The sequence below is a fragment of the Eulemur rufifrons genome, chromosome 20, assembly GCF_041146395.1.
Source record: "Eulemur rufifrons isolate Redbay chromosome 20, OSU_ERuf_1, whole genome shotgun sequence".
In the NCBI taxonomy this organism is placed as follows: Eukaryota; Metazoa; Chordata; class Mammalia; order Primates; family Lemuridae; genus Eulemur; species Eulemur rufifrons.
In genome coordinates, this window is record NC_091002.1 from 27,138,707 (window position 1) to 27,208,739 (window position 70,033).

The window sequence follows — 70,033 nt, forward strand, 5'->3', positions numbered from 1 at the left end:
AGATGAGAGCTGTCACAGAGTCGTCCTTCCCATCCCCCTCTCCCACTGCCCTCACTCATGGGACATTGTTTAGGGCCTACTATGCACACAGCCGGGCGCTGGGCCCCTGGGAGACCTGAGGGCTGTGACACAGTGGAGTGGAAGGAGGAGTTCAGTCAGCCCTGGGAGCTCAGAGATAGCGAGAGCACAGATAATAAGCACTGGGTTCAGGAAACCATTTCCAGAGCTATACAAGATGGATTGCCCAGAAAGGTAGTGAGCTCTCCACCACTGGAGGCAATCTAGTGCAACCAAGGCTTTTGTGCATCAGATGGGAGAATGGGTACCAGGGAAATTGAAGGCCTTTACAATCCCTTCAAGCCCTTATATCCTCTCTTTCTATCAACTTCCCTGGGCTTCAACACAGTAGTCTCCACAATTTTTTGTATCACATTACCTCTTAGTAAAAACATTTTAAACATGCACCCCCCATGTATGTATATTTTTTATTTACAAATGCATTATGTACATCTTTGCCTTATATGTTATATACTTCATAGAACATACACAAAAATAAAATAACTTGAAATAATGAGAGAAAAATATATAGATTACTACCTTCAAGGACAGGTAGAATGGAAAGGAAAGTGACGGAACATTTATTGAGTACCTCCCGTGTGCCAGACTTTTGATGTGTATTATTTGACTCTTCAAAATAGCCCTGTAAAGAGACGATCCGCTTTACAGATGAGAAATTAAATGGCAGCCGGGCAGAGTCCTTTACCCACAGTCACACACCTGGGCTGGCAGGCTGAGACTCGAGTGGAGTCGGGCAGAGAGCCCTCTGGTCCCGCAGGCAGCAGTTGCAAGGCTGGGAACCCGAGGGACAGCATAATTTGTCAAGAGCCCTGAGTGACAGCCTTGAAGCCGAGCAGCAGGTTCAACGCTCAAGCCACAGGCACAGGTGGGCTAGGCACGGCCGTTTCTGTCCCTTAAATCTCGCCGCTCAAAGTGGAGCCCAGCAACTTCGGCCTCACCTGGAAGTGTATGAGACGTGCAGAATCTCGGCCCCACGGCAGACCTACTAAGTCAGGGTCTGCATTTGACAAGATTACAGTTTGAGAAGCCTCAAATTACTTCAGTTCACCTGGACTGCGACCATATCCCATGGAGAAGCTGGGAAGCAAGCCCAGCCGTGGTCGTGCTCGGGGCTCCCACCTCTCCAGAGCCTGCCCAGTTCCAGGGCCTTAGAGTCCCTGAGCATGTGAGGTGGCTTCCAGGAATCTGTCCACACCGCTCCCTGCAGCTCCTCGGCCTGACCCTGCAGTGGCTCCCACCCGGCTCTGAGTAAAAGCTGAAGGCCTCCCCCTGGCCTGTGAGGCCCTGCCGACCCGGCGCTGCTCCCCCGCCACCTGTCTCCCCCTCACTCTCTCTGTTCCAGTTTCCTGGCTGCCCCTGAACTTGCGCCCCAGGGTCTTTGCGCTGGCTGTTCCTCTCACACTTCCTCCAGCAAACTCCACTCCCTGAGCCAGATGCTGGCCGGATAGAACAGCACCCCCGGACTCATGTGTTCCTCTTCCCATCCCCGCACCGGAATGTGAACGCCCCGGGTGCAGGAACCGTGACTGTCTCGTTTCTAGCACCCAGCACAGCACCTGGTGCTCAAAAAACAGCTGTTGGCTGCGGGAGGCCATGCCACTGCCCCACCCCGGGGGCCCCTCTGTGCCAGCAGCATGTGGGGCCTGTGGTGAGGGCAGAGGCTTGAGACCCAGGTCAGGCTTCCTGGGGCCACCGTGAGGCCTGCCCCAGAGGCCTTGCCCCTCCGGGTCCTGCTGGGTTGGGGGCTGCACCCCTGCTGGCCTGATCCCCTCCAGCCTCTGCAGCTGTGCTCTCCCTCTCCCCAGCCCCTCGCAGTCCTCCCTGGGATTCTCCCCGGGTTTCGACTTCACTAACAATGAGGGGGAGCTGACCTCGGGGCCTGCTTCCACCTAAATCCCTGCGGCACCTGTTTGTCATACTAAGGCCAACTATCTGCTCCACACTGGGGGAAAGAAACATCAAGAGGATAAACATATCCTAGTATTTTCTAACTTGGCTTGTCATGCCTATAGGTAGTGAGACCTCAGGGTACCCATTTCCCTCTCTGCGCCTCGGTCTTCTCATCTATTCCATGGGGACAGTTACTGCCTTTTTTGCTGAAGAGAGAATGAATGAGACTTGGTGAGAAAGGAAACTGTAAGGATGGAATTTCAGGTTTGAACCAGCGTGGTGCTGTAGGCATTGGGGCAGGGATTGTCAGGGGAGTACTGGGAGTAAGGAGGGGGACTAAGGGATTTGGTATCAAGAGATCCAGGTTCATGGCCCTGCGTTGCCTCTCACCCGGTTTGTTGCCCAGGCAGAGCCTCAGTTTGCTCATCTGTACAATGGGTACTTCGTGCTGTGAGGCTCCAGTGAGGTAACCGGCCAAAGGGCTCCAGAAAGAAGCCCTAGGGGGACTTCCCGGCCCACCTCCCTCCTTGCTGCAGTGGCAGCGGCCACACGAAGGCCGTGCTGCCCAGAGGCCACGGCCCAGCTCACCAGAGGCTGCGGCAGAGAAAGTGGTGTGCGTCGCTTGGGCTTTCCCTGAGAGCCAAGCCAGTTCCTGCCCTGGGACGGACACTTCCTCTCGGGAACAGGAATGGAGCCAACTAGAGTCTTGGCCTCCCTGCCTGGGAAGGCAGCTGGAAGTTCAACAAGGACACCTGTTCCTTGAGGAAAGCCAGGCCAGACCAAGCGCTCGGGGTGCAGGAGCCTGAACCCCTCAGAGCTGCCAGGGCCCGTATGGACAGAGCCGCTTCCTGCTTCCTGCTGGGTTCCTTCTTTCGCTCTGTCAGCGGCCATTTCCTGAGGCCCCACTCCAGGTGCCGGGGAGCAGAGGCAAAGACCCCACGTGGAGCTCAAACTGGAGTGGAGAGAGTCACGGCAACCTGTCAAGAACTAGAAATGCTATCAAGAAAAATAGGCCGGGCGCGGTGGCTCACGCCTGTAATCCTAGCACTCTGGGAGGCCGAGGCGGGTGGATCGCTCGAGGTCAGGAGTTCGAGACCAGCCTGAGCAAGAGCGAGACCTCGTCTCTACCAAAAATAGAAAGAAATTATATGGACAACTAAAATATATATATATATATACAAAAAATTAGCCGGGCATGGTGGCGCATGCCTGTAGTCCCAGCTACTCGGGAGGCTGAGGCAGTAGGATCGCTTAAGCCCAGGAGTTTGAGGTTGCTGTGAGCTAGACTGACGCCACGGCACTCACTCTAGCCCGGGCAACAGAGCGAGACTCTGTCTCCAAAAAAAAAAAAGAAAAAGAAAGTGGGGCAAGGGGATAGGAAGCAATGGGGCAATTTTAGCCAGAGTGCTCAGGACAAGCTTCCCTGAGGAGGTGACGCTGGAGCAGAGACCCAAAGGAAGAGTCGGGGCGAGCTAGGCAGCTGGCTGGGGAAGAGGGTTCCAGGCACAGGGAGCAGCAGGTGCAAAGGCCCTGAGGTGAGCGCCTGCTGGGCTTGCTCAAGGAATATTGAGAAGGTGGGTGTGGCTGGAGAGGAGTGAGTGAGGGGGAGGATGGGGGAGGATGGAGGAGGCCGGGTCAGAGAGGGTCGGGGTGGGGAGATCATGTGGGGCCTTGTGGGCTACATTGAAAACTTACGTTGAAAACTTCCGGTTTTATTCTAAAAGATAAGAGGGAAGGCTAGTGGGAGATGTTGATTGAAGGAGGGACGAGGTGCAGAATCTAGGGAGGAACCAGGGAGGAGGTGACTGCCCTAATCCAGGTGAGAAATGAAGCTGCTGGGACCAGAGTATACTGCAGGTGGAAGGAGTGGTCAGACTCTGGGTTTGTTCTGAACGTAGGGCCACGAGGATTGGCTGACACATCTGTGAGCGAGGAAGAAGAGAAAGAGATGAGCCAAGAGGCGCCACGGCATTTTGCCTGAGAAACTGCACGAGCAGAACGGAGATGGAGAACGTGGGACAGGAACAGGCAGCAAACATCATTCTCAGCTGCCATTTGCTGATACATATTCTCTCTCTTCCCCCCCCCTCCTTGTTACCCATTACTCCTGTCCTCAACCTGTTTTCAGATGGGAAACTGAGGCTGAGACCCACCCAAGATCACCCAGCTAGTAAGCGGCAGAGCCTGGAATTGAACGCACATCTCTCAGCCACTGAGCTATACTGTCCCATCACAACCAGAGAGAGTTAGGGTCATCGTTCACCCATTGCTTCACTCAGCAGATCTTTGTGTCCCTATAGCCTGCCAGCAGGGCCAGTGCTGGGCCCCACAGAAGGACCTGGAAACCATCAAGCCAGCACCTCCGTGGTGATGGAGACCCAGAGAGGGCACCGTGGGGCTTCCCAAGCTCACAGCAAAGCAGAGGCCAGAATGTGCAGAGGTTGGAAGCAGGGGCTGGGGAACGAGAGCCCATGAATTCAAAGCCTGGATCTGGAGCTCTCAAGCTGTATGCTCTTAGACAAGCCGTTTAAGCGCTTTGTGTCTCAGTTTTCTCATCTGTGCAATGGGGATAAGAATGGTGTCCCCGTGAGAGTCACAGTGAGGAGAAAATCCGCAGAAGCCCTTCAGGCTTAGGCTTAGCAAATGCTCCTGCATTTTAGCTGTGATTGGTACTATTAGGCAGAGTCAGCACTCGAACCCAGGTCTCTCAATGCAGGCTGAGACAGTCGGCTGTCTGCCTTTGCATCACCATCCAGTCGGGAATCCGCTCCCAGAGGTGTTGGGGGAGGCTCAGCTCAGCACAGCTGGGCTCGGCTCTGGGCGGGGTCAGATCCTCAGAGCCCGAGAGAACAGCGTTTAGGGCCTGACAGTGTGGTCCCGCCCCTGAGGAGCTCAGGCGAGCTGCCTGCCTGCCTGCCAAGTTGCTTAGTCTCTGACTTTCCCGGGAAAACACTAATTACAGCAAAGCTCCCCCAGGCCCTGGCCCGGGGATCTGTCACAGCCCCTCAGCTTCGGAGTGCTGGCTGCAGTCTCTGAGCAGGTGCTGTCCTGCCCTCTGCCTTCTCCTTAGGGGGACCGGCACCAGAGGAATGCACAGACCCGCCAATAGGGAAGCCGGGGCTGGGCTTAGGAATGAGTCCCACCTTGGCTTGAACCGCCATCTATTCAGTGGTTCTCAAAGCGTGGTCCCTGGACCAGCAGCCGGGGCCTCATTAGAAATGCAAATTTTCAGAGCTTCCCCAAGACCTACTGAATCAGACACTCTGGGGGTGGGGCCCTGGGATCCGTGTTTTAACAATCCCTCCAGGTGATGTTCAAACCCGCTCAAGTGGGAGAAGCGCAGCTCCGATTCCTGCACAGCTGTGGCTGAAGGGAGGGGACCGCAGGGAGGCCATTATAAAACGGGGTGGGCTGAGGCACAGGCTCGGGGGACTAGTCTTCAAATCCAGGCTGTGCTGATTCCTTACCCTGTGATCTTGAGCAAATCACTTTTTTACTTAATACATATTATCGGCAACCTGCTGTTCACTGTTGAAGGCCCTGGGGCTGCAGCTCTGAGACAAAACAGTGGTGGTTGCCAACATCTTCACATATATTAATTCATTTAATCCTTATAAGAAACCTTTTAGGTACGGTCCTATCATCACCCCAATCTGGGCAAGGGAGGCACTCAGATCGTCAGAGTCACCTGCCCCATGGCGAGGCGGAGAGAGCGTGGGATTCGACCCGGACAAAAGGCAGTACAGACACAATACTGGCAGTCCCCATGCATGCTACGAAGACAAAGTGCGGAAGAGGACAGGGGGCATACTGGGGCAGGGGTGGCCTGGCGTGTGAACACAGGCCTCTCAAAGTCTCAGCTTTCTCACCTGTAAACCCAGGGGATTATTAGCACCCCCTCCCAGGTGTGGTATGAATATGTCACAGGAAGAGTTTGTAAAGCATAGTAGATGCTGAACAAATGGGAACTGTTATTTTTTTGGAAAACTGAGTTCAAATCCTGACTGCTTCAGCCACCCACTCGCTGTGTGTCCTGGACGAGTCTCTCCATCCCTCAGTGCGCCTCAGTTTCCACAGCTATAAAATGGGAGTGATGGCAGCCACCATGGGAGAAGGGCTGTTGTGAGCCTTGGAGGGAGCCCACATAAGGATCAGAGGACATGGCAGGGCTCAGCAAGGCCACTCCCGCCTCCCACCCCCAACGCCGCTGTCTCTCCGGCCGGTCAGCAGCTTCTCTCCAGGGCAGTTGGTTCCCGGTCCGGGCTGCCCAGGAGGCCATGCTGTTTTTATTTTTATTGTTCTGGCTTCACAGCTGAGGCTTCTAACTCCAAATGGCTCTTCTTGCCCAGAAAAATAGGTCGTTGGCAGCTCCAGCCTCCTGACAGTCCCCACACAAAGGCAGCCTGGCGGGCCTGCCTGCTGACGCCAGCCCAGGGTTACGGGAAGCGGGGAGCAGAGCGTGGGCAGGGCCGGAGCTGGGGCCGTGCAGGTGCCAGTGTGCCCGAGCAGAGTGGCCCTGCTCATGTCGCTTTCTGTCTCTGGGCTTGTCTCCTCACCTCTAGGAAGCCAGTGGACTTGCTGAGGCTCCAGTGAGATGAAGACTATCGAGGGGCCCGGCACACACAAGGGCGCCATCGCCCGCCTGCAGAGCCCAAGCTCCAGATGGGCCCCAGCCATGGCTGCTTTCACATCTGTGCCACCACTGACCCCTTGTATCAGGGTTGTCCCTGTTATTTCTATTTCACAGATGAAAAGACTGAGGCTCAAAAAAATTTTTTTGCCCAAGTTTTGTAAGTCAAATCACAAAGTCTTAGCTTAGCCCCGATCCCCCTCTCCTGGTGCTCATTTAAGTCTTTCCAGCAGATCCTGGACGACAGGCAAGGGATGTGATCTGAGGATCCCTTGGGCCGTTAAGTGAGGAACAGGAAGAACAAGGTGGCAACAGGCCACCCAGGTGAGAGAGGTGGAGCTTTGCTGATAGATGTGCTGGCAGATCGCCCTCTAGGAGCAACAGGGAAGTGTCCAGGCTCCCCTCTCCCCTCCTCACTGAGACCTTCCCTGATCCCATTTCAAACTTGCACCCCAGCCCTCTCATCAGCACCAGGGCCCTTCCCTGCATTATCCTCCTGTAGCACCATCTCATCTGACAGACTATACACGTTACAGAAGGGTTTGTTTCCCCCACTAGAATGTCAGCTCCTTGAGGGCAGGGATTTTTGTCTGGGTTTTTTTTTTTTTTTTTTTTTTTGCAACTGCTGCATCCCCAGTCCCTGGTACATAGGAGATGCTTAATAAATACTGTGGAGCGCATGAGTGAATGTGTATGAAGGCAGTTCGATTTCAATCTAGTGTGGCCCAGACCGCCTGCTATGGGGGTGGTTGATTCACACCGGTTATGTTCCATCATCTCTCTACATGACCTCAGGCAAGTTGTCCTTCTGCCTCAGTTTGCCCATCTGCCCACTGGTCTCAGTGACCTCTCAGCCTTGAGACTGGCCAGGTGTGATTTTTATGTGGACAGAGGACAAGGCTCAGGGCCCCCTCCGGAGGCAGAAGTGAGTGTGTTGGGAAGCCCTGCTGAGCGCCTTTGCCAAAGGTGCTACGTATAAATAGCAGGTGGTTCAATTATTATCCTTCCCTAATCCCCAGTTTCCTAATCCCAGGCAGGTTTGTGTGTGTGTGTCTTGGGGAACAGTGAACAGCAGAGCCTTCTGGAAGCCCAGGGCAGGCGGCCGCCTCTTCTCTGACCTCATCAGCAGCCCCTACCCCACTCCCACCCCAGATGGACTCTGGTACCAGATTTTCCCAGGAGCCTCATTGGTCACCTTCATGGTTCCAGCCAGATGGGACCTGAGGAGTTGGAGACTTGCCCTGCCCCCCACCTCAGATACTAGGATGACCCCAGAACAATCTCCTTCCTCATTGGTGCCTGATTCCACGCTCCCCTCTCCCCAGCCCACTCTCCACTCACAGTGTGGCCTTTAAAACACATAAATCAGCCCACAGCCCTCCCCTGCTGAAAACCCTCCAATGGTTTCCCATCTGCAGAATAAATGCAGATAAACCTAGGCCTTCAAGGCCACCCAGCTGCCAGCTGGACCACCCTCCCCCCTCCTGCGCTCTTTCCCCTCCAGCCAAGTTGGCCTCGGAATCTGTCCTGGTCTCTCTTCCTGGAACACCTTTCTCCCCAGATCGTCACCTTTCTCTTCCTCCTGTGTGGGTCACTGTGATGCTCTCCCACATCCTACGAAATGAAAATTCCCCTGCACTGCAAATGCTGCCCAGACCCCTGTGGGTTCCCAAGAACTGTCATCAGACACTATACTTACTTCCCAAATGCTTATGTTGCACTTGGTACATGCATGGCTCTTTTTGAAGTGTGGTATAAATATCAATTCATCTAATTCTCACAATAGCCTTTTTAGGTTGATATTCATGTTGGCCTCACTTCAGATGAGGAAGCTGAGGCCAAGAAACGATAGGGTATTTGACAAGTACACACGGCTCACAACAGGTGGCCGAAGGGTTTGAACCCAGGGAGTCTGGCCCATGCTCTCAAGAGCTGCACCCTGTCTGCTCCCATCTGTCTCAGCACAACAGCAGGGCCAGGCATTTGACCAGGAGGCTGGGGTGGGGGGTGGGGGTGGTCACTTTGCACAGGTCTTTAGCCTGGGAATCAAGAATTCAAATCTTATTCCAACCCCAGGCCTTGCTGTGTGGCCTTGGGCAAGTGCACTCCCTCTCTGGGCCTCAGCTCCCTCTCCATTTACAGGCCTGGGCCTTCTCCCACCTTGCTACATTTATATCCTCTTAACTGCCACTGTGTGTGTGAAGCAAAACTGGTCCTCTCCAAGCTAATTTCCAACTCAAAAACCCTCCAATTAGCAGAGGGTCTTGAACTCCTTTCTCTCCCCACAGTGCAGAGCCTTCTTTTGCCAGATGCCCACAGGGCTCTCAGCCCCCATCACTGACCTGGCTGTCACTGGGGACACAGTGTTCCCTCAAGAGAGGGAACACGGGTTGCTTTTTCCACGGAGAGGTTCTGTCCTCTCCAACTCCAGGCCTCTTGCCCGTCCAACTCCTGTCCCCTCATCTTCCTCATGGCCTGTCATTTTCCTGGAGCCCCGGCCTTCAAGGCTCCGGCTCTCCCCCCTACACCCCTGCCTGGGCCTTCCCTACCAGCTGCATCTGCCCTCTGAGACAGAGAGGAACCAGGCCAGAGAGCTCCCACCTCCCGGGGAGGCCCCTGGCCCTTCCCAGCCACAGCCCCCTTCCCGCTACCTCTCCTCCCTGCGCCTCTTTTCCAGGCGGTACTGAAGTCCTTCCTACACACACGCTATTTTTGTACCATCACTCTCTTCTTCCTCTCCCCCTTCCCCCTACATTCACTTACTTCCTGCTTTTCCTTCACCTCCGCCCAGCCCTGGAAGAATCGGGCCCCTCTGGCCGGCACCCACCCCGAGAGGGCCTTCAGCTTTGGGGCTCAGGGGCAGGGCACCTCGGGGAGGGGCAAAAGGCAGACACGCGCCCACCCCCACCCCTCCACGCCCCCTCTCCTCCGCCGCCTCCAGCCTCTCGCCCCAGGGAAGCGGGACTAGCCGCGGCCGGAGTCCGGAGGCGAGGGGGGGTCGGCCGCAATTTCCCCGGTCCACCTTAAGAGGACGGTGTAGCCAGCTCGCGGCGCTGACCTTAGAAAAACAAGTTTGCGCAAAGTGGAGCGGGGGGCCCGGCCTCTGGGCAGCCCCCGGCGGCGCTTCCAGTGCCTTCCAGCCCTCGCGGGAGGCGCAGGTCCGAGCCTGGCGGGGCGCGGGAGGGCAGAGGGGGCCGGGTCGGGGCTGGGGGCGAGCCGCGCGGGCTTCTGAACTGGCAGACAGTCGGCGCCCGGGGCGCGTCCAGTCCCGAGCCCGAGCGGGCTGCGGCGGCTCGCGGGGCCGCCTCCCGGGGCTGCAGCTGGGGGCCCGCGCGGGGGTGCTGGGCTCGGCGCGGGCGCGGGGGGCGACACTGCCCTCCCCGGCCCGGCGCGCGGCGCGCAGCCCTCGCTCCCTCCCCCGGGGCGCGCTGCTGGAGGGCGCGCAGGCGGGCGCTCGCTCGCGGAGAAGGTGCCGCCGGGGCCGGAGCCCCGCAGCCCCCGGGCGGGCGGGAAGGCGCGAGGAGGGGGAAGGGAAGGAGGGAGGGGGCCGGGCTGCCGGGAGGGCGGGGGCAGCGGCCGGGACTGCGGGCCGGGAGCGAGCCGAGCCGCCGGCGCCTGGAGGAGCCCGGGCGGGGCAGGTGGGCAGCGGCGGGGGCGGCTCCGCGCGGCCGGGCTCGGCCGTGCTGCCCCTCGCCCCTGCCCGCGCGGTCCTCTCTCCCGCGCTGTCTGTCTCGATCTGCGCGCCGCCTCGCTCACTCCTCGCTCTCGCTCTCTCCTCCTCTCTCTTTCTCCCCCTCTCGCCTCTCGGTGTCTCTGGCTCTCTGCCTGGCTCCCTTGGGTCTGTTTCTCTCTCCTGCCGCCTCTCTCTGGCCGCCCCTGGCTTTATTTCTCGCGCGCTTGGGGTCTCTTCCCCTCTCCGTCTCCCGATCTCTCCGGGGGGGGGGGGTTCTCCGAAAATCGCGGCGGTGACGGCGGCTCCTAAGCCGCTCCAGGCGCCCGTTCGGGAGAGGGGGGGAAGCCCGGCCGGGAGGGGGAAGGGGGGGAGCCTTAGTCACTTCCCCGCTCCAGCCTGCGCCCGCCCGAGCGCTCACTCACGGCCGCTCTCCCTCCTCGCTCCGCAGCCGCGGCCCATGGAGCCCGCCGGCCCGGCCCCCGGCCGCCTCGGGCCGCTGCTCTGCCTGCTGCTCGCCGCGTCCTGCGCCTGGTCAGGTAAGCTGAGCACCCCCTACTCCCCACCGCTGCCATCCCCAAACTGCGGTCTCAGGCCTCTCAGACTGACACCGGGATCCGCTCCGCTAATGTTGAGCAGTAATAGGGGGAAGGGATGCCTGTAACCGGGATAATGGGTACAGAAACTGAGGCCCAGAGAGGGCCAGCGACATGCGCAAGGTCACACAGCCAAGGATAGAACCTAGGTCTCTTGCTATGAGGGTCTGTCTCTGTGGATTCTGACGGCGTGCACTGTGCTGGGCACTGGGACAGAGGAGATGAGTTGGTAGCCCCTGCCCAGTCCCATGGGGGAGGCAGGCTGACAGTGGCTTTCAGAGCAGGGCGCCCTGCCTTCCCTAGAAGCTCTCTCCCTAGACTTATGCTTTCCACATGTTTGGCTTCAGGGGCTGAGGGGGAGGGGTGAGGGCAGAGGTCCTCCCGGTGCTGCCTGGAAAGGAACAGAGACAGGCTGTTGCAATTAGGAAGGAGTGAGCTCTCCCTCTGGTGCACGGAGTAAATCGCTGTTTGTATATGGAGGGGAGAGAGAAAGAGAGGGAGGCCGCGGTAACCCCAGAGTGAGCCGATGCGATCAACAGATCCTATGTGAAAACACGGTGGATTGTCCCTGTGGTTGCCAAAGCCTCTCCCTGGATGTCTTGCTCCTTGATGTTCTCCTGGCTCCCCGCTTCCTCCTGCCTTCCCCAGGCTTCCAGCTCCCTGCAGTTCAGGTGCTCTGTGGGGATGTTACCTGTGGCTCTGAGCATGTCTTTCTGTTGGCCTACATCAAACACCTGGCTGTCGCCAGCAGGCGGGCTCTGAAGGCTACAGTGTGTGTTCGCCAATGGGTGAGGTCACCATTCCGGAGTCCTGCTTCTTAAAGGGGTTTTGCAAAAACGGTGGGTCTCCTGGGAGGGTGTGGGGAGCAGAGAAATGGCTTTAAAGGGGTTGGGAGGGAGAGAAGAATGGGGATCTTGTTTTCTGGCCTCTTGAAGCTGCGTTGTGGGCATAGGGGTCTCTGCACCTCCCAGCCTTGAGGAGGGAGGAAAAGATGAGGTCAGTATCCAGCCCCCCCGCTTTTGCATTTGCCTGGAGACCGGTAACCACCTGATAGCAGGGAGAAAGGGAGAACTAGCAAAGAGTGGGTGGAAGGAGAAGTGGGGGGCAGACAGCAGCTCCCCCTTGCCCTGCAGTTTCCCCTGAACCCCAGGGATCCACATAGACATCCCCCCCACCCCACCCCAATTCTTTTCAGTTACAGTTGGGTCCTTGCTGGGCGGAAGGAAGCACTGATAAATTTCATGTCTCTCCAGTGAGTGGCATCTCCGATCTGCTCCTTCCTGCCTGAGCCGGCCATTTCTACCCTGCAAAAGCCTGAGTTCCTGCCCTGCCATCCTTCCTGGCCTGGAAATGCACAAGCGTCACTTGCAAGTGCTTAATTTTCCCGAAGTAGGGAACTGGGCCCAAGTTAATTTCTAAATGTCTATTTCAGACCCTTCTCCGACCAGGAGCCTGTGGCTCAGTCCCTGGCAAATGAACAGTGACGCTGATTAACAAGTGTTCAGATGGGCAGCCTGCCTTTCCCAGGGCACTGGCTGGGAACACCAACACCTTTCTTGTGAGCAAATCTCCCCCTTTTGCCTATAAAAACAATCTATAAAATGGTAAAGATTGGGCCATAAAACTTCCGTTCCAATCCATTCAGCATCAATAGCCTGAAAAAGTGGGAGCAGCAGAGGGGCCAAGACTAGCTTTGAAATAAATAAATCTTAGGAGGTAAGAGTGAATTTCTTGGGGGAGGGATGGGATGGGACCCTCACAGTTCAAGCCTCCCAGCATCCTTCACTCTGTTCTTCAGGGTCCTGGTCACACCCTGGACCCAGCAAGGAATTCACCTGGTTTGGCTGAAGAGTGGGGCTTTGGGACAGCCCCTCTGTTGGTTCAGATATGGTATTTACGACAAAGCGGAAGAGAGACAGGATACAAGGGCAGGAAGGTGGAAGGAGGCAGTTGTCCAATTTTCTAAGAAAATGGATTTGTTCGAGTGAGAAACTCAAATGTCAGGCTTAGGAAAGCAGCCTTGGATTGAATGACTACGAGTGTCTCGGGCAGAACTGTCAGCCTGGGAGGTGTCACATGATTGCTGTGGCTTCACATGATCACTGTTTGTGGGGGGGAATGGGGCTGGTCATATGGATTATCTTGGTTGGGGGAGGCAAGGGAAGAAGTTTCTAAAGATTGCTTTCAGCGCAAGTGCTGCCAAAGGGAGATTCTAAAAAGATACCAGTGAAGTCACCAACCTGTGTTTTTTGGAGCCAGTGTGAGGCCTGTTTCCTAAAACAGCTGCAATGGGAGAGATTCTCAGACTGGGAGAAGGGCAAGGGGCTGGGCTTGGGGACTGCGGCAGCAGGGCCAGACACTGAACCTGCGGGATGCTTGCTTGTCCCCACCTAGGCCTTGGGACCTCTGGGTCGCCCCCTGGACAGACCTCGGATGAACTGCTATTCGATCCTTTGCTCTGGCTGGGAGGAAGCCAAGCCAAGTTGGAGTTCAGGCTTTGGGGGACAGCTGAACCCTCCAGTGAACCTCTGACCCTTTGGCAGAGGGTGGCATGCTGGTGGCTCCTCTGTACTTTCCTAAATGGTAAAGTTAATCTCACTTCCTCTTTCGTAAGAAAGCGGGGAGGATTTGGCTTGACACGTTCAGGCTCTTGGAAGGTCCGTAACGCCATGGTATTCTCTGGGTACTTTCTGGCCATTAATTATTCTTTACCAACCCCATGGAGACTCATGGTGTGATTCATACCTTTACTTGCAGTCATGCAGCACGTATGAAGTGCTGACGTGAACCACGTGTTGAAAGAAGGGAGGAGAACCAATGTTCACTAACTAGTTAACTGCGTTCCGGGCTCTATGCTGTGTCTGCATAATCTCATCAGCAAAGATGAATTGGCTCTTCTCCCCATTTTTCAGATGAGGAAAGTCGAGTCCAAAACTGGGGATGTAACTTGTCCAAGTGGTAGATGAGCTGGCATTTTGGATACTGGCTTTTCCTGCTGGGTGGCCTTTGAGGGAAGAAGTTAAATGACTTCAGCTGGAGAGGGTGAGAGAAGCCCCCTCGGGGCGTAGGTGGAGGATTGTGGAAGAGTTTCTTTTCTGGGCAGAAGTTTTTTGACTGAGTCAAAAGCATTTCTCTGAAAGACCAGGGTGGATGGAAGAGACACTGACAGCCCCTTGGTCCTCCCAAACGACAACACATAGGGAGTGATGTGGCTCCCTTGAGAGCCCCCCCATCCAGGCTGCTGAGCTCTGGAGCCCCTAGAGCTGGAATATTCCTCCCTGCATCTTCCTGGTGCCCTTTGCGACAGATGGAGAGGGGGTGTGCGAGAGGAAGGGAGTCTAAAAGTGTTGTACGGATCCCACACGCGCTCGCTCGCTGCTTCCAATGGCTCCGTGCGACAGGTTATTTTCTTATTTGTAGTCTTGGACTGACGGAAGGTTTCCCCCCTCCCTCTCTCTTTTTAAATGTGCTCAGCTTTCTGGCCTGTCAACACAACTCAGATCATGTCACTCCCCAGCTCAAAACTGTTGAGTAGGTCCAAGTTTTCTTTAAAAAACAAAAAGCTGCAGCAAGGCCTGGGCCTCCTCGCTGACAGGCCTCATTTCCAGCCACGTGTGTTCCTACTGGCTGACCTCTTGAGATGTTGTGAGATAACTGGACTTCCTCCCTGCAGGCCAGAGCTTTGCTGCTGGCTACCCAAGCACATGAGCACCTAAAAGACCCTGAGAAGTGCCGCATGGTAGAATCCCAAGTTGGAGCACGTTTATTCCAGTGTTCCCTGAACATATGAACAAGAGGCGTTTGATTTGTAGACCGCCCATTAACATGCAGCCTAACCCAGTTTGGTAAACACTTTTGTACAAATCCATGCCCTCAGCTCAACTCTCAGCTCTGAACCTGCACCCTTGCTGTTCCTGACTCCCGAAACGCCCTTCCCTGTACCTCCTTGTCTTTCTGTGTCCGCGTCCTGTGCATCCTTCAAGGTTCAACTTATATTCCTCCTGCTCCAAGGGGCTTCTTCCTCTTCCAAGCCTTCCCCCCAGGACTTTATCCGCCCCTTGTCTGAGGCTACTTTTTACTTCCCCCTTGTTTTGTCACTATATACATGCACCTTCACTCTTACACCCGGGTCTGCTACCTTAGTGACTGTTTAGCTTGGCCATGTGGAGACACAACCTAGCCTCGTGCTAGGACAGCCCTAAGACCCCTGGGTGCCAGTCGCAGCCCTGCTACTTGCTTGGCTGATCTTCTCTGTGTCTCATTTGGGTCATCTGTAAAAGGGGGATAGCACTAACATCTCTATTTCATGGATTAAGTCCATCAGTGCTTGTATAATGCCTGAGGCCATGCCTACTGCGTAGCAGGCTCTCTCTGCATATTATCCAGTGTTGTAATCATCATTGTTTTGTTCTGCTTTGATTTCCTCACCTGTAAAATTGGAACTGACTTTTGTAAAGCATCTAACACAGCTCCTTGCACACAGTAGGTACTCAAAGAACAACAAAAGCTGTCAAGTGAGCGAATGTCCTTCAGCCCGATGCTTTCCCCTGTAGCCATCATGCTGTTGGGGGATGAACAAATTGAGCAGAAACCCAGGCGAGTCTGGTGTGATTTCATTGCCTGTTGCCGGCGCTGAGCGCTGTGGGCACAGCCTGCCTCTAGGTGTCTCTGTCTGAATCCACAGGTCTGGAATGGTGGATTCCCAGACCTGGAAAGCCACAGGGGGCCTGAGAGAGCCTCTGTCCTTTCATCCAGTGCCTCATTGTGCAGCGGAGAAAACAGAGAAGGGGATTGGCCGCACTCACGCAGGGGATCCATGGCAAGGCCTGGGTGGGACGCCAGGCCTCCTGTGGGAAAGGCCAAGGCTTTTGAAAACTGGGCTCTTGCTGGAAGTTTCCACTGTTCAAGTCAGAGATCTGACAGGATCCTGAATTCCGTGGGAAAATACTAAAGTAATAATAGTAGGAACCATGTGGCTTTTCTGCTTATGGGGCTTAGCACTTGGAGTGTGTGATCCAGTGGTACTCACAGCTACCCTGGGCGGTGTGCACCATCACCATCAGACCCGGGGGGAAGCCGAGGCTCAGAGAGGTGAAGCACCTTGCCCAAGGCCACACAGTAAGTGTCAGAGGCAGATGACTGCTCAGGTCAGCCTAGTCACAGAGCCTATGTTGTTAACTATTGTGCCATCACTTAGCCTTGCTTGACAGGTAGGGAAACTGAGGCCTGGGGATGCTGGCATCCTGCTCTCTTGGTGTACCTCTCATATTTCTGTCGATCAGCGTATCCTCCCAGGAGGTGGGGACAGCAGGTGTCCCCAAGATGTGTTTCCGTCCCCATACTGGAGAAGGAAGCGTCTATTTTCACAGCTGAAACTGCTTTCCTGTTTTACTTCTGGCGTTCCTGGGGCTGGGCTTCTGAGGGAGCCCTCCGAGAGATGGATTTTCCCTGCCAGGTGTCTTGCCAGGCCCTCGGTCCGGAGGGATGCAAAGCAGCTGAGGTGGAAGTCGGAAGTCATGGAGAATTGGTTCTTTGTGTCTGCTAGATTTCCTGGCGCATCCATCCGGGGGCGCAGGGTGTTAGATGGCTGCCGGTTAACGCCAGGAGCCCAAGGAGATCAGGTGCTCGGATCAGGAGGGAGATTGCAAGTCGGGATGAGCGATGGGCGGCCTAGCCAGGAGGGACGGCCGAAGCAGGGGGGGAGGGAGGGGGTGGCGCTGCCAGGGCCACCCTTCTCTACTGCCCCATTCTTCAGGCTGCCTGTCAGCGCACAATGTGCTTGGCACACGCTGAGCCGTGAACACATGTTTTCTCTTCCATATCTTTTTATTTTGGAAAATTTCAAACATATGCAAAGTAAGAATGATGTAACAAACCCCAGCTTCGACACTGATCCACTGTCTGCCATTCTCGGGGAACATCGTAGAGCAAATGCCACTCTGATGTGCACCCCTTCGTGTGCACTGTTGTCTGATTTTTCCAACAAGCCAAAAAGCGTGGAGTCCTTCAACCCCACTTTACAGATTGGAAACTGAGGCTTCCTGAAGCCAAATTGGGCTCACCTCCAGGCCACAGAGCCAGTGAGAGTTAGAGCCAGGATCCAAGCCTTGGTTTACTCTTAACCACTTTGTGGTTGTTTTTAGTGTCATTTTAATAATAAATACTCATTCAACAAATATTTTTTAGCATCTTCCATGTGCCAAGGGTAGCTCTAGGTGTTAGGGGGATACGAACATGAACAAAACACACAGAAATACCTGCTGTCATAGAGCTGGCATTCTAGTGAGGAAGAAGAAACATACCCAAGTAAACATGTCAGGTAGACACAAGTGCCAGGAAGAAAACTAAAGCAGGACAGCAGGACGAGGAAATAGACAAGGTGGGGTGGGGACAGACCTGGATAAAACTGAGGGAACAGCCACAGGAGTATCAAGGGAAGAGCCTTCCATGCAGGAGGAACAGCGTGTGCAAAGGCCCTGAGGCAGCAATGAGCTTGCTATATTCCAGGAATAGCAAGGAAGCCAGTGTAGCTGGAATAAAGGGAGACGAGTGGGAGAGTTAGTGGAGGTCAGGGCCAGACCAAGTAGAATCTGGTTTGTTGAGCACCTGACATTGAACATGCCTGGCCATGTGACAGGATCACTGTACATTATCGTATTTAATTCTTACCATTGTTCTGGGAGATGGGAACAATTATTATACCCACTGGACAGAAGAATCGGAGACTCAGAGAGGTAAAGTGACTTGCATAAGGTCACATGGCTTTTAAGTGCAGAGCTAGGATTTGAGCCTGGACCCTAACTGGCAGCATCCCCGTCACTACTGTCCACGTCGACCCTTGCCTCCTCCAGTCCCTTCACCCATAGCAGCTGCAGTGAATCAAGTCATCTCTCCTCCTGCTCCAAACCTTCCCGAGGTTCCCACTGCCCTTAGAATATAATCAAAGTCCTTACCATGTGGCACTTTCTGGACCACATCTCTCTCTCCAACCTCATCTCTTACCACCCTCTCCTTCCTCCATGGGCTTCAGCCTTGGCAGCCTTCGTTCTGGCCTCTCTGCACCAGCTGCCTCCTCACCTCAGGGCCTTTGCACGTGCTGTCCTCTCTTACTGGAACACCTTCCCTGGCCTTCAGGTTTGGGCTGCTGTCTCACATCCTCAGAGGCTTCCTAACCACCCCCCTCTGAAAGAGGTTCCCCTCATGATTCTCAGTCATTGTGCCAAATTTGTTTGTGTCCTAGTGGTCCTACGTGTTTCTGTATTTATTTGTTTCCTTATTTGAGCCCTGCCCCACCCCACTGGGATATAAGCTACGTAAGAGTAGGGACTGTGTTTAGGTTATTCACTGCTGGGCTTCCCAGGACCTTAGCACGGGGCTTGGCACACAGCAGGTGGATTCATGCATATTGGTTGAATGAAGGAACAAGGGTGGTACTAAAATCCCTCTTTTAAAGAGGAGGCTCTGAGCTATGAAGTTGCACAGGCAAAGCTTGTGTCCTAAATACCACACGGTCCCACGTCTGTGGCCGGGGCCAGGACCTTTCCCCAAATCCCTGCCCATTGTGCTGTCACGGGGGCCCTAAAACATCAGGGAGCACAAAGATATCAGTGCCAGGTGGGGTGCGGGGAGGCAGCCGAGAAACCCCAGAATTTGTACTTAAAATTCCGGCTACACGAAACTGCTTGCCCTGCGTTAGACACCATGATGAATGGGCAGGCTCTGCAAACCGTGAGACGTGACACAATTAGTGCTGCACCCTTGGCTGGGGGTTGGTTCGGAGGGCAGAGCTCAGGGTCAACCGCCCCCCAGGGGTCGCCGTGGCACCAGGCGTCCAGGGCGGGCGGTTGGGGTGGACAGAGGTGGAGTCAGAGCACTCAGCAGCCCTGCGACCTTGGCCACGTGGTTGTACTCCCCGAGCCTCATCTGGTCGCCTGCGAAATGGGGGTGGCGACAGCCTGTCTTGCTGGGTGCCCGCGGAGGCTCGGTGAGGCCTGTCATGCTCTGGGCAGGGTCGGTGCTCATTAGCCATCGTTACTGTTCTTGTTATGACTGTGTTGTCATCGTTTTATGGTTTGGGGCTGGAAGAAGCAGGTGGAGGCCCCACTGTGTCATTTACCAGCGGGGAGATCTGAAACCCACTACTCTGCCACTTTCTGCCTCGGTTTCCCCTGCTGTGAAGCAGAGGCTCGGTTTGGTTGCTCTCTGGCAGGTCCCTTCTAGCTCTGGGGCTCCCGCCTGGATGCCCGTCTTGCCCTTGGTCTTGGTGATTCTGGGACCACGCTCCTTCTCTGGCAGGAGAGGCCGTGGAGGGAGCACCGGCTTTGGGGCACACGCCCGAGATGGAACGCGGCCCGTGCTGCCGTGGGCTCTGCAGCAGGTGTCTTCCCCACTGTGAGCCTCGGTGTCCCCATCTGCAAAATGGAAACACTACCACTGTTTCCTCCCACAGGGCGACTGTTGAGGGCTAAGGGAACTAAGAGCCGTGAAAAGTGCTTTTTCGAGCTGCAAAAAGCTCTATAAAAGGAATCAGTGAATAGTGTCAGCTTGGGGAAAAATCCCTTCAGTCCGGAGACTGTCTGCTGTCGGCAGCAGAGTGTGCTGAAACCTTGGCAAATGTCGTTTAATAAATGCGTGTCGCTTTTAAGGGGGCCTTAATCTCGGCTGGGAAAATGTGTGCGCATCCTTGGCAGCCTGAGCTTCCAGCAGGGAGACGCGATCGCACGTGGTGGCTGCGGGCTCCGGTGTTTGAATCCCACCTCTGCCACTTACCTGCCTCTGTGGGCTCAGCGTCCTCATCTGTAGGAAGGGGCTGGTGACAGCAGCACTCGCTGGGCTGGGCCGTTGTGAGGGCGAAATGAGAGCTTCTCAGTATCTGGCCTGATCCGTGCGTTGCACCCGTGAAAGCCCAGCCGTGCAGCACCAGCGCCTGTCTGGAGGGAATGGCTGGACCCTGGAGGTTGGGAGGACATCACCTGGCTTGTCAGCCTCTCTAGCCCTCACTGCAGGCCTCAGTTTCTTCCTCTGTAAAATGGGAAGGTGGGAAGAAGTTCCTTAGGCTGTCGAGGCACCAAGCCCATAGATGGTGGGTGTCGTCAGTGTCCTCTGCCTGCTCTCCCAGCCGCTGCTGGTCCCCTGAGGCCTGTTAAGTAGAAAGGGTGTTCAGAGTACACGCAGATTGACAGTTCTTCCCTTGCTAGTCTGCAGACAGGGTCACATGGCTGGCATCGCTTCATCACCTCCAGGTTCCGTCTAAACCCAGAAAACGCTCTTCAGGGCCTCTGGCCGTCCCCGTGTCCTTGCCAGCAGTGTGCTGGGCCCGCTCACAGGTCCCATTCTGGAGTGGCCTCGTGCACGTGTGGACGCTGGTGCAGAGCTGGTTCTGCCTCGGAGAGAATCCCAAACCTCTCAGGCTTAAGGACGTGATCATCTGTCACCCCCTTCATCTTAAATACCCGGCTGTGTGGTGACAGCTGCCCTGCACTGAGTGCTTACTCCGTGCCAGGCTCGTCAGCCCATTTCATCCTCAGAACAACCTTAGCATCGTTATCATTATCATTATCATCATTCCCAATCTAAAGAGGAGGAGCCAGAGTCCAGAGGGCCTAAGACGTTTCCTGGAGTCTCCTGGGTAGCAGAGTTGGAATCCAAATCAAAACACACCTTCGACAAGCCTGGGGAACAAAATTCAGTCTCTGTTCTCAAAGGACTTATAAGTTAGGCTCTCAAAGGACTTATAAGTTAGTCTAGGGCAGAGGGATGGACGCTAAAAAAGTTAAGAGGAAAATGCACAGTATGTCAGGTGGAGGGGATATATGGAAAAATAAAGCTGAGCGAGGGACATCGGGGGGCACAATGTTCTAGACCAGGTATCCAGGGGAGGCCTCTCAGATAGGCCTGAAGGAGGTGAGGGAGCCAGATCTGTAGATGTCCAGGGGACGAGAGTGTCCGGCAGAGCCATGGCAAGTGGCCCTGTGGGGAGCGGATTGAGGAAGAGCAAAGCCATGGAGCCCCGGGGCCACCGTAAGGATTCTGGATCTCACTCTTGAGTGCAGTGGGGGCCTAGGGAGTGTTTTGAACAAAGGAGGGATTTGAACAAAGGTCACCTGACTTGGGTTTTAGAGGCTCCTCTGGCTTCAGGGGGGACAGGTTGCAGAGAGGGGAGGCGGAGGCGAGGAGGCCAGTGTGGAAGCTGCGGGATCCAGGTGAGGGGTGTGGGGGCGGTGGAGGTGGTGAGAGGGGGTCAGAGTCTGGCCGGACCTTGGAAGTTGAGCCGGCAGGATCCACGAACAGACGGGCTGAGGGCATGGGAGAAAGAGGAGTCAAGGAAACAGTCCAGTACTCCTGACCAGTGAGCGTTGACCTTGGGGAGGGAGAGGATTGCGTCTCCTGTTTCCGGGAGAGGAAACAGAGGCTTAGAGGAAAGTGACTCTGCCAAGTCACCCTGCTCGGATGAGCCATACAGGTCCTCTGGCCCCAGAGCCCGAGCTCTGGGCTATGTTGGCACCTTGGGAGTTTACCTGCTCTGGGGGTTGGCGGGGAGGCAATAGGGTCTGTCCTTTCCCTGCGAGGATGTGGCACAGCGCCCAGTTCTCTGAGTGGCCTGGAGTGGGGTGAAGGAAAGAGCACCTAGGCCTGCTGGACCAACCCCCAGCTCATTTACCAGGCCACTGGGTCCGCGTTCTTACTGGCTGCAGTGCAGGTAGCAGTACAGCCGTATCCACCATGGCGCCTAGGTCATCTCCACCCGGTGGGTGTGTCTGGTGGTACCAGCTGAATGCTCCCAGTGGTGGCCTGCTCTTCAGATGGGCAACCAAAACCCTCTTTCAGGGTGCTGGGGTAGCCCAGTCCCAGGCAAGCCCCGTCCCAGCTTGCTTACAGCCAGTGAGCATGTTCCAAGGACTCTCCCCTGGTCCCAAGATTGTGCAGGGCTCTTTGTCTCACCTCTGTGTCTTTGCTCGTGTGGTAGTTCCCTCCTCCTGGAATGCCTTCCTTCACCCCAGCTTCTGTCGGCCTTCAGGGGCCACCACCTCCAGGAAGTCTTTCTGGATCCCACCCTCTTTTAAGATGTCATTCCAAACCTCTTGCAACACCAGTCACCCCGCATGTGGTCATTGCCTATGTCTAGGACTGCCCCACAGACTAAGACATTCTCCAGGGCAGAGGCCTGTCTTACTCGGCCCTGTGTTCTGTGGCATCTGGGACAGGGCCTGGAAGCAGAGTAAGGTTTGAGAGGGCATGAGTGAATCATTCTGACTCCAGAGGGAAGTCACTATCTAGCCACGGCTGTCGAGCCCCAAGCTCCCCACTTGGGAACTGTGGCGTCCACGCAGCCAGCCACTGGTACAGTCCCCTCCATGAATCCAGCCCGGGGCACTTCCTGCCTCCCTGCCTGGGGTCATGAGCTCCAGCAGGGCAGTTCTGGGCTGGCCTGTCCCCCGCTGTGCCCCATGGCTGGCGCATAGTAAGTAGGTGCTCCGGAAAGGTTAGCACCTCCTATCAAAGGCGGGAGCCTGGGCCGGGTGCCATGCAGGGCCTTGCCCACCAGGAGCCCATGATAGGCTGGAGGGAAGAGTCTCTCCTACCCCTCCTCCTCCTCTCACCACTCTGTGCATGGAAACTCACACGGCAGCCGCATCCGTGCCAGGCGCATTTCCAGCTGGGCACACTCCCAAACACCGGCGTAAGGACACACAGGGTGCACACGGTGGTCCCCACACGTCGCTGTCTGCTCCGTGTCAGTGCCCACCCCTCACGGTCACACTCACACGTGCATCGCTCTGTTGCACATGTGCCCACCCTGCACACACCTGCTACACACACACACACACACACACACGTGCACGCCGCTCCTGCATCACCCTCCCACCTTCCCACATACGCCCCAGCCACCCACAGTGCAGACGCTCCTGCTGCTGTACACAGTTCACACCCGCACCCGTGTTCACTACCCCCATTCAGACTCGCTCCTCTGCTGCTCTCTGACGTGTTCCTGCACACGCACTGTCTCTTTTACATGCTCACACGTGCACACAGCCCCTTGTGCCTACCCAAGTGCCCATGTGTGTGCAGATGCATGTGTATTCACATCCATGCGTGTATGTACACACTGCTCTTTCACTCGTGTGTGTGTGTGTGTGTACACTCTTTCATGCATGCTCGGCACATTCGTGTTCACATGTTTTGTGCACTCTTGCACAATGTCCTGTGTGTGCGCTTTCTGCACACTCTAGCGTACTCATGTTCGTGTGTCCATTTGCACACTCCTGTACTACATACTCTTGCACACAGCGTTGACTCACAACCCGGAAGATACTGGGGGCAGCACCTGATGAGGAGCCACTGCACTGTGGAGTGATGAACTGCAGGCCCCTGAGGATGGCAAATAATGATCATGGCTAGGGAAGGGGGGCAAGTGTCACTGCAGCCACCTTAGGATGCTCAGCCCCGGGCGGGCACTGCCAGAGCTCCAGCCAGAGCCTCCCAGGCTCCGGGGCTCCTTCAGTTTGTGAGACCAGAGGGGTGGCCTCTGGCTCGTCCCTGTATCTCTGGTGGCCGACTGCTTCGGGGGGACAGGCAAGCTCCCGTGCAATGGCAGTGAGCACCCTCCTGGGTGAGTCTGGCTCTTGGGAAATGTACTTGTCAGCTTCGTTCTATCCACGCGGATGAGGCAGGCCCCTGGAGGACTCACACCCAGGGATCGCCGTGGCCCTGCCTCCCTGCCCGCAAGCTTCGTTTCTAACTTGATTTGTTTTTTCCATTAGAAAAGCATCTATGCTTATTTTTTCACTTCTTATGAAAATCATTTTCATCTTTTCTTAATCTCAAAAGCCACACATGAACATTCTTTTTAAAAAGCAAATATATTTTTCTAAGCCCAGTGGTCTGTTCTCAGCCCCCATCTTCCCACATCTCTCAGTGGCTTTTGACGCAGCTGGTCACACCCTCCTGGGCCAATTGAAGGAACAGAAAGGAGACAGTAGGGGCAGCAGGTCAGGGAGGGTCAGAAATGGGGTCAGAGACGCTGGCAGGAGCCATTTGCCTAGGGGCTTGTGTTCATTCCAGATATAACCATTTGAGTGATTTCTTCAAAGTCTATGTCCACCCCTAGTGTGCAGACTCCAGGAGGCCAGGGACACGCCATTCCACAGGGCTTAGCCGAGGGCCTGGCACACGGGAGGATCCAGTAGTTCATCACTGACCACCCAGTGCTGTGGGCCCCCCTTGTCCTGTGGACACAAGTTCCTCTTACAACAAAGGCGCGGTTACCACCTTACCACCCACCGTGCCGACTTCTCCCCTTAGAAAACTTATTCATGTGTTTTGTTTTATTACTTTCACTTTTTTCCAAATGTAATAAATGTTCACTGCAAAAAGACTTCAATATATGCAATATATTGCTTATTATTATATAAAGTCATAAGAAAACATGCCCTCCCCATTCCACCCCAACCCCAATTCCCATATGTAACACACCACAACATTGTAGTGTTTGTCTTATCATCTTAGACCTTCTTCTCTAGACATGCAGTTGGTCAGTCAATCAGCAAATATTTATTGAGCATCTACTCTGTGCCAAGCACAGAAGCAGGAGCTGGGGAAATAGCAGTGAACAAAACAGACAAAATCCCTAGAGGTGAGATTCATTCAAATCATAGATACATATGTCACATATATATTACATGTATCAGTTTGTTTAAATGAGATACTGCACATATTCTTTAGTTTTCATCCAGTTTAGAGAATCTGAAAAATACCCAAAGTAGAAGGAAAAGAAAAAAAGAGAAAAACCCATCAGTTTTAGATTCATGATCCAAAAAGAGTTGCATTTTATAGCTTTGGATAGTACTTTGCAGTTGCTTATATATAGTTTTATTTTACAAAGTATGATCGTACAGAAAAGGACAGTTTTTCCTTCATCTTTTTTTCTTATACAAATAATGCAAACAAAACATAAACAAAAGCAAAATTCTATGTAGAGCTACCGATCAAAATTAATCATTGCTAATCCTTAATGCTACTTATTTTTCCCCCCAAAACTGAAAGTTTGGGATCACACTGAATCTATCACTCGGCAACTGACTCTGATCTTATAAGGTATTTCCATTGTAATTCCACACCATCATTTCCATAGCTGTAGACTTGACCAGCAAGTAGATTTACCGTAATGGGGTCAACCCATCTCCTTTCCTTGGATTTTAGAATATCTTCAATTTCTCATTTTTATGAGAACACTTAGATGAATAAAGCACAATGTTTGCATATATCCTTGGTTACCTGAAGGTATGATTTCACATTGTTTTTCTTCACTTATATTTTAACTGCATCAAAATGTTGATTGCCGTTACCTTTGATGATATTTTATGAGATCATTGCTTTGTTTTTATACTTTTTTGTTTTCTCTAAATGCCTTGCAATGAACAGGTTTTATTTGTATAACCACGATATTATTTAAAATTACACCATGCAAATTTCTATATTGCCACGGTTTTTATGGTAATGGCTTGTTATGGCTGCCTGTAATTCCACGTGGGGGATAGGCCGTAATTCACTTAACCATCCCCTCTCATCGGCCATTTGGGTTTCTTTCCAACTTTTGAGAGATCATTATGCAGGAAACTCACTCCATATCTGGGGTTATGTCCTCGTGGAACAGCCCAGCAAAGGCTGGTGAACAGATTTCACACCTTTGGTTCATCCTGCCAAACTGCTTTCCCGAAAGGATGTTCCAATTTCCACTCCCACCAGCAGTGCGTGGGAATAGCTGCCCAGCCGCCCTCCTCTCGCGGAGATAGTCCAGGCCCCTGGACAGCCTCGCTCTGCCAGGAAGGAAAGAGAGGGGAGGAAGTGGTTTGGTCAGCAATGCCAGCGCGATGACCCCCGGCCCAGAACTGCAGGAGTGATTTTTAACAAGCCTGTTTCCCAGAACAGAACCTGCCGAGAAGAAGAAAAGCAAGCAAGCGAGAAAAAAAGTCTCTGCTGGAAAAAACACACACATACACAGATTAAAATAATATTTGGCACTTACGTCGCACTTTTAAAATTCTTCAAACGCTTTATAAACACTGGCTAATTAATTAAGCTGCCTAAATCTGGCTGCACTTGGTGGAGAGAGCTTGAGAGGAGCTAAAAAAAAAAAAATGGGGGAGCCAGCCCTACACAACTCCAGATTTTATTGTCGCCTGCCCGGGGTGTGATTACAGGCCTCCGGCTGCACCACAAGAATAGCCCTGCTCCAACATGCCGCACGCCTGACTCTGCAGCCTCTCCCGCCTCGCCTCCCTCCCCGACTGCTGACTCACGCACAGCCCCGCGTGGCGGTATTGGTGAGGATGAGAGCTGCCACCGGGCTCGGTCCCCAGCTCTGGGCCCGCACCCTCTCCTGGACATGCCAGTATTAGCTCCATTTAACAGACGGACAAAGAGACTCAGAGAGGACATTTGCCCAGGGTCACGGAGCAAATAACACCCTTCCTTCCTTCATTGGTTAATGCATTCGTTCAGCACGTGTTAATATTTACGGAGGAGCCGGTGTGTGCCCAACACTGTTCCAGGCAGGAGGTTGGAAAAAGTCCCTTGCGGATCCTACATCCTTACTAGGAAGATGACGACCCAGAGAAAATCAAATATACAAATATCACAGCTTGGTGGCACTAATAGGGATAAGACTGAAATTTAAGCAGCACCATGGTCCTCGGGACTGTGCTGAGGGTGGACACTGGAACCCCACCTTATGGATGGTGGAATGGGGGGGAGCCGCACTGTTGTCTAGGACTGTGCTTCCCCCACGTGGCATTTCCAGTTCGTCCAGTCTCCATGCTGAAATGCAGACCCATCGGGAATGTTCCGGGATTGTTCCTGGCTCAGCGCTGCTGGTGCTGCCTCTGGTGCCCCAGGGTGGCCACGTGCCTCCGAGGGCCTCTCACACACCTGGCCACCCGCCCACCCGTCAGCCTGGCTGACACTGGCTGAGCCCCTGCCCCCACGGGCTCTGGTTTCTTCCTATGCCATGAAGGTCAGGGACGCTGCAGCTGGCACTCTGAGACTCCACTCACCTGCCATGAGAGCCGGGCCCCAAGGTGACCCCTGGCCGGGGTCAGAGCTGGGTGAGGCTGGGAACGGGGAAGAGGCAGGGCAATGGGAAGATGGCCCTGGGAGTGCCACGGTGACGGCAGACTGGGGTCTGTGAACCTCTCATTCCTTGGGTACCCCGCCTCTGCCAGCAGGGTGGTGCCAGGCCACAGGCTGGTGGCCAAATTCTCGGCGTCTCTCTCCTGCCCAGCCAGAGCTGGAGGGGCTGCTCAGGGCATCTGCTGCAGCCCTGCCTGAGGTCCAAGGCAAAGCTGGCCCGGGTCAGGGCGGGACATGGTCACACCGAGGGTCAGTGGAGAGCCCATCTGGGGCCCCTGTGTACCAGGCTGCTGCCGCTCTTGTCTCTGCCGGCCTCACCCTGCTCTCCCCAGCTGTGTCTCACTCTCTAACTCCATCTCTGTCTCTCTCTGTGTGTATGTTTCTCTGACGTCTTTATGATCTGTCTTTCTTTTTTTGTCCCCTGTACCTCTGCCGTGTTCAGGATCTGGGCGCTGGCTGCCTTGCTCTGAGCTGTTCTCACTCGGCCCCGAGCATCTGCAGCACATCTCACGGCAGCCTCATCCTGCCCGTCGTCTTCCTGGCTGTGCCCTCCCTCCACGCCCAGTCTCCCTCCGTGGGGTCCCTGTCTCATGTGCCCCTGTGGTCTCCGATTTGGGGCTCGGGCCCCTCCCCACGGCCGACCCCTAGGACTCCTTCCAGCTGCCTGGCCAGGAGCCCCTGAGGCCCCGGCTGGGTCCACCCTGTGTGTCCCCATCACCCAGTGGGGGCTTGGCCCACAGGGGCATCAGCCGGTGGGAGTGAAGTTTGGGCAAGAGCCCCCTCTGAGTTTATCATTATTTGTGTAACAACAAAAGCTGCCCGCACGTTTTCCTTTCAGAACAAAGCAGAGGCCTAGGGGTGTTCTGCCCATCTTGCAGATAAAGAAATAGCAAGGCAGGTACCAACCAGGTCCTATGACTCCGAAGACCAGATGCTTCTTTCTGACACTGGCCTGGCCTGGGCTTGTGTGGCCCTCCCAGGGATCCCTCGAGGTGGGGCCATAGTAACTATCCTACAGATGAGGAAACCGAGGCTGAGAGCAGTAAGGGGACCTACCCAAACTCAGGGCAGCTCTCATGTTTCCGCGGCACCTGGCAGTTGCCGCAAACACTCGCCCGAGTACCCGCTGGATCTTGTCAGTCATCAGAGTGTGCCCCAGGGTCACACGGCTGAGAGCCACGGAGCCAGGACTTGGACCACGTTCTCCTACCTTCCTGCTGCTGAGCACAGCTTCCCCACTCGGGGCCCACTTCCTGGGCCGGGCTGTACCCAGCAGCTGAGGCCTTGTAGAGCCCCACACCCTCGGCGCCTACCGCTGAGCCTTTGCCCAGGCTGTTCCTCTGCCAAAACACTGGTCGGTTGAGATTAGAATTCCAGGGCCCAGCTATGACTCTTCCATAGAGTTCTTAGACACTCAGAGCCACACTTTGCTATGTCACTTAGCCCGCTGTGCCTCAGTTTCCTCATTTGTAACACAGTCTCATGTTACAGGATGGTTGGGAGAGTTGAATGAGATGACACACGCAGTGTGCTGTGCTCAAGGCCCACCCAGGGTGTGCACCCAGTCAGTGAAAGTCGTTGTTGATAAACGCTTGAGAAACGTACAGGATCCCACAGGAGTAAATGCCTGCTTTGTGTTTCCCTCCAGGGGTGGCAGGAGAGGAGCTGCAGGTGCTTCAACCTGACAAGTCAGTGTCGGTCGCGGCTGGAGAGTCGGCCACTCTGCGCTGCACCGTGACCTCCCTGCTCCCCGTGGGGCCCATCGAGTGGTTCAAGGGGACCGGGCCAAGCCGAGAATTAGTCCACGGTCAAAAAGGCTCCTACCCCCGGGTAACGCCTCTTGGAGATAGCACAAAGAGAAACAACACGGACTTCTCCATCCGCATCAGTAACATCACCCCAGCGGACGCCGGCACCTACTACTGTGTGAAGTTCCAGAGAGCAAGTCCTGACAACGTGGAGGTTAAGTCTGGACCAGGCACCGAGCTGTCTGTGAGTGGTGAGTACAGCCTGGGCCTCCTTTGTCCTGCGGTCTGTGACATTGAGTCAATAAAATGCCCCCCAGTCTGTGGGCAGCACCCAGGTGTGGTGGTGGGTCCTCATGTTCATGATCTGATGTCGCCCTCTGCTACGCAGCAGGGAAGTCGAGGCCTGGGGACGTCACCCTACTTGCTCCAGGCTCCCGGCTGGTGACTGGTAGGAGGGCGGCTCGTGACTGGTAGGAGGGCGGCACCCTGCTCTGCCTGGCCCCACAGCCCTGCCCTCCCTTCCAGTCTGGCCCAGCCCTCCCTTCCAGTCTGGCCCAGCCCTTCGGTTCCCCGGAGGAGGGAACTGACACATTGAGTGACTTGCCCAGTCACAGGCCAGACCTCGCCTGCTGCCTCCAGAGAGCGCTGTCCCATGCAGGGTGGCCGAGTGTCCTCTTCATGCAGCAAACACTCGCTGAGCACCTACTGTGCGCCGGGCTCCACCCTGGGTGCTGTGGAAACAGCAGTGAACAACATGGCCAACACTCTTGCCCATGAAGCTCAAGTTCCCCTCCCTCCCGATGAGGAGAAATGTCCAGGGCAGGGCGGGGGGAGGGTCTGGTTTGCTTTATTTTGTCTTCAGAAACATGTCCCTGGGCAGATTCCTAAGAGGCGCAGACCCACTGTGGAATCCGATAGCCCCGGTGGGAGGAGATGTCAGGAGGTTGGGCGTTTGCTGTGGGTCTGCGCAGAAAACCCTTATGTGATTCAGGGGCTACCTCACACAGTCACAGAAGGCTACGAGCAGAGCTGGGTCATCTCAGAATGTCCCTCACCCCAGGGAAGAGGTCCCCCATGTGGTGACTTAGGGGTTCCCCAGTCGAAGCAGCAAAGATGCTCATTTTGGGTTTCCTGCCAGTGGCCTGGGATCTTCCTTCTGTGTCCTGCGTCCTGGAATGTCAGCACAGGCGGGGCCTTCAGGCCATCCAGCCCAACCCCCCTCTACAGATGGGGAGCCTGAGGCCACAGGATGACACGGGCCTTGCCCAGGCTCCCGGGGGCAGTTAGTGACGGGATCGGGACCACAGCCCAGATCTGATTCCAGGCAGGCTCCTTCCAGGCCTGGCATTAGTCTCCGTGGAGGAGCCTGGTGCGTCATAGGTGCTGAATCAAAGCTCCTGGGACAGAACCGCTGAGCAGGGAGCCGGCCCTTGTCCTTTGCTTCAGTTTCCCAAAGGTTCTGAATGCCGCCCCCAACCCCTGATTCAGACTCTGAGGCTTGTTGTTGATGGGAAAATCTCTTCCCATCTTAAACTTTCTCATTCCATATAGAGACTCCATCTCAGGACATAGGGAGCCGCTCCATTGTGTGACAGTTGCAGAAAACTCCATCGTATGGAAATGTCAGAATTTACCTTACAGTCTTCTATGGACGGATATTTAAGTTGTTCCCATCCTTGGGCTGCGGTGGATGGCCCTGTGCACCCATTGTCCTGCTCAAGTGCACGATGCCCACCGGAAGTGGCATCGCTAGGTCAGAGGGCATGTGTGTTTTCACTTATGTGGCTGTTACAATATTTCGTCCTAGATGACGTGGTAATCAGGGCTCCCCACAACCCCTGGACGTAGGCAGGGAAGGTGGCTCTGTCCTGAGTTTGCAGATATTACAATCAGAGACACTGAAGTTCCCAGACGGTGCGTCCGCGCCCAGGCCATCCCAGCCAGGAGGTGGCTCAGGCGTGACTCAGAGCTGCTGGCTCCTGGTAGAGGCTCAGTGCCTTGGCCATGCCGTCGGCCTAACTGACGCCCTGGGTGAGAAAGCGGGGAGGCGGGCAGGGGCCAGGGAGCGGCAGCTGTGCCAGGTGCTGTCTCCTCACCTGCCAGTTTCTCCTGGACCCAGTGCTGTGGGGGAGGGCCCATCATTGCCCCTTTTACAGATGAGGACGCTGAGGCTCAGAGAAGGGACCTGACCTGAGGGCGCTGGTGGGGAGCCAAGGTTTCAACCCCACCAGCCTGACCCGCAGCCGTCTCTGCAACACCCCGCCGTGCTGGTCAGAGTGTGGGCAGATGCTCCAGCCTTCTCCGTCTAAACTCCTGCGTCGGTCAGTTCTACGGCAATAAGCGTGAAAAGCACGGCCAGTGCTGTGAAGGCGGGAGGCTGCTTTCCGAGCCCCATCAGAAAGGTCCCGCAGTCGCCGCGTGATGCACAGAAGCTGCTGCTGCAGGACCTGGCTCAGCGCAGGGGGGGCCCTCGGGGCTCCTTCCCTGAGCAGCACCGAGGAGCTGGGTCGGCCTCTGCAGCCCCCGGCCGCCCGCTCTTGGCGCTGAACACTGGGGACGAAGAGATGAGGCATTTCCTAGAGGGGCCCGTGTGAGCGAGAGTTTACATCCTCCCCTGGGCTGCCAGGAGCCACCGTCCTCCGTTTCCGGCCACAGGGTACCCAGGCCTGGCAGCCGGGCGGGGGCTTCTCCCTAGAGGTGCTGTAAGTCGGGGGTCTCAGAGGAAGAAGGGAGGGGGTGTCGTGTCAGGGCACTTGCTCTGCTGACAGATGTCAAGGCTTCGGAGGCACAGGACATGCCCACTGGGACACATGGGGACGAGGAGACGGTGGTGTCATTTCTCTCAGCCTCGGTTTTCTCATCTGTAAAATGGGGATGATCATGGACTCCTTTAGGAGACTGGAAAGGGTTTGAGGTCCTCTCTGGCAATCACCTAGCACATGGTAGGCACCCCCAAGTCTAGGGGTTCTTTCAAGGTTGTGTGGCCTTGGTAACCCGGTTCCCTTTGCTGAGCCTCAGTTTCTCCACATGTAGAATGTGGACGATTGTACCAAACCTTCCGGGATGTTACGAGGGTACAGTGAGCCTGGGGAGAGAGGAGACCTCAGTGAGCAGTGGGGGCATCTTCCCGAGGGGGTGTGGTCTTGGGCAGGTCTTGGCTGCCCTCGAGTCCTCAGTTTCCCCATCTGTGAAATGGTGATGGTCATGTCACCCTTGGGGGTTCTGTGCAGACTGGAGGGGATGTGCGCAGACCCCCGGTGGTGGCGTCGGGGTTATGATGAGCATCAGTGGCACCAGGGCTAGAACAGGGGCTGGAGCCCAAAGCCTGGGCCACACCCCAGCTCTGCCACCTCCAGGCCTGTGACCTCAGACGAGGCCCTGCACCACAGTGGGGCTCGTGTCCTCACCTGTGGATGACAACAGCGGCCCCACAGAGCAGGAGCAGGGACCGAATGAGTCACATCCGTCAAGTGCTTAGAGCAGCGCCCGGCGAGCAGTAAATGTTCAGTGACTGTGCGCCTCGTTACGCCGAAGCCCTGAGACCTGGGACAGGTCCCCTCCTCTCCAGGCCTCACGTATAAATGGGGCTGGGGTGTAGTCGGGTGGCTGTCACCCTTGGCTGCTCTTTAGAATCATCCGGGAAACTCTGAACCGAGAAAAATCCCCAGACCCAGGCTCTACCCTAGAAATTCCAATTTAATTGGTCCGGCAGGGGCCTGGGCATCTGACGTTTTTAATGACTCCAGAGATTCTAACACACAGCCAGGGCTGAGGACCCCTGAGAGAGGCCCTGAGGTCGCAGAGGACAAGCTGGGTCCCCCTTCCCTGAAAAGATGGTCTTCTATGGTGCCAGGTGGGAGAACAGCTCTTCCAGGTGTGGGGGCTTCAGAACAGCACGTGCTGGAGCAGCTCTTTGGAGGCCACTGTGGCTTGGGCAGGACCCCCCGTGGAGCAGGCCTCGGCCCAGGGAGGGAGGCCCGGACGAGTCCTGCTCAGATCCAGCCTCGGTGTGGGGAACCTGCCCATCTTGGAAATGCTCGTGTCTACACAGGCGCTGGATTCCCAGCACATGCTCCTGGTTCAGCCCCAGAACCCTCCCTGCCGGGACACAGCAAGATGTCCCTGAGGACTCTGCTCCCTCCTCCCTCCAAAATGCGTCCAGCTTGTGTCCATGGCTCCTCTGGAGGGAGACGCCTGGGATCCTGTCTGTGTTTGGAGAGCCAGTTCGCCAGCCTTGTTTCCTGAGGGGATTGTTCAGGAAAGGGGGGAGACTCGTCATTCGCTGGTTTCTGTCCTGCCATCGTTGGGGTTTTCGTGGCAGCTGCAGGGAGCAGGGCTTGGGACTTTTCTTGGTGTTTCCGCTCTGCTTTGTTCTGCTGCCTAAAGAATAAATGTGTAGTTTCAGAACCAGTGGTGACCGGATCTCGTGATAACAGTCACAGGTGTTCTTTATTAAGCACCTACTATATGCCAGGCTCTGTGTTTGCATTTGTCCTCACTCATCTCACCAGGGTGGGGTTTTTATCCACTTTGGGCCCTTGGCCAGCCGGGCTCCTCTCTGAGTGTCGTCCTAAAGGGGCTCAGACGGGGACCTCACAGGGATGGGGGAGGATCACAGAGCTGGGGGCACAGAAGGGACAGCCAGTGTCAGGCCCCCGAGGAGAACTGATTACAGCCTCCTATCCCTTTGGGGACATCGGGCTACTGTGTCCTGATGATGTGACTTCCTCAAGTGACACCCTCTTTGCTGTGCCCTCAAAATGTTTGATGGATGTTAGGGAGCAAGTTAATGTTTACAAATGCAAATATGTGTAATATGCGCTTCCTGGTGACGCTGTAGAAGGTGCAGGGTGACGCTGTAGAAGGTGCAGGGTGAGAGTTAGCAATTTGGAGACACTCTGAGGACCTGTCCACGGGGAGAAACTGCCCTGGTTGTTCTGAGTCACCCGTCTGTGGGCTTTCAGGACAGGAAGTGCTTCTGCCTGCTTAGGTTTCTTGATTCCGTGTCTATTGTAATTAGTTAACAGTTCAGAAATTAAACACCTTCGACTTTCTCAGCACTCCACAATCTTTGTTTTCCACCTAAAACTGACCCAAAAGAAGACCACGGGGTTAGAAAAGTATCCCTTTGCCCTCTCCCTTTCAAATTCAGGACATGGCACAGATAGACCCTTCTGGAATATTTGTGGAAAGAATGAAAAATATAGACTAAATTCATAAATGCCTTAAGGGAGAGCTCTGCATATATGTGAAGTTCGGGTTAAAGATAGCTCTGTGGTTACTTTTGTGAAGCATCTTCTGTGTTTGATCCGAAGCAAAACTGCTTCCGTTGCCTCAGTTAATCCTCCCTGCACCCGGGGAAGAAGGAATGCTGGTGTCCCATTTTACAGATGAGGAGCTGGATGTGCCAGGCCACCCCTCTTGTCGGCTGGCCAGCCTGGTGCCAGCTCTCACGGCAGTGCCACTCTGCCACTTGTTCCCTGCACTGACGTCTATAACCGCTCTCTCTGGGGTTGGCAAGGTGTCCAGGGGAGGCCGGCTAGGAACAGTTAATACCAAGGGTGAGACCAATCAATAATCTTGTTCCCGTGCTGAGAGGGGTGGAATCACCCAGTGCAGAGAGAAGGGCTTTGAACTCAGGCCTGGAATTCCCTCTGGGCCCTGCCCCTACTCACTGTCTGGCCCAGGCTGGTCTCCCCCCTCTGGGAGCCTTTGCCTCCTGCTGTGTAAAATGAGGATAAGGACACCACCCCCCCCAGCATTATCAGAAGGACTAAACCATATTGTCTGTGAAGATCTTTGACAGTGTCACATTCTTATCATTCGTGATGGTCGTTGCAATCATGTCTCCTGTTTGTAAATGCTCCTTTTTAGCCAAACCCTCTGTCCCTGTGGTGACGGGCCCTGCGGCAAGGGCCACAGCTGACCAGACGGTGAACTTCACCTGCGAGTCCCGTGGCTTCTCCCCACGAGACATCACCCTGAAGTGGTTCAAAAATGGCAATGAGCTCTCAGACTTCCAGACCAGCGTGGACCCTGCAGGAAAAAGCACCTCCTACAGCATACACAGCACAGCCAGGGTGGCGCTGAACCGTGGGGACGTGCACTCTCAGGTCATCTGCGAGGTGGCCCACGACACCTTGCAGGGGGCCCCTCTCCGTGGGACTGCCAACTTGTCTGAGACCATCCGAGGTAGAGGACCCCCACGCCCAGCCCCAGCCCACACCTGGCCACCAAGCCCGCTCCTCCCCCAGCTTTTGCTCCAGGGCTTAAACTGCCTGGAGTCTAATTCCTAACTGTGCCGCCCACCTACTATGTGCCTAGATGTGCCGCTATCCTAGTCTCATTCTGATGGCACCTGCCCGGTGAACACCCACCATGTGCCAAGCACTGTGCCTGGTGGGTTTGTTTAGTTCACCAATAGCAGCTGCAGTTGCTGAGCACCCACTGTGAGCCAGGCCCCACGTGCTTGGCAATTTCATCTATTTTGCTACAGTTATGACATTGTGACTGCCTGTCAGGGCTGTGCTTGTTGATTTCGTTCATTATTACCCTAGTAGGTGCTGCCAGTCCTTGAACACCTACTGTGTGCCCAGCATTGAACTTAGTACGTTCATTCATATGCAAAGAGCACCTTCAGTGTTTGAGCACCTGCTGCATGCCTAGCACTGTCCTGGGTGATGCCCTGGCCCTGGTGGTGGGAGCTAAGTTATCCGGCCCGTCCTCTGTGGTCTGCCTGTGCCATAAGGTCAGAGCTTCTGCCCTGTGCTGTTTCAGTTCCGCCCACCTTGGAGGTTACTCAACAGCCCACGATGGCAGGGAGCCCGGTGAACGTCACCTGCCAGGTGACAAGGTTCTACCCCCAGAGCCTACAGCTGACCTGGTTGGAGAACGGAAACGTGTCCCGAACAGAAAAGGCCTCGACCCCCGTAGAGAACAAGGATGGGACCTACAGCTGGACCAGCTGGCTCCCGGTGAACTCGTCTGCCCACAGGGAGGACGTGAAGCTCACCTGCCAGGTGGAGCATGACGGGCAGCCGCCGGTCAGCAGAAGCCACGTCCTGGTGGTCTCCACCCACCAGAAGGAGCAGGGTGCAGGTGACACCCCTGGTGAGACCTCCACTGTAGCTGACCCAGCTCTTTTTAAATTTTATCTCAATTTTATCCTCTTTTAAATGTTAAAAGTAGTCTGTGTGCTTACTATAGAATAATCTGGAAGTCTATAAACATAAAGCAGAATTTTAAAGTCAGATCAATTCCCCCAAATTCCACACCCCACCAGTCACCACTGGTAAGAGTTTGGTGCCCATGTTGGTATAGCTTTTGACGTAAATATATATTACGTGAGGCGAGAAGGGAGGGAGGGAGATGACCTGTTCACGCCTCTTGCCTTCTTCACCTGACAGTCATTATGCCCCTGTCCCTTGTCAGCCCACCCCTCCTCCCTCCTTTCTGACTCTGCCTGGTTTCCCCAGCTGCCACTGGGAGTGGGGGTGGGGCAGTCCGGGTGTTTGCAGCCTGTCTCAACTACAGTCAGTACTGCAGTGAAGGCCGGGCACGGTGGCTCACGCCTGTAATCCCAGCACTTTGGGAGGCCAGGGCGGGAGGATCACATGAAACCGGGAGTTCAAGACTAGCCTAGGAAACACAGCAAGATCCTGTCTCTACCAAAAATTTAAAAAATTAGCCGGGCATGGTGGTGCGTGCCTCTAGTCCCAGCTACTTGGGAGGCTGAGGCAGGAGGATCACTTAAGCCCAGGAGTTTGAGGTTGCTGTGAGCTATGATCATGCCACTGCACTCCAGCCTGAGTGCCAGAGTGAGACCCTGTCTGAACAAAACAAAAACATTAACAGCAGAAATACTGGAAGGGGCAACCGTGTGCGTATTCCATCCCACAAGCAACTATTTCTGTGGGTGGGACCGTCTCCCAAGGAGGTTTTCTAGGCCAAAGCACATACTCATTTACGGTGAAAATAACACTGCTCTCTCCTGAGAGCACGAGGTGGCATTTCCTCAGCCCCTCCAGTGTGTTGTCAGGGTATATCTCTTCTTTCTTCAAACGGTGGCCCCTAGTTGGCATTCACTGCCACCATGGAGTGTTCCATCACCTGTCATCAGCGTGGCTGGTGCCTTGTACATACTAGAAACCCTTGAATGGATTTGAACAGAGGGTACTTCTTCCCTTGGTGTACCCTCAGGGCGGCTCTAAAGAAGCCTTGGGACCGTGTCTGAGTGGCCCTTTGACTTCTCTGATGCTGGGTTTTCACGGGCCATGCATCGCATCAGGAGACAGGACGTGTGGATTTCCACTCTGGCTTTGTCGCACACTTGCTGTGTGACTTGGCGCAAGTCAGTGCCCCTCTCTGGGCCTCCGCCTGTTTGTGGCAGTGTTTAAGGAGATGAGCGTTGTGAGCCCTCAGCTCTGAGTCTCAGCTGGTAGGGCCACGACGGTCTTGTCCAGCATCGTCACTTCCGGGCCTGGCACCCAGCAGACAGTCAGTAAATACTTTGAGAGAGGATGAAAGCATTGGTTGTCTGGCTGGTTGGCTGTTTAGTTAGTTAGGTGATCCTCAGAGCGAGTCAGTGGGGTAGAGATTACTGTTGGCCCCAGTAACAGAAGAGGATGGCAGGGTGTGGGGGGAGGTTTAAGTGACTTGTCCAAGATCACACAGCTGGTCAGGGGCGTTGATTTGAACCCACATTTCAGCCCCTAACTAACACTGTGCTGTAGTCTAGGAGCCCCTACCTGTGCCCTGGGCCAGCACTAGGTGTGCTGGTTCAGGGCTCCTGTGCTGACTCCTGAGCTCAGCGTGCACGGCTCATGTCCCGGGCACAGATCAGGGGTCAGTCCCTGAGCTCTGCAGAGCCTGGCAGCGGCCGGCACGTCCACCGCTCCTCACTGTCCCTCCTTGCCCCACCCCTGTCCGACACCCAGTTGCTGATTCAGAGTTTCAGATGGATCTGTGCTGCTCTTGTGGCTGCTCTGTGGTTCACTGCAGATGAGAAGGAACGTGTTTCTCTTCCTCAGGAGAGAGATTTCTGCTCACATCCTGCAGCTGGGCTTCCTCTGTGGCTGTCAGCAGCAAGGATTTTCCCTCCTGGCGCCACAGCGTGGCTTCTGTGCTGCTTGTGGAGGGCCCTCGGGGGCAAGTGTGTGCAGACCCATGCGTGTGCCCGTGGGGCTCGAGACATCCGAGGAGGCCCAGCCAGATGTTCTCGGTTAATGATGCCTGCTCAGTGGTGAAAAGGCGCGGTGGGTTTTGGTTTTCTGTGTTCTTAATCTGCATACGTGAAGCCGCTGTTCCGTGTGGTCCCCAGGCGTGTCTAACAATAAGGACTGGAGCATCTACATCGTGGTGAGCATCGTGTGCGCCTTGCTGGTGGCTCTGCTGATTGCGGCCCTCTACCTCTTCCGGATCAGACAGAATAAAGGTGGGCACCTTCCCTTCCTTCTCCCCAAGCGTTTGCCCCTTGACTGCCCTTCTCAGGGGGAGAGGCCAGCAGGAGCTTTGGCCTCAGTAGCTTAAACTTAGGGACATCGGTGACTTCCAGTAGCAAGAGGTTCAGAGGTAGCGGTGCCGGGGCTGGGACAGCAGCTTCATCACATTGGAATCTGGGTGTGTCACTCCTTGGCATTTCTCTTGTGGTTATAAGACAGTCATCACTGCGCCAGACCCCGTGTCCTCCCAGGGCCAGTGCTCAGCAGGGAAGCAGGGGACCTGCCAGGGTGGCACGAGGGAACTTGGGGACCCTGCTTACCGGTCTCAGGGAGGAAACTGTCCTTCCCAGGAGCCACCTGGCAAGTCTGCCTTCCTCTTACACGCCCGGGTCATGTGCCAGCGCCGGACAGGACTCTGGAGCAAAGGGATGATGACACACCTGCCTCCAAGGCGGGAGGGTTGAGTGGGCGACTGCATGGACGATGTTAGGAAAGTACCTGGCGCACTACCAGCGCTCAGTGACTGTCAGCTCCTGTCGCCAGTACTGTATGTGAGCCAGAAACATGAGCCACCTCCCTGGGAGGTCCCCGTCACGGGGGCACGGTGTGCGTAACCTTTGACTGCACAGCATGAGGGCACAGGTTCAAACCCAAGACACATGGCCCCTTGTTTGTGTGCGTGCATTGTGTGTGTGTGTGTGTATGTATATCTGTGTGTGTTGGGGGGCCAAGGAGGTGTTGCTATGACAAGGACTCAGGCTTTGATGTCAGACAAACCTGGGTTTCAGACCCTTGATGGATACTCTAAACAATCAGTTTGGCCTCCACGAGCCTCGGTTCCTCATCTATAAAATGGGTATAGCAATGCCTATCTTGGAGAATAGTTATGAGACCCGGATAAGCTCATGTGAAATAGCAGGTCTGATAACATTCTAGGACCTCAATAAATACGTATTCTCTTTTCCACTCTTGGAAGAGAAAATTTTCAGCTGGTATTTCTGAAACCGTTTTTACTATAAGCAATAGAAATACAGTTCACGCCTCAACCCAACACACACACACACACACACACACGCACGCACGCACATGCACACACGCACCTTTATATATAAAATTGAAACACTGGTATTTTCTTTTTCATCATAGTCTATTCTGTTTTCTATTCAAAATGCTGGTTGTGAGCCGCTGTGAGCCACAGCCTGCAAAGTGCTATCCTGAGCTGCCCTCCTGCAGCCGGGTGCCCAGCTGAGCTCGGACAGGCGTGTCGTGCGGCAGCCTCACATCCCTTCTGTGCTGCCTCCCCCTCTGCCCTCAAGTCTCCTCCTCGCTGGGCTGGCTGCAGGGACTCTGCTGGGAGGTGCTGGCCGCAAGCTCCCATCCGGGAGGGCTGGTGTCTGGCCCTGGCTCTCCAGACCTGCAGGTTGTCCCACCAGGAGAGCTACCCAATGGCTCCCCTAAAGGTCTTGCAGAGCCCTACAAAGGAAGGCCCTTCCTTAGGGTGGGAATCAGGTCCCTTGCCCAAGGGTGACAAGCCAGCCTATGGGCTGTGGGGTGGAGGGTTCATGGTGGCTGTTAGTGAACTCTCAGCCCTGGGCACCAAGCCAGGCCCTGGCTCATGTGAGCTCACTGCTGTGGGGTCAGGTGCTGCAGAGGAGGAGTGGGGTTTGGAGAAGCTGCTCACGCTGGTGAAGGCCGCCCAGCCTGAGTGGCAGGTCTGTGTGCAGAGCCCAGCTCCCAAGCACAGGCTTCAGGACAGGGACAGCTAGCACTCACTCGGCAATTCTGACACTGCTCACAGGGATTTACCTGTAGTAACACAGTCATCCTCACCACAGACCTCGTGGGTGATATTATTAACTCCATTTTACAGATGTGGAGACTGAGCCTTGGAAAAGTTACAAAGCTTGCTCAGGGTCTGAAAGTTAGTAGATGGTAGGGCCCAGATTCAAACCCAGGCACCACATTCAGGGCCACTCTGTAGGTCACTTCCCTCCACCCTAATCGGATGCCCCTTCTCCCGCTCTGGGCCCTGGAGGGGTCCTGCCATCCTCCACCTCTCAGGACTCACAGTGCAAGGTCCTGATTCCTGCTCAGCACGTACCAGCTGTGTGAGCCAAGCTCACAGGGTCCCTTGGGCATAAAGTGGGAGCGATGGGTGTCCTGTCTCTGGCTGCCCAGAGACGACTTATGTCCAGCACTTTGTACCCTTGTCGGCCTCCACTCAGACATCAGATTCGGAGCTGCAGCCTCCCGGCTGGCCCAGGCTCAGCCCAGCTCACCTGAAGACCCGGTACCTGCCCAGGCACTGAGCGTTAACCTGGCAGCGAGAATCCTCACGCCACAGCAGCCTCCTGCCTATAACTGTGCATGTTGCTTTTTAATTAGAATTTTACAGCAAAATGGGAGTCAATGGCTGCTGAACCCTGGAGGCTTCTCTGTGGGTTGCCCCATATCACAGGTTTAAAACCTCTGAACCAGAGGAACGCTTTCTTTCCTCCCGAGATCCTTTTTTGGAAAGTGGTGATGTAAATATATAGATGTTCAGCCCAACCCTGCAAGAAGCTCAGAGAGGGCAATGGACCCACCCAGGGTCACACAGCGAGTGAGTTGGTGGCAAACCGGGGGTTCACACCTGATCCCCGACTCTCATCCCTGCTAGAATCTGTTCTCCACAGTGCAGGACCCAGACTGGAGGGTCTCCGCGGAGGTTTGTGTTTGAATGAAGGTGAGGCCCAGACAGAGGCAGGGCAGCTCGTCCCTCCCAGGCTAAAGGCTCCTTTTGGACCCTTGGCAATTCCCGGAAGTAGGAAAGCAGGAAGGCCTAGCCTGCCCCTCAGGGGCTCCCTTGATGGGAGAGAATGGACCACCCCACTGCATGGGTGTGGGGGGTTCCTGTGGTTCCAAGGATCTGATTTCATTAATTCCTCCCCACATCCCTGGAGCCAAACCTTTGCCCCCCAGAGAGTTACGTAAGAAAACTGTGCTTCTGCCTAAACAACTGGCTTTTGTTTCTTTTCTCTTTCAGCCAAGGGTTCCACTTCTTCTACCAGGTAAGTGTATCAGGGGCCCAGGATGCTTTTGCAGTTGGCATTTGGTTGTTTGTCAGCCCTGAAGCTGCATCGTGCAGTCCACGCCCACTGACCCTCGTGTGCCAGTCAGCCTTTCTAGTTCTTTCCAGACCGACTCACGCCAGGTTTGTTTTTAATCACTGTCCCACAGGAGGGGTCTCGGTGCACAAGGGCACTGATTTCTTGCCTGCTGTCCACAGACAGCGAGGCCCCCGTCTAATCCCCTGTGGTCTGTGGCAGAGACCTCCCGTGAGCTCTGTCCTCACGACATCCTGCGCACAGCTCCAGATGCGTGCTCCCAGATCCAAGCTGTGTACTTTGCTCTTTCCTATGTTTGGTAAATATTTATGAGTACCTTGTTGCGGCGCGGCCCTGGGAATGCCGGGGTCAGTAGCAGAGAATCTGTGCCCTCCCGAAGCTCACAGCTGGTCAGAGGCTCAGCGATGACATTACATCACAGCCGGTATGTCACTTTGCGGTGATCTGCTGCTGAATCCCTACTGTGTGGGTCCGCTGGTGACACAGCAGCGCACAGGAATCAGCCGAGGTCTTCATGGGTCTCAGACGCCAGTGAGGGAAGCAGGGAGCTGGCATTGAACCATCCGTAGTGACACCTCCTACGCAGCCAGGGGGTGGAGGTGAATGAGGGTGGGCGGCTGTCTTAGGCAGAGGAAGGGGCTGCCCCTGAAGAGGAGATGTGAGCAGGGACCTGAAGCCGGGGGCTGTGGCGGGAGGAGCAGGCAGGGCAAAGGGCCTGAGGCAGGATGTGCACAAAGGAACGGAGGAGGCCTGTGCGCCGGGCTAGATGGAAGGAGGGGAGGGTGGGAGACAGGTCAGGGAGGCGCAGGTCCTCACTCCCTTTGTAGAAGCCCAGGCAGCCAGATGTGTCACGAATCTTTTAGCAAAAAGGCTTTTTCAGCTTTTAGGAAGCCTCTGATGTTCACCCCCAGCAGAGCAGGGGCAGCACCCCAGCATCTGCCATGTGAATGTACCTGCGTGGGACGTGTGGACATGCGTACTAAGGGGGATAAATAAATAAAGCTATAAATAGCTTCGTGTTGGTTCGGGTCAGGTTTTGCCACCAAATGGGTTGTGTCAATCTCTCCATCTTTTTTAGTGCTGTCTGGATTTCAGAATCACCCAGTGGGGACAGAGGACCTGGAGTGGGGCCAGTGGTCTGGGGCTGTGGCTGTCAGAGGCACTCGGGCTTTTGCCCACAGTGGGATGGTGAGATACAGGACATACGTGACCTGACTTTTGTTTGAAAGTGTCACCCTGGCTGCGTGTGGAGCCCAGGCTGTAGGAGGTGAGGGTGGAGGCAGAGAGGCCGGTGTGGAGGCTACTGCAGCTGTCCAAGCAGGAGAGGATGGTGGCCTGGGCCAAGGTGAGGGGGTGGGCTGAGAGAGAGTCAGATTCTGGATGTCTTTTAAAGGTAGAGCCAAGAGGACTTGCAGATGGATTGGATTTAAAGTCAAGGACAACCTTAAGGTTGTGGGCAGTGGGGTGCTGTGTCCTGAGTTGGGGGACGTAAGGGATGATTGCAGTGATGTTGCAAATACTAGGCAGAGCGGGTGCACATAGCGGGATCATGTCCCCTGCCAGAAGGGGCTCCAGGAAGCATCCGGTGCCCCTCTCTTGCCCAGCGGCCGGGTCTGAGCCCTGCCCAGCCTCCAGGCCTCCTCCTCAGGCCGAGCCGCCGCTCCCGCAGGACAAGGCTCTTCACTGCCTCCCCGGGAGACGTGTTTCCCTGTAGTCACGCCTGTGCCTGTCACACTCCCACACCTCGCACACTCTTCCAAGGACAAGATTCGCTTCCATCCTTCGCCAAAAAACCTTCGGTGGCTCCCTGGGGCCCTCAAGATAAAGTCCGAATGCCTATCCCCTGCTGACTTGAACAGTTTCACTTCCGGCCACCCCCTGTCCTCGCATATGGTGGCTCAGCCACACTGTGTTCCCTTCCGCCCTCCTCCTCGCTGCTCTCCCTTCTCCTCGCCCTCGTGCACTGGCCTCTCCCCTGTGAGGTGCTCCCCACCCCTGCTCACGTACCACCGAGGGTCCCATAGCTCCAGGGCAGTGGGCACAGTGGGCTCTGTGAACGGCACCCCCTGGAGTTGTGCAACATGACAGCTAGACTGGGCCCCCTCCTTCACCTGGGCACCCCTGGCTCTTCCTTCTGAGCTCAAGCAGGCATCACCTCAATGGTTAGGGGACTTCTTGTGAGCCCACCTGGTGTGTTCAAGGTGTCTCTGCACCTGTCCCCATTTTATAATTCACCGCTCTTAGGGCATGTGTCCCTCATGTTCACTGCTAGTAGCTGCTGCACTTGGCACCGCGCCTGGGTTGGAACGGGTGCTCGGTAGGGTGTGTTGGATGAACGAATGATGAATGCCGTCCCAGACCGCTGCAGTGCTCCCCAGCCCCTTCCTTCTCTGAATCCCTGAAACACTTCCTCTCAGTGGCTACATAGCCCCAAATCTAGAAAGATCTGCTTTTTTGTTTTGTTTTTGTCTCTGTGTTTTTCTTTTTTTTCATTGCTCCTATCTCCCCAATTAGACAATGAGTTTCTGGAAGAAAAGGGTGTTGTCAGCAATAATAATGACAGCAGCAGCAGCAGCAGCCACCATTTATTGAGCACTTACTGTGCTCCTGGCACGGGCTGCGCCTTTGCATATGTTAGCCCATTTGTGATTTTAACTACTGCAAAATCCCCGTGGTTTATTTACTATCTCTGGTTTCTAGAATGGTGGTTCTCAAACTCGAGTGTGGCGCAGAAGCCCCGGAGGGCTTTTTAAAGCGCATTGCTGGGCCCCACCCTCGGTGCCTCTGTTGCAGAATTTGTATTACTAACAAGTTCTCAGGAGGCGCTGATGCGGTTCTTCCCCAGCCACACTTTGAGAACCCCTGTTCTGGGAGGTTATTACTGTCCCTGTCGTATGGTTGAGGAAACTGAGGCTCAGAGAAGTCGTATGACATTCCCAAGGTCCCGCAGCTAGAAAGTTTGGGAACTACGACCCCAGCCTCGGTTTCTCCGGCACCGACGCTGGCCCTCTTCCTCACTGCTCACAGCAAGCGCTTCTTGCTACCTATTTCTTCTTCCCCAGAGAAGCCAACCGTTTTCTGCCTGTTTCTTATTTTTCCAGCGTGAGCCTACCGAGGGAGCCATGAGATCACTGCTCCCTTTCATCTCTCTAAACCAGAGCAATAGCTAGTGAGTGGTGGTGGTGGTGGTTTCCCACGCAGCGGCCGGCTTCAGCCTCGGCTGGCTGGGATCAGACACTTTGCAGAGGACGTCGGTGCGGGCAACAGCCGGGCACCTCGGGGAGGCCTCGAGGGGGGAGGCCGCCACTTTGAGCTCAAAGGCTTTTCAGGTTGCAGGCCCGGTGGAGGGATTGGCTCTTTCTAACTCCCTGGGTTAGGAATGTACAGGCAGAACATTGTCTCTAATCTTCCCCAGCTCAGACAAGAGAAAAATGTGTCTGTGCTCCCTTAATTGGGCACTGGGGTTCATTCTGTCGGCCATTTGTTCACTTGTCAGACGTTCACTGCATTTATTCTTGGAATATTTAGGGCTTTCCCTGCTTTCATTTATTCATCGGGACTGAGCCCAGCTCGGTGCTGGGCTTTGAGCTGGGGGCTGCAGAGGGGAGCAGGGACACAGCCGTGGTCTCATGGCACTTGTGAGCCAATAGGAGAGATTCCTTCCTTCCTTCCTTCATTCAACACATACACACGGACTGCGGGCGATGCACCCCTCCAGGAGTAGGTGTTGGGGTCTCTGCGGTGAATGAGACCAGCCCAGCCCAGCTCCTCCTCGCACGGTCTGGTCTGCCGGGGAGACTGGTCGCTGAAGAAGCTGGAAGGTTAAGGACCCATGTGACACGGGGCTGAGTAAACAAAGCAGAGCCGGGTAAGGGATGGAGCAGAGCGGGGAGGCGGTGTGGGGCCATCAGGGGGGCTCATCTTAGAGGGTGACGTTTAGAAGATGGATGAGAAGGTTCCAGCCATGGAGGTACCTGGGGCAAGAGTAGACCAGACAGAGGAAACAGCCAGTGCCAAGACTGCAAGGCAGGAGCAGCGGGACATGTTCGTAGAAGCTGGAGGACGGAGTGTGGGCAGGAGAGGGACGGAGACTGGAGCAGTCGGCGGGGCAGAGCACGGAGCCTCGCCAGCTGGGATCCAGAGATGGATCTCGCCGTGTGGTGAGAAGGGGTTGAGTGTTCTGAGCAGAAAAGTAATGTGCCATCGTTCACGCATTCTAAATGTGGAGACTGCAGTGCAGCGGGGCAGGAATAGAGGGGCCGGGAGACCGGGGAGGAGGCTCTTCACGCGTCTGGAGAGCCCGATGGTGGAGGGGACGCGGTGGCTGGGTTGGATGGATATTGTGGAGGTGGAGCCCACGAGCCTTGCGGTGGGTTAGACGAGGGTAGTGAAGGAGGAGAGGACAAGGGTGACTCCCACGTCTCCAGCCTGGCAGAGCTGTTCGCTGAGACAGGAAAGACCAGGGAGGGACATGAAAAAAGCAGGTAACTGGTTACAGTCTGAAATACTGCTTTGAGAGAGACGAACCCAGTGTTGAGTTTGGGGGTTCAGTGAAGGTTTCTCTGGGAAAGGGATATTTAAAATAGCATCTGAGGGAAGAGAAGGAGTGAAGCAGATGAAGAGGCAGGAAGGACTGGGTGTGCAAAGGCCCTGCGGCAGACTGGCATTCATTCCAAGTCACTTTGTGAGCACCTGTAAGTGCCCATGGGGTGAGGAAGCACGGCAGACAGACAGACAGCACTATACACCAGACATGCAAATATGCAGGGACGTCTGAGATTGCCACAGAGGGGCAGCCCAGCCAGCCCAGCACTGTTGGAGAGGCATTCCCAGGCAGGTGACACCGTAGTTGAGTCTTGAAGGAGACACGAAAGTTAACCAAGAGAAAAAGTGGTCAAGGGAGTCATTCATGGCTGTTGAAGCATGAAGTGGCCCCCCTGAAATATGTGGCGGGTGGCTGAGTGGGTACATGAGGGCAGGGGAGTGAATGAGCCAGACCACGTGGGGCTCTGAGCAGGGTGATAAGTTGGACTTGAACCAGACAGCCAGTGGGGAGCCCCAGAAGGGCTGGAAGCCGGTGGGGTGTGGCTGGATCTGTGTGATATCCCCTAGCAGACGTGTCCCTGCTCCTGGAGGGTTGTTTCTGCAGCCACGTGGGGCTTGCCACTGCCCCAGAACTGCTTGTTGAGCCAAGCACTCGTGCCAAATCCATTAATAATCCAATGAGCAGTCCAAGCCCCATTGCTCATTTCTGACAGTATCCAGGCTGACGTCCCCAGCGTTGCCAGCTTGGGAATTTACACAGCTCCTGCCCAACCGGTGGCTCCGGTTTGCTCCTCACCTTATCCCTGCCCTCCGGTGAGCCAAGCCTGGCCTCCAAGGACAGAGTCAAGTGCATGAACAACTTCTTTGATTAACCAGGACACCCTTGGTCTTTCCCTTCTCTATTACTAATGATGATACATAGATGTTCACAACACAGAACATTTGGAGACTATGAGAAGCTAAAACGAAGAAAAAATACCATGCAGAGACCACCGTGGTTAGCATTTTGCGGTGTTTCCTTTCAGTGTTACCCACACATTTTTCATAATTGAGATAATTCCACAGAGAATTCCGCTTTTTCACTTATCGTTTTAATGCAATCATTTCTAATTTTAAAAAAATACCGTCTTATAAACCTTTTCAATCTTTATCTGTGGATTTATCCCAATTTCCTTAACCACTCCCAACTGGCAGAGCCCTAACATGTAAACCTCCCTCCCCCATCTCACCCGTGATAAATGCCTTTGTGTTTAAAGCTGTTTCTATATTTTGAATTCCTCCAAAAGAAGTGCAAGTATGAGTCAAAGGATGAGAACACCTTCCAAGCTTTAGATTTTGCCAGCTGCTTCCCAAAAGGTTGTACTGGTTTCCCTCTCCCACCAGCAACACATGAGAGTGCCAGTTAGTTTCACCAAACCTCCCCCAGCACCGAGTATTATAATTTTTAAAGATCCTTGCCAGTAGAGTAGGTTAAAAGAAAAAAAAGAAAAAAGATAGTACATTGTTTAAAATTCCTTTTTAGTGAGCTTGACCCCTTTGTCCAAACATTTGATAAGCAGCTGTGTTTCTGTTATGAACCGTTCACCCATGTCCTTTACCCATGTAGGAAGTGGGACCTAAATGTTATGCTTATCAATTTGCATGAGCGTTTGAGATAGTGAGGGTATTTTTATCTGTGTGTCTCTTTCCTTTTTAGGTTGCATGAGCCCGAGAAGAATGCCAGAGAAATAACCCAGGTACAGTCCTTGGTGAGACGCCCTTCCTGGGAATCTCCATGCTGTGATTTCCTTGCATCCACCGGAATTGCAGATCCGGATCTAAATTAAGACTCCTTGCGGGGAGGGGAGGGGTGTGGAGGATCTTGCATTCCTAACTTCCCCCGTGTCCCCAGTGCTGCCCGTGGCACAACTCTGGGGGGCGCTCTGTTATAATATGTCCTATGTCAGTGGTGCCCTGGAGCCAAGCTGCAGCCTCCCTCGGTGTGGACCGTCCCTTCCTGCCTCCGTGCATTTGCCCAGGCCAGTCCCCTCCCCCAGACGCACCCCAGCCCACTCCCACCTCCTCCCTGCATCCGGCTCTTACAGAGAGGACCAGCCCAGCGCAGCCTGCCGGCGGGTGGGGGTGGAGGTGTGCCTCGCTTGCCTTTGCTGATGAGTGAGAAGACCCTGTGACCCCGTGTCATTAATGACCTCACGCCAGGGCACACTCCCTTGAGCTGGTGATTTCTGGTCGACGTTGCCGAGGCAATTTTGCAAGCAACGTGGTTTCGGAGAAAACTAGCCCCGCTTATCATCGGCCGACACTGTCAGACCTCGGAGGCAGAGGGCTCCTCAGCGTCTTGTAACAAGACAGGCCTTGCTCTGAACCCAGAACGAGCAAGTGCCAGCTGTCCTTGACATTCCCCGGGCCATTGTCATCATTTTAGATGTCATCTGTTGAAGGAGTCGGGCTGGTGATGGTATTTGTGGGCCAAAACGCCTCGGTCTGCTGCCCTGACCCACGGGGCACCCCGGCAGCCCTGGGCACGAGCTCAGGTTGTAATTAGGAAAAACAAAACAATCTCCAATCATGGGAGAGGGAGGCCTTCTCCTTAGTCATTTTACGTCTGGACTTCCTTCTGGAATCTTCTGGGGGAAAGAGGATGGTGAGAGGAATGGGTCACTGAAACCTGCACGAAATTCACATTCAGCAAAGACCGACCTCGCGCCCACCGTGTGCCCCGCAGTGGGCAGGACAGTCAGGACCCTGCTCCTGTGGAGCCGGCGGTTGTGCCTCAGTTTCCCAGTGCCAGGGCCCAGTCCCCGCCTGGGAGGGAGTCACAGCCTGTCGACGTGGGCTCCCGGACAGGAGCGAGTGGGCGCACCCCGGGCTCGGGACAGAGGAGCCGTGTCCTGAGAGCACAGCCTCCGGGTCCAGCAGACTGGACTTGCCACCTGGGTGACGTTGACCAAATCGTTAACCTCCCTCGGTCTCAGTTTCTTCACCCGTAAAACGGAATCAATAATCCTTCCCAAGCAGGGTTGTCGTAAGGCCTGAATGGGGTGACCTGTGTGATCACGTGGTGCGCGTGGGCCCCGAGAGCTGAGACCAGCAGTTACTATCTTGCAGCAACTAGAAGCAGTGGCAGTCGGGGGTAGCTCCACGCCGAGCACAGAGGGAGCAAAGTTTATGATTCACGATGGGCAATTCCAAGGCAGCACTGGCAGGTGACAAGATTAACACATGGGAGGTGTTCGGGTTTGCTAAGTGATTGATGATTGCTGGCATTCATTGAACACAAAAGCTCCATGTGTGCCAGGCTCTGTTCTAGGTGTTTTGCCTCGATAATCTCATTTGATCCTCTCGGCAGCCCTGGCAACGGATACTATTATTATCCCCACTTTACAGACGGGGAAACCGAGGCTCAGAGAGGTTAAGTGAATTTCCCAAAGTCCCTCAGCTAGAGAAGGCAGAACCATATTTCAACTCAGGCCTTCTGACTCCAGAACATTCACCACCACGCTGACCGGTGGTCTCGTTCTCGCACAGCCCCTGTTCTCTGTCTCCCAGTGCCCAGCTCCACCCTGAGCGAGGCTGGCCTTGTTGCCATCCACTCTGCCATTCATTCAACACGGGTCAAGCTGCTTCTGTGCCAGCCTTGGTATTTGCATCGTAACAAATGCCCAGGGAATATCTGTTGAGTAAACTAGTAAATGCAGGGAGGTTCCCACTCACGGGGACAGCAGCATTGACTCAGGCCCCCAGAGGGACACAGTCCTGGGTGGTGGGCACTGTGCTGGGAAAGGAGGGGCTGAGGAGGCGCAGAGAAGGAGCCCTGGGGTCAGCCAGGAGAGTGGAGGGCAGGGGAGGGCCTTGGGGGAGGCCACGCTCAAGCTGAAAGTTACAGGGTGGGCTGGGGTTCGATACAAGAAGGGGCTGGACACTGCAGAGATGGATGTGGGAGAGGGGCGAGACCTGCAGGTGGTTCAGGCTGGGTAGAGGCAGGAGCAGGAGGAGGGACACTGAAGTGAAGCTGTAAGGTGACCACACTGCAGTTCAGAAGGACCCCGCAGGCATGAGGGGGAAGGTGGACCGGAAAGGGTAGGGCTGGAGGCAAGTGGCTTTGGCAGGAGAAGAGGGGACCCGAATTAGGGCTGAGCCAGTACGGGCCACGAGGAGACAGAAGCATCCAGACCTGGTACCCAGTTCTGGTGAGCAGGCTGGGGGGCCCAGAATGACCTTCTCTCCATCTCTTTTAGATCCAGGACACAAATGACATCACCTATGCAGACCTGAACCTGCCCAAGGGGAAGAAGTCTGCCCCCCGGGCCGCTGAGCCCAACAACCACACAGAGTACGCCAGCATTCAGACCAGCCCGCCGCCCGCGCCGGAGGACACCCTCACCTACGCCGACCTGGACATGGTCCACCTCAACCGGACCCCCAAGCAGCCGGCCCCCAAGCCCGAGCCGTCCTACTCGGAGTATGCCAGCGTCCAGGTCCAGAGGAAGTAAAGGGGACCGCAGCCGGCTCTAGGGCCCGTCCCCACGGGCTTTGTTGTCCCACGTGGAGCAGCCGTGGTGAGGACAGCCAGCCCAGTTCCCGGAGGGCCGGGGCGGCGCAGGCCCTGGGACCAGGGTGAGGGCGGCTCTCCAGCACTTCCAGGGCAGCCTTGGCCCCCTCATTGCCACACATCTGGAGGCTGACGTCGCCAAACCAGCTGGGGAACCACCCTGGGAATTGGCCAGAGCCGCCTGGGGTCCAAGAACTCTTGTGCCTCTTTCCATCAACACGTGGGTCTTGGAGACCCTTGACTGCCTCCTTGATGCTCCAAAGCCTGATCTTCCAGGGTGAGGAGGAGAAAACCGCACCTCCCACCACCACCGCCATCACCACCCAACTGGGGCTTTTGGGGAAAGTTTTCCCTTTAGACTGAACTGCCCCATCCACAGAGAAGCTGGAAAAAAACTCTGGAACCCACATCCCGTGACTTGGTGAGGTTGCTGCCAACGGTCCTCGCCTCCCCTATCCCTGGGCTCAAGAGCCACAGCCCTGGAGGAGGAGGGGACCCTCCAAGGACAACCCCTCCCCCCAGAGGACCTGGCGACAAAACCCTCCTCTTCCTCGGGCCCCCCATGACTCCCTGGGGCCCGACTGTGACGCTCCACCTGGACCCGCCTCTCCTTTCTAGACCCGAGCTTGCTCCCTCCAGCTAGCACTAAGCAACATCTCGCTGTGGACGCCTGTAAATTATTGAGAAATGTGAAACGTGCAATCTTGAAACTGAGGTGTTAGAAAACTCGATCTGTGGTGTTTTCGTTTCGTTTTTTTCTTAAAACAACAGCAGCATTATCTTGGCTCTGTCACGTGTCGAAGTACATGGTTGGGTCTTGTGAAGTCTGAGGTTTAGCGGTTTGTTGTCCTGGAGGAATTTTCTTACAGCAGAAACTAAATTCCTCCTAGTCCCAGAGCCCTGAGGACGGGCAAGAAGGATCCGTGTGGCTGCTCTCTGGAGACACTCAGCCTCCGTGTTGGGACTGCTGTGGCCATGTTCTCAGACGAGCCGCGTGGCTGGTTCTTCTGCCTTCCGTGACCCCACTGTGGTAAGTCCATCCTGCCCGGGGCTTCTCTAGGCTGCCTCGTGTCCAGACCTAATGCCTCAGTCTGCTCATCTGTAAAGTGGGGAGAGTAAAGGTGCCACCCCTCCCCACCACTTCTCACAAGCACTTTAGGGACGTACAGAGGCCACTGAGCCTGGCCATTTGCCCCACCCCTTAGCGACTGCCCCCTTCCAGATCCTTGAAGGAGGAATCTTCCATTTCTGCTCTCAAACCCCATCGGGATCAAACTGGAATGAATCAAAGACAGGCAGGAGGGTGGCACAGCTGTGAAGCCAGGGCCCACCCACCCTCTGTCCCTCCATCCCAAGAGGATGGGCAGAGGCTGTGACCCACTCACCCTTTGATCCCCACCCTTCCAATTGGGTGTGAGGGCCTGGCTGGGCCCAGGGCAGGCAGATGTTGCGAGCCCTGTTTATTCACTCTTAATATATGACTCTTAGGGTTGAGGTGTGTGTGACCCCCCGGCCATGGGATGCCCTAGGGGTTCTTGGCTCAGGCTGTAGAAGTGACATGCTGAGCCATCTTGCCCATTCCTGGAGTTCCTGCAGGTGGAACTTTGGAGCTCAGCAGAGACCCAGCTCTCTGGGGGATGGTGACTTGGTGTTTTCCATGATGGCATCCAGGAAGGAGCTGAGCCAACAGACCATGTGGACAGCTTTGGCCCTGTGAGCCAGAGCTCTTCTGGCATCTGGGAGCCACAGTGGCCGTGGCCACCTGGCTCGGGCTGTTTCCAAATTCCAAAAGATTGGCTTATAAACCTTCCTCCTCTCTTCTGCTCAGAGACAGCACACGCGTGTGCACCCACATGCACGCACACCTGTATACACGCATACAGAATTTTAAAAGAATGTTTTCTTGGTGCCATTTGAATTTAATTTTATTTTAATTCTTGGAGGGGGAAAATAAGGGAATGAGGCCACGGAAGACATATAGCTTTAGCTTCAGCCTGGCAACCTGGAGATTCCCCATACCTTGTGTATCGAACCCCAGGGAAAGGAAGAGGTTGAACCAACCCTGTGGAAGGAGTGTGGTTTCAGGAGTTTATTTTAAGACTGCTGGGAAGGAAACAGGCCCCATTTTGTATATAGTTGCAACTTAAACTTTTTGGCTTGCAAACTATTTTTGTAATAAAGATTTCTGGGTAATAACGACTCCTTCAGGTGTTGAGTGTCCTTGTCTTTGTGAGCGGCATGTCCTCGGGGCTCCTCAGGGGCTGGCGTCCACCTGTCCCCAGGCTCAGGGCTTCAAAACGGTCTGCAGCATGTGGTCCTCCCACTTAGGTTTTACAGACATAAAACTTCTGTTTTCCCGGGCTCTCAAGAAGTTTATGTAAGGTTGGGACAAAAGTCCAGACAGACAACCAGGTTTGGATCCTGTCTCTGCCACTTTGCAGCTGTGGGCATTTGGACAACTCGCCTCTCTGAGGCTTGGGCCCCTCAGCTGCCCAAGGGTGGGCAGTAATACCCCCGTGAGGGTCCCTGGGGGACTGAAGGAGGTAACAGGCACTGAGGCCAGGCCTGGCATGGGCAGGCCCTCACTAAGAGTTGGGTCTTTCCTTCCTGCCCTGGCCCTGCCAGCTGGGTCTGGTGGCCCCTCCCACCACTGGGGTCTTGGACATCTGGTTCCTTCCGGAGCGTCACTTTCCTCCTCCACCAAATGCAGAAATCTAGTGCTTGTCCTGTAATATCCTTGCCAGATGACTCAAGTCAAGTGCTGGGATATAGTAGGTGTTTAATAAATGTTAGTTTCTTTACCCTCCCTCCATTAGCTTATTAATGATACTGGTGATAATTATGTAATAAAGTTAATGTATTAATATAATAGTAATATTTAGTGGTTACTATGTGTCAGCATTTTACGTTAACTCCTTTCAATCTTATAATTTGATGAGGTCAGTAATGTTATTAACCCCCTTTTATAGACAAGGCACAGAGAGGTGGTATGACTCACACAGCATCACACAGCTATGTTGCCCCGAGTAGAGTCAGTGGCATCATCATAGCTCACAGCAACCTCAAGCTCCTGGGCTCAAGAGATCCTCCTGCCTCAGCCTCCCGAGTAGCTGGGACTACAGCACACCATGATGCCCGGCAAATTTTTGTATTTTTAGTAAAGACGGGGGTGTGGGGGGGGGTCTCTTTCTTGCTAAGGCTGATCTCGAACTCCTGAGCTTAAGCGATACCTCCCACCTCGGCCTCCAGAGTGCTGGGATTACAGGCGTGAGCCATTATGCCTGACCTTTATTGTGGTTAATTTTGCAATCAAGTGCTCAACACATGATGTTATTTACTCACTGGTTAGGCATCAGGCACTGAAGTCAGATAGGGGGAGTTTGAGTCTTAGTAACATCCATAACAACCACCATATGACATAGGAACTTTTATTCTCTGTGTTTTGCAGCTGAGGAAACCGAGGCACAGAGAAGTCATTTCTGCATTGTCCCATGGCAGTGCCAGGGCTCGAAGCCAGGGAGTCTGACTCTTTCCCACCACACTGTGCTTCTTGCCTCGTTTAATTCTCATAACTATCAGAGGGCCGAGGTTGTGCCCATTATGCAGAGAAGGAACAATGAGGCTCCACAAGTGCGTGTGATGTGGCCAGTGTCACACAGTGAATCTTTAGTCAAGTTGACCCTTGAACTCAGATCCACAAGCCCACTGGGGGTCATCCCTGCACCCCTGGCCTGATCCATGTGATCAGGGAGCAGGGGGCGCTCAGAGAGGTCGCCTGCCTCACAAGCCAGGACCTTGGCTGTGGCTGTGACCGAGCACTCAGCAGGCTCCTGGCCCTCGGCCTGCGTTCAGCTCTCCACCTCCCTTGGGCCCAACCCGTGAACTATGTGCAGCGCTTGCAGGACTGGGTGTTCACGGCACGGATCCAGGCCGAGTGGGTGGGGAAATGCCTTTCGTTTTCTGGGAAGGTGGCGGATGACGGACTGCGTGTCCGGGCAAGGAGACTCGGGGGAGGTGTTTCAGGCAGCACCTGGGCCTCGCTTCTCCACGGCTCAGATCTCCAGGGCTGGACGTTGGCAGGCGAGACGAAAGTTGATGGGAGCTAAGTGGCCCTTTCTCTGCCCGCCAGGAAATCAGTCAAGCATTTGGCATTTATCGGGCACCTCCTCGGGGGTCCTTGTGATGCAAAGGAGAAGGATCAGACTTCCTCCCTCCATGAGGACCAGCCCAAGGCCCCTGCCTTCTGCCTGAAGCTCTTGCCCATTTTACATGATAATCGGGAAAACCTTCACCTGGCCTTCCGAGATCTGCATGCCCAACCGGAAAAGCCCCTGGGGCTTCTAGCACATTTCTAGCCGCCAAGGTTTGAATGGGGGTTATGTATTCAGTTTTTACATAGGCACATACTACATGTCAGGCAGTCCTAAACTCTGTACAAACATTCACTTATCTGATATCAATTCATTTCATCCTCTTAACAAACCTATAAGGTGGGTAGTATGATTATCCCCCATTTCCTAAAGAAATGGAAACAGAGATTGAGCATCTTGCTCCAAGGCCGCCATCCGGGAAGTGATGCCACTGTGGGTGTGGCCCAGTGGGCCCTGGCTGGGCGTGATGGGAGGCTGGGGCTGCTGGAGGGACAGTGGGGGTGTTCAGGACGCACTAGACTCTGTCGGTAGCCAGGAAGCACAGCACAGTCTCACCACCAAAGCATCAGAGCGTCAGAGCAGAACCGTCACCTGCCTGGTCACCTCCCCAGGGCTCAGCCTGCCACTGCTGGGGTCCCCAGCATCCTTTATTCAGCATGGCGCTGTGCCTGACCAGGGTCTTGGTTTGTTTTCTGAATATAGGATGATGACATCGAAGATGCTTTTTAAAAAGACGTGAGTCCCAGATATTCAAAAACAGGCAAAACCTTGGCAACGAGTCCGAAGAGCTGCTGCCTTGGAGGGAGGGCCAGGAGCGGACTGGGGCGCGAACGTTCTGTGTCTCCCCAAGCGGTGGTTACCTGAGGGTTCGCGTGTGTAAAACCTGGAGCTGTACACTGAACTCGTGTGCATTTCCCTGGACATGTCATATCTCGAATCTCTGAAAAGACGGTGCCCCGTTCTCCCCGCCGCCCCAACCTTTGATGCCTGCCCCAGTTCGACAGTTTTTCAAAGATGGCGTCAATGCCTTATCTTTGCTCCCTGAACGCACCCCAGGTGAGGGGCGCAAGGAGTGTTGTTAATTTGAAAGACAGCATCCCAGGGACCAAAATAGCACATGAAAGGGTGAAAGAAAAGATGCCAAACTGGGCCCGAGAACAAGGACAGCTACAAGGATAAGCCATTATCTGTCATCACTTCGTCTCCCGGGACTCCCTTAGTCACTCTCCGTTCCCCCCTGACCCGGGTCATCAGAGGCAGCCGCACCACAGAGTCCTTGCCCTGCGACCTTGGGCACACGGATTCGCCTGTGAGCCTCCATGTTCTCACCTGGGAAATGGGGGTAGCAGTGGTCTTCACCCCTGGGGCTCCAGTGAGGGTCATGAGAGAAGAGACTTAAGGCTCTTTGATTGTGGTGGTTTCCTTTCTGGTACATTTGTTAAGTTTTCAAATGGGCCTAACTCTGCCACGTATATTATACCAGAGCTGGCAAAGGCTGGACGACAGAGATCGCTCTTAAGCCTTTTCTGCATCAGAGATGGGCTCGCCCACGTGCAGGCTGTAAGTTTAACTCCTTACACGCAGGCTGGCACAGCTTGTCTGGCCTGAGGACAGTCTGTGCCGAGGGGTCTCTCTCCGCCCTGTGATGGATTTGAGGGGAAAAAAAGGAAAAACAAAAAAAAGACACTTGGCAAGCAGTGTGGTGCAGACAGCAGTCACTGCACACAAACATACATGCACTCACGTACACAATGACATACACACATTCACACCCAGTCACACATTCACACACATTCACTCACATGCATTCATACCCACACACACATAGTCACACTCTCATAGCTTCACACACACACACATTCACACCCACTCACATTCACACCCACACACACATTCACACACTCTCACATACACCTTCACTCACACCCACACTCACATTCATTCACACTTACACACATTCACTCACATACATTCATAACCACACACACATTCACACACACATTCACACCCACACACACACATTCACACACTCTCACATACACCTTCACTCACACCCACACTCACGTTTACACATTCACACTTACACACATTCACTCACATACATTCATAACCACACACACATTCACACCCACACTCACAAATTCACATTCACACCCACACCCACATTCACATTCACACTCACATTAACTCACACGCATTCACACCCACACACGCACACATTCACACCCACACACGCACACATTCACACTCACATTAACTCACATGCATTCACACCCACACACACATATTCACACTCACACTCTCACATACACCTTCACACACACATTCACACCCACACACTCACACATGAAGGCCAGGCTGTCAGAGCAGCTCTACAACGGTGGGTCTTCTCTTCTGACTGAAATAATTTTGTCAAGTCCCTCCCTCCCTCATTATCCCGAGATAACTCCCCCTTACCAACCTTGGGGAGTCCAACACCCCAGCTGGTTTTCAAGGTCCTCTTCCTTGACCTATTTAAGGACATTCCCTGTTCCTCTCCAGCCCCAACTGGACTCTGGCCAGGTTGGGCTTCCTGTCCCACCACGTACCAGGTAGAGCCTTCTTCGCCTGCCTTGGCCTCACAGTGAGTCACTTCTCCCATGACTTGGTGTCCTCCCAACCAGACACGAGCCCCCCAACACCAGAGCGTCATGTCCTACCTAGCCCCAGCATAAGGGGGACGAAAGCTCACCATGTGCCAGACAAGATCCCTGACACTTGAATTCTTTATTTCACGGAACCTTTGCAGATGGGTGCTATGATGTCCATTTCACAGATAAGAAAATCGAGGCCCAGAGAGGTGAAGAGATAAACTCAATATCGCCTATTCAGCCAATAATTATTGCTCAAGCTCTCACTGGGAACCTTGCCCTGTGCAAAATTCTGAGAATACAATGTTGACAAAAGATGGGCCACACCCCTATGAGCTCATGGGGTGTGAGGGCGCCAGAGCTGGCCATCGCAATGCAGGGATGAGTGCTGCTAGGACACGGGGGTGACAAACAGGATGCATACAAATACAGAATGAACCAGCATTGAAGAGTCAGCCAGCAGGAGGGAAAAGCAGCTTCCAAGAGTAAATGGGTATTTACAGGCCTTGAAAAAGGAATGTGAGAATAAAATTTTCAGGTTAGATATAAATCTGGTTAATGTTCTACAAGGCAATAAAACCATACCTTTGGAATGATCTTTGCTGCCAGACAGAAGTCATTTGCTCCTCTACCAGACAAAACTCTATAAATTAGCATGTAGCTTTATAAAATCTGGGCCCCAATCAAATAGGAAGAAAAACTCAGGTATATTCCTCAACAGCATTAACTAATCCTTTAGTGGGTCTTCTAAACAATACCCCAGTATGGCAATGGAAAGAAGCACCTCCTTCTTTCGCCGTATTTCCAAGTTTGGATGCTTTTTCTCATCAGAGGAAAGTACATAGGCCTCGCTCAGCCTGCGTAGAGCAGAAAAGACCTCCTGAAGTGGAAATTCCTAAGCTGAGATCTAAAAAATCGGCAAGAAGGAGCCAGTGCCGGGCAGAGGTCAGCCTTCTCTGTGTGAGCTGCCCCCGTGGAGCTCTGCAGCCCCACTTACATTGCTCCCTCCATCACTCCCTGCACTGGCAACACCAACCTCCCAGTGATTTCTGAAATGAACCACAGGACCTTTGCACATGCTCCTCCCTCTGCCTGGAACACTGACTGGGGTCTTTCCTGTTCGTCCTCCAATCCAGCGACCGGGCCAAGTTTCTTTGTTGAACACTACCATAGTAACCATGTCCAGCACTTCTGCACTGACCCTGTGATTCCTTGATTATCGTCCCTCTCCTCCACTGCCCTGGTCGCTGCCTAAGGGCAAGTAGGGTGTTGGACTCATTCACCAATGTAACTCCTGTGTTCAGTCCATAGGAGACATCCAATAAATATTTGTTAGATGGATGGGAGGATGGACGGATGGATGGGAAGGAGGCAGGATGAATGGACAGATGGATAGATGCATGGAAACATGGATGGATGGGGGGTGGGAAGGCAGGAAGGGAGCGAGGGAGGGAAGGAGAGAGTGAGAAGGAAGAAAGAACATAAAAGTTGGAGACTGCTTGGTATTTCAGGAGAACTGAGAGCCTCCGGCTGGCAGATTTGGAACTAGATTCCAACTTCAGTCCCTCTGACTTTTCCCACTGAGTTACTCTGCCTTTCATCATGATCCCGGGTTCAGAGCAATCAGTTTTTTAAAAAATGACGCATGCTCCCCAACAGGCAAGGAGCCAGTGACCCTTGTCTGAGCCTTTGGAGCCTCTTCGAGAGAAACTGGAGCTATAGTTAGAAAACAGGATGAAAGATTGCAACGATCTTTCTCTACCCCGAAATTGCACAGCCCCCGGCCCTGCTGGTGAACGGCCCAACGTGGACAGCCGGAGGGGCTCAGGCTCTGGGTAGACGTGTCCTCCTGGCCTGGCTTCAATGACAACAGGCCAAGCACTCGTGGTAGAAGGTGCCATTCCCTCCCGCCCACCCGGGCCTTCTGCCCCCGCAGGCCGGCCCCGGGCTGGGTCAGCTGGCGCGGCAGCCGGTCTCGTGGATCTGGGCTGCAGCCCTGTCTCCAGAATGAGGCCAGGTGAGAGTTTAATGGCGAGAAGGCTGCGGCCTGACTGAGGCTGTCTGTCAGCTCGGTTCTGCCACGGCTCCCCCGGGCCAGCAAGTGGACCCCGCACACATGCAGATTAACGCATTATCGCTAATGTCATGTGCGGGAGGCAAAGGCACTTGGGCAGCCGGGCCGAGAGCTGCCATTACCGCAGGACCTTTCGCTGGAGAATTTTTCTTGGGGCAATTAAATCTTCAGCTGTCTCCTGGAAGGGAGTGCCAGCTTGCATTTTAATTATCCTCAAAAGAGGGAAGTAGGGAAAAGGACACAAGGCAAAGAATTAAAAAATAACAACCTGCTTTATAAACACGGCCGTGCATCTTTGGAAGGTTTCACCCCGCCCCCGCCCCCATCAGCTCCGCAATGCCCTCGACTCTTGCCCCAGCCTCCCCCGTACCGTGGGAAGGGGCCCTTTAAGGGGACAGAGGGGCAGGTGGTGGCAGAGAGTGTTTCTTGAGTGTGGAGTGAGAGCCAGTGCGGTGCATCACTCATGGGCCTGTTTGTCTCCGCCACAGTCTATGGGGTGGAAATTATTAACCTCGTTTTACAGATGAGGAAACTGAGTCTAAGACAATAATTGGTAATAACATGGGCTACGGCAATAAAAGCGAACAAACTACGGACACACACAACAGGGATGAATCTCAAAAAAACATGATGCTGAAAAGAGCCCGAGCTAAAGAGCACGTACCGTATGATTCCAATTGTGGAAAATTCTAGAACGGCAAAACTGATCTTTCAGGTATCAGGGAGAGGGCAAGGGAATTGGCAAAAAGGGGCAGAGGGAACTTTTGGGGAGAGGGAAAGGTTCTTGATTGAGGTGGTGCTTACACGGGTGTAGGTATCTGTCCAAATCCATCAAACTGTACACTTAAAATGAGTGCATTTTATTGTAAGTTATACCCTAATAAAGTTGATTTTAAAATACATAATAAAATAATGAGTTAATATTTACCTAGACCTTAGTGTAAGCACTTTCCACGTGTCAGGCTTTTTTATCCCTCACGCCCTCTATGACATAGGCACTGAGTGTCCCGCTTCCCAGATGCAGACACTGAGGCACAGAGAAGGTAAGAAACTTGCCCAGTGTGACACAGCAAGTGAGACGCAAAGCCTGAATTCAAATCCAGGCAGGATTTGAACCTGTAGCCTTAAAAGCCAAGTCCAAGGTGACTCAGCTGATCAGTCCTAGAGGCAGGTGTAAACTCCAGGGCCTTTCCAACATGAGGAAACTGACAGAGGGGAAAATTCATTCAATCGTTAGAGAAATAATATACTCAGTGTTTACTGTTGCTCCAACCGTAAACACACGGAGAGCAACAGACAAATCCCAGGCTCTTGTCGGGGAGGCACGACATCATCCAATGATCAGAAAACCAAATGTGGAATGTGGTCAACGACAAGTGCTCAGAAGGGGAGGTCACAGGGAACCCACAGCCGCAATCCAAACCGGGATTGTGCCCAAGACCACACCCTCCTCCTCCTCCTCCTCCCGTGCTGGTGCCGGAATGAGCTGCCACTCCAGCATGTGCCAAATTCTTGAGCCACCTGCTCCTAACTTGACTTCCCTCTCAAGCTGTGCGTTCTTGCTGACGGAGGGCAAACTGTAAGGGCTCATCTTTCAGGATAGTCGGCAAAGGCCCTTTGAAGCCATCTGCCCTGCTCCGGGCACCTTGCGCCTGGCGCTCGCTCGGCTATTTCAAAAATGACCTCTGTGCATTCCCCTGGCCTGGCCACCCAGAGAGTCACCTCCCAGAGCAGTGGAGCAGCGCAGGCGACAGCTGGGAGCGCCTGGGGTCCTAAGGGAGGACGCTTGCCTTCAGCCAAGCTACCAGGCCCCATGGAGCCTGCGGGTGGCGCTGGCTCAAGGAGCAGGGGGGGAGCTTTGAGGCAGCGAAGGGCAGGCCTGCTCCACCAGACCTTCCCATCTTTTGCTGCTGGCTGGGGTGTGTGGAGGGCCCCGGGCCGGGCACTTTGGGTCCCACATTATGCAATTTATTCCTCTCTGGAGCTCTGGAGCACCACCGCCGGTTCTTAGGTGAGCACAGAGAAGGCAGACGACTTGCTCACGATCACACAGAGCTCCAGGAATGGAATTGGCATCTGGATCCCACCCCCACCCCCCATGTCCCACCGCCTCTGGAATCTCACCTCAGCCCCTCTCCACCCCTGAAATAACCTCTCCACACCATTTAGTGAATATCTTTTTGGAAGTCAGACCTTCTAGATTCATTTCCCGCCTCCCCCATATCCCAGCGTGTTTCTTAACCTCTCTGTGTCCGTCTCCTCCTCTACAGAAAACTGCGCCTACCCCGGACGGTTGCCGTGAAGATCAAGCGAGGCAAGACTATAAACGTAAACATGGTTAGAACTGGGCTCAGATGACAGTGAGCCCTCAAAACCCACAATTCTAGCTGTATTAGCTTTAATAATTTATTTATATTTTTTTGCAAATGGGCTCATATCTATTTTATATATCTGGGACACCTTCCCAAGGAAGACACGGAGGTCTACCTCATTCTTTCCAGCAGCTTCCTAGCATTCTTACATTCATTCGTCCACTCCCCAGGCGTGCATAGCGTGGGCGCTCTGGACTCCGGGCCGGGCACACACACGCTCAGCCTCTGCTCGCAGTTCTAGTGGGGGGCAGAATTAACAAGTCTGCAGGTAGATAACCGTGAGCATTTCACCGCACGCTGAGCGCTATGAAGAAAATGAGACGGGCAGAGTGGTGGGAGAGATACCGGTTGGGAGAGCAAAACGATTCAGAGGCGACGTCCTAACTCCCGGGGGATGTGGCATCGGTACTGCCACCAGGAGGAGGACGACAAGGGAAGGACGTGGGGTAGAACAGTCCAGGCAGACGAAACAGCAAGGGCGGAGGTGGGGGGGGGAGGGGCGGCTGGAATAAGCTCATGTGTGCTCTCACTGGAGCTAAAGAGGGAGCGTTTGGAAACCGTGTCGCAGAGGTAGCCAGGGCCAGCGAGGCAGGGCCTGGGGGCCCACGGCCAGGAGCTTGGACTCTATCCTCAGAGAAATGCGAAGCCACTGGAGCAGGGGACTCTGCTGCTGTGGAGGAAGGGACTGGAGGGGACGATGGAGGCAGGAGGAGGGCATCTGGCTGCAGGAGTCACAGAGGCGCGGTGGCAGGGACTAGCGAGGCAGCCTCCAGCCTGGAACGTGACTCAGTGGCAGAGCCCACAGACCAGCTGATGGGGGAAGACAGAGCTGAAGGAAAAGGAGAAACGACTTGTTGCTGACAGATGTCACCAGTCACTTAATGAACGAAGTCCCTATTGATGGAGATTCGAGATGTTTCTATTTTTTCCCTACATGCAAACAATTTCGTCATAAACATCATTGCACCGAAATTCCCAGAAGTGAGAGGCTTGGGTCCAAGACAGGAACATTTTTGAACACAGCCAGATTGCCACGTTGCCTCCACTCCCGTCCCACATGGAAGAGCTCCAGTTTCCACTCTGGAACTTTCTCCTCCTGCTGTGCTCCCGGGAACACTTTGCCCAGCCTCCGCCTCTGGCGCACACCCAGTCTTGAACGCATTTGTATTTCTTGTTGCAATGTGGAATCACAAGTTGTTAAGAAGAAAACCTCAGAACCAGGCTAAGTGGCTAAAAACACTGCCCAGGGCCTGTTTTTTTCCAGTGGGAGGCAGAGAGACGCCTCCAGCACCCTGAAGAGGGCCAATTTACCCCTATTCTTCCAAAGACAGGGATTTTGCTTTTTTTTTTTTCTGTTCAGCCCTGAAAACAAGGCACGGCACTGAGATGGCCATGAAAACAGGCGGTGAAAACAGGCCCTGGGGTTACAGAAAATCCTTCTCCAACCACTCTCCGAGCCCTCTGCCTTCCACCCCTCTGGGGCCCCCCTGCCCTCCACGTCTCACATCTTGTCAGCGTCCCCTGGCTGTGGCCTCCACCTGCTGCCTGACACCCGCTCACACCCCCTCCCGCTCCACGCCTGCTGCGCTGCCAGCTCCCTTCGCATAAGTGGCCTTTTGAAAGAAAGTATTTTCTTTTAATCAGCAGCCGCAGCATCCGCAACAGTGTTAAAGCGTAATTTTATTATTTTTCCATCCCTTGGGGCTTATTCTTTCCATTTGTTTTGGGGAAGGGGGAAGAGGAGCTGAGATTTCAGAGACTCATAACTAGCCTGCGTGCGGTGCGATATCTGATTTTGACGTTGGCATTGGGAGATGCTTTTGGAGATGGTTTGTTATCTTTCCGAGACTTACCTGGTGAGTTCCTTAATTCAGAGAGGATTTTGGAACATGCTGCTTCTTTTTTTTTTTTTTTTTTGTTGAGACAGAGTCTCACTTTGTTGCCCAGGCTAGAGTGAGTGCCGTGGCGTCAGCTTAGCTCACAGCAACCTCAGACTCCTCGGCTTAAGCGATCCTCCTGCCTCAGCCTCCCGAGTAGCTGGGACTACAGGCATGCGCCACTATGCCCGGCTAATTTTTTTTTTTTCTATATAGATTTTTAGTTGTCCATATAATGTCTTTCTATTTTTAGTAGAGACGGGGTCTCGCTCAGGCTGGTCTCGAACTCCTGACCTTGAGCGATCCACCCGCCTCGGCCTCCCAGAGTGCTAGGATTACAGGCGTGAGCCACCGCGCCCGGCCTAACATGCTGCTTCTTAATAGCTTCTAAGACAAGTGACTTTTTCCATAGCAAAATAGATGGATAGCAAACTCTCCGACACCAATAGCAATTATTACCAATTAACTGCTTAGACATCAGCTGCCTGTCTCATTCTGTCTTCTCAGCGACTCTGTAAGGGAGGTACACGTTGTGTACACATTTTCCAGGTGAGGAAACCAAGGCGCTGAGAAGTTGACGACTCCTAGTAATTTGCCCCAGAGCTGGACAAGGGCAGAACTGGGGTGCAGCCCTCTTACTCTCCAGGGCCCTTCACCGTAACCTTGGTGGCAAAGCCTCTCTGAGTCCTGGGAAAGGCGACAGGTTCTCCCGCAGGTCACCACAGCAGCGACGTTGGAGGGGGTGACGGACAAATACAGCTTCCTGTCTGTCCTTACCCTCATCCGCAGCACTCTCCTTTCCGGCTGGTGGGGAGGCTCAGCCACAGACCCTCCAGCTCCACGCTAGAGGCAGATCCGTTGTTCTAGATGACTCACAAAGGCCCCGCTTCTCTGCTGGGACCCTGACCGACGCACAGGGGTTGGAATTTGATTTGGGAAGTGGCCTGCTCCCTTCCACATAGACTTGACAGATGCAACAACTAAAAATAGAGGATACCCAATTACATTTGAATTTCACAACAATAATGAATACTTTTTAGGATATCTCATGCAATACTTCGAATGCACTTATACTAAAAAATCATGTGCAGTGTATTTTGAATTCAAATGTCACTGGGTGTGGGTACCCTGCATTTTCCCCTGGCAGCCCTATCCCCATCACCCACCACCCCCCTCCAGTGGATGCCCTTCCAGAGAGATCTGCCAGACTGAGCTCTTCTGTTAACGAGGCATGACAAGAAGAGCATCTGAGTGAGCACGTGGTCACCAAGGCCTTGGAGGATGGAGTGGGCAGGCTGAGGTTAGAGCCTGCAGGGTCTCAGTTTCCCTTTCTTGGGCTACACTACAGAGCTGGGAAGTCCTCAAGGAGCCCGTGGTCCACACACTGATGGCCACTGCCTGCAGGATAAAGTCCAGCTTCCTTAGAGAGACATTCAAAGGCCCTGCCTGCCACCCCACCTTGCCTCCTGCCACCTGACGGACTTGAGCATCCCCTCAAGACAATCTCGTCTCACCTGCAGGGCTCTACCTTCACTCCTTCTCCTTGCCTGGAATCCCTCTCCCTCCTTTGTATGTGCTTAAACTCCTATTCACCCTTTAATGCCACCTCTTCCCAGAAGCCTTCCCTGACCGCTGCAGGAAGAGAGGCACTTGCTTTCACTTTCCTGTCCCTTTGGGCCTCTTTGACACTTCAGTTACAATGGAAGCACAACCTGTGCATGCTTAACATGCAAGGAAGGAAGGAAGGAAGGGGAAGGGAAGAAACCATGTGGCCTATTGGGCGCACACCCTGAGTGGCTTTGAGATAGAGGCAGAATCTGCTCTAGGGTTCAGTCCCCATAGATCCCCTCATCCTACCACTACCTGAGGATAAGTCTTTAAAGATAAGCTGAGTTTTGTTTTTTTTTCTTTTAATATACTAGCAGTATAGTGGTTACTATTGCGGGATTTGGCAGACCAATCTAGCCTAAGTTCAGATTCCAGTTCTGCTGCTTACTAGCTGCACAACCTTGAATAAGTTATTAACTTCTCTGTGACTCAGCTTCCTCATCTGTAAAATGGGCTTAAGAAAAGTACCAAGCTCATAAGATTGGTGAGAGGATAAAATAAGTTTAAAACCTGTAAAGTGCTCACGGCAGTGCATAATACACGCTAACCTTAGGTCGCATAATAACAGCACCCCAGGGGCCCATGTGCTCTGTGGAAGGAAGAGCACTGGCTCCAATGCTGCGGAGGAGCCTGACTGTGCTGGACCCACCGGGAGACGATGTATCGCCAACCTAGTGTCTCCTGAGGATTTGGCAAGGGGACTTTTTATTATACCTGATTTCCGCTTTCCCTGCTGACTCCACTAACTAGCGCCCTCAGAGAAATAGAACCATCAGATAATCCTGGGTTGAAATTCCCATTCTGCCATTTCTAATTGTGTGATCGTGAGCAAGTCAATTCGGCTTTGCTCATTTCACCTGTCAAATGGAAAGGGCGACACCCACCTCCCAGGGCACGAGGAGTTAACACCTGTGCTGATGCCTGCCACCTGGTCGACACTTGGCACCCGGCTGCTCTTACCATTGTATTCTTCATACAGATGTTATTGTACTGCTTCATCTTCAATTTACATGTAGCTCTCCCCCACAGCCTGGGAGACTTCGAGGATGGGGATTCGTTCCAAGTCAGCCCAAGTTCCCAAGGTCAAACCTCAATGCTAAACGAAGGAGGTATCCAAATACGTATAAGAAGGGAAGGAAGGGAGGGAGGGAGGGAGGGAAGATCAGTTACCTGCTTTCTCCTCTAGCCCCAGTCTTGTCTGACAACAAGGATCTGATCAGAAGAATGGATCAATAGCCCCGTTCGTTCTCCTATCTCTTTCTGGAATCACAACTTAGGTTTGTAGCTGTCTAATTTATTATTATATGGTGCAGTGCAGGGTAATTATACACTGTGGTATAATTTGTTATAACTTGGGCTGAGGCCTATAACTGTATAATTTATTATTATACAGTTCAGTGCTGAATAATATGAGGAGTATATAATTTATTTCAGGCTTACGAGCCTAACCTGTAATCCAAATGCAGCACGCAGCCTATGTGGATGAGTTAATGTTTCTACGGAAACCTCGGCTTAGATATTTCTTCATTTCTAATTTCTTTCCTTGGGCTTTTCAGAACACTGCCTGGCTGGTGTTGCCAAGTTCCTGGTACTTTTTGTCTTAAGCAAGGCTGAAATGTTGGGCAACCTCGGCCCAGGCTAAGCAAGGCTTACACGTCGTGTCATAGAAAAGGAAGGCCCAGAGCTGTCACCCTGCCCGGTGACAGTTGTCATCCCAGGGAGGCCACAGCTTGCCTAAGGTGTTGCCAGCAGGAGTTGCAGAACCGTGACCGTAGCCCAGCTTCCTGTGTCCCCAGCAAGATCCCCTGGCTTGCAGGAGCTCCATTCGTTTATTTGATAACTATTTTTTTGTTCTGTTATCAGCACTGGGAATATGTTATTGGACCAGAAAAAATCCTCCCCCTCATGGAGCTTGCATCCTGGGAGTTGAGAGCTTACATCTCTCCGGCCCCTTGTTTCTCAAAGTGTGGTCCCCAGACCAGCGTCATCAGCATCATCTGGGAGCTGGTTAGACTTGACCTGTTGAATCACAATCTGCATTTTAATAACCTCCCCCCCTGATTCACATGCCCTTGAGAAGCACTGCCTGAGTTTCTGTTTGGTTTAGGAAAGCCATTTTCTTCTATACTTCCCTCCCACCCAAAAGATATAATAACTTCTTCCTAAGTTTTGAAGCAGAGTTCCTTCTTCTTCTTCTTTATTTTAAAAAAGTTTTTTGTTTGCTTGGGGTTTTTTTGTTTGTTTTTTTGTTTTGCCTTGGTCACAGATGTTCATTGTGTACCTTTTGGAAATTACAAAACAAAAAAGAAGAAAATCAAAATCACCTGGAATCCTGCCCTCCAGAGATGACGCTGTTAGTATTTTAAGGACTAAGCCATCAGACATTTTTTATACATACATATACATTTTTTCAAAATTTCAAGAAATGATAGCATAGTGTCGTGTTGGGGCTCAGCAGACAATACCCCAAAATACGGTGCTTTGACGTGCTGGACTCAAGAAGCAGCTCCTAGGTCTCTCTCTGACCTTCCCCACCCCCCCACCCCACCCCCCGTCTTTCTGATCTTCTTACTTTCTCAAAGCACCAGGAAGACTCGCTCTGGAATTTCCTTATCTGACTCAGAAAGCTTCTCTCCAGGAGAAATGCAGTTTCTTAAGACCTCCTTCCTAGGAATCTCCTCAAATAACCTGGAAAGCTTAGCTGCTGGAAGTGAGACTAAGCGTCCTCTCCAAGCCCAGACAGACTTGTCGTCTATGCTACTGAGGGCAGCTCCAGAGATTACCTGGGGGACTTTGCGTAAGACAGCATTTGTTCACAGTGACGTTCCACCCCTCACCTTCCCTCCACCTCCCCCAGTGCTCAGAGAAACTTTGTCCCAGGCCGTTGTTCTTTGGGCTCATTCATTTCCCCTAAACATCACTTACACCTACACCATCTCCCCTTCCCCTGTGAAGAAGGGTATATAAGCATCTGGACCTCATAGGGTTAATGGGCAATCATTCTCCCACAATACCCGTGAGTTATGCACAGTAAGTAAATTTCATATGCATGTTTTTCCTATTAACCTGTGTATTATCAGTTCATTTTCAGCAAATACTGAAAGGGCGAAGGGGAAACTTTCCTTTGGCCTCCACGGTTCCACAATGGCTCTCAAAATTGAACAAGTGTCCACCTGGAGGCTTGATAAAACACCTTTGCTGGGCCCCACCCCTAGAGTTTTTGATCAAAGGGTCGGGGACCAGGCCTGGGAATTGGCATTGCTAACAAGTCTGGGCAATGTGGAGCTGCTGGTCCAGGGACCCCACTTTGGGCATCACTGGACTCAGGGACATCAGGGCTTGGAGTCCAGCTCTGCCACCTGCCACCTGCCCACAGGGAAGTCAGTCTGTCTCTCCACGCTCAGTCCACAAGGACATTACCTGCCTCATAAGCTTCTTATAAGGATCACATGAGTTAATTCAATTAGTAAAGCACAAAGGAAGTATTAATTATGATGAATACGAGCATAATTTTATAATCAAGATTTCTTAACAATTATTCATAGACATTTGTCATGTCATTATTCTTGTGTGTATTTGTTTTTAAAGGCTGCAGGGTTGTCCTTCACATGGATGCATTAATCTAGTCCCCAGTTTCGACTAAGCAGTGCTGCAATGAGCGTTCTCGTGGATAAATCACAGAGCACCTGTCTGCTTATTTCCTTAGGATAATATGTGCTAAATGTGAAATTGCCGAGGAAAATTGTATGAGCATATTTAAGACTTTTGATACATTTTGCTAAACGGCCTTCCAGAAAAATTATATTGATTTATAATGCCACCAACAGCATATGAGAGCATCTTTCCCCTACATTCTCCTTAATATTCCATGTTTCTTTTTTTTTAAATTATGCCAATATTTTGTTTGTTAATTTGAATTGCTTTGACGACTCCTGAAGTTGGATGTCCCCCCTTCCATATTTTAGGACTTAAACCTTTTTTTAAACAATCCCTCAAAGGCTGTGTTTACAGAATGTTAATCAGCATTTTCCCCTCTAATGAACCGACTCTCTGTGTTGGCATCACTCCATACTCCTCACCCCTGTAGGAGCAGAGGCGTCATCTCGCGGGTAACAGCTGCCCGATTTAAATCCCACCTGTGCTGCTGGTCGCATACCTCCCACTTAATAGATGGTGTGGATTAGGGGAGACATGAAGCAGTGAGAGAGCAAACAGAAGGGGAGAAGTCATTTGTTCAACAAAAAGTCCCTCGTCACCTCCCATGGGTCAGGCCCTCTGCTAAACTTGGAAGATGCAAAAGCAAGGAAGTCTCACAGTCCAGGTGGGGATGGGAGAGCACAAAATAATCAGAAATGTAACAGGGCAGATTGAGGACAAAGGGGTGGGAATTTCATGGAAAAAAAATGGTAGTGGCTTTGAAGTCAGGGATGACTTGGGTTCAAATTCTCTCTTCCAACTCCTAACTTTGGGCAGTAAAATGTAAAGACTATTTTTAGATTTAAACTAGTTAAAATAACAAGTTAAAAAAAAAGTCTGGAAACATGTAAGGTAAGAGTCTCAAAATGGCATCCCAGGGCCAAATACAGCCTATAGAAAGTCTTGTTTGGTCCAACCAGAATTTTTGAAAAGATTTGAAAAGAGGAATTAGGATGGCTTAGATCAATAGTTCTCCATCCTGGTTGGCCAATAGAAATACGTGGAAATACATTGATTCCTGGAGAAGAGTTCCAGGCTCATTCATTGATTTCTCCTTCTGGCCAAGATGTAACAGAGAATGGATTTATTCTCTCATCTGACACAAAAAACTGGGGAAAATATATGAAAAAACTGTTTCCAAGATGTTGGACAGCAGGTAACAAAGAACACTGATCCCTGAGAGAGAGAAAACAAAGGAGGAGAACCCAGCATCGTAGCAATTCGCTATCTGGAGAGCATTT

General features: G+C 53.8%; 1 protein-coding gene and 1 non-coding gene across 5 annotated transcripts; both read left to right on the plus strand.

Annotated features, from left to right (window-relative positions):
• Window positions 1-9,601: 9,601 nt before the first annotated feature.
• On the plus strand, window positions 9,602-51,157 carry LOC138400923 (tyrosine-protein phosphatase non-receptor type substrate 1-like). Of its 4 annotated transcripts, none has more exons than XM_069496086.1 (9): window positions 9,602-9,756; window positions 10,720-10,807; window positions 28,641-28,991; window positions 34,615-34,932; window positions 35,518-35,850; window positions 38,060-38,173; window positions 41,206-41,230; window positions 47,529-47,580; window positions 50,071-51,157. In XM_069496086.1, the coding sequence occupies exons 2-9, from the start codon at window positions 10,729-10,731 to the stop codon at window positions 50,323-50,325; spliced, it is 1,527 nt and encodes a 508-aa protein (XP_069352187.1). In that variant the 5' UTR covers window positions 9,602-9,756; window positions 10,720-10,728; the 3' UTR covers window positions 50,326-51,157. The 4 variants fall into 4 exon arrangements, with proteins under 4 accessions (XP_069352187.1, XP_069352191.1, XP_069352190.1 ...); XM_069496090.1 differs by having other exon boundaries at window positions 47,529-47,568; XM_069496089.1 differs by lacking the exon at window positions 9,602-9,756 and adding an exon at window positions 10,052-10,067.
• Window positions 51,158-55,942: 4,785 nt separating this feature from the next.
• Window positions 55,943-56,088, plus strand: LOC138401323 (small nucleolar RNA SNORA12). The gene has a single exon (XR_011236481.1). It is a non-coding gene; the product is annotated as a small nucleolar RNA SNORA12 (small nucleolar RNA).
• Window positions 56,089-70,033: the final 13,945 nt, after the last annotated feature.

Coding starts and splice junctions, on each gene's coding strand:
- LOC138400923 (XM_069496086.1), top strand. CDS start 10,729: ATGGAGCCCGCCGGCCCGGCCCCCGGCCGCCTCGGGCCGCTGCTCTGC. Junction 38,174..41,205: donor CCGGATCAGACAGAATAAAG/GTGGGCACCTTC, acceptor TTTCTCTTTCAG/CCAAGGGTTCCACTTCTTCT. Junction 47,581..50,070: donor TAACCCAGGTACAGTCCTTG/GTGAGACGCCCT, acceptor CATCTCTTTTAG/ATCCAGGACACAAATGACAT.